Source organism: Dromiciops gliroides, chromosome 2 (genome assembly GCF_019393635.1).
Source record: "Dromiciops gliroides isolate mDroGli1 chromosome 2, mDroGli1.pri, whole genome shotgun sequence".
In the NCBI taxonomy this organism is placed as follows: domain Eukaryota; kingdom Metazoa; phylum Chordata; class Mammalia; order Microbiotheria; family Microbiotheriidae; genus Dromiciops; species Dromiciops gliroides.
In genome coordinates, this window is record NC_057862.1 from 540108386 (window position 1) to 540180474 (window position 72089).

The window sequence follows — 72089 nt, forward strand, 5'->3', positions numbered from 1 at the left end:
AGGTCCTCCTGAATCCAGGGCCAGTTCTTTATCCACTGTGCCACCTAGCTGCCTCACAAAAGCTTCTTAAGTGAAATGAAGACCCGTTTCTGGTCCATAGGAAGGGAACAGGTAGATAAAGGAAGATGGAAGGGGGCTGAAGAGAAGCGGGAAATAGAGTCATAACCAAGAGAGCAAGATATAACAGGAATGAGATAGGATGGGATTAAGAGCCCAGGTAAAGGGATTAGATGTGGAAAGAATAACAACCACATTTTCTCAGAAATTGGAACAATGGAAAGAAGAAGGGAGGATGAGGAGGGAATTTAAGATATAAAAGTACAAAGAGGAGAGAGATCATGGCAAATGGCCACTTTTTTCTTGAAGTAGCAGGCAAGTTCTATTTAAAAGGAGGGTTATGGGTGTTATCCCCTCCTGGTTCACTGCCTTGTCATGGCAGAGAGCCTTGCATAACTCAATGAAACTATAAGCTATGTTGTGTGGGGTTACTCAAGATGAACAGGTTATAGTGGAGAGTTCCAAAGAAAGGTGATACAAAAGAGAAGAAAATGGCAACGTTTGCCAAAATGATGGACAGTATTAAAAGGATAAAAGATATGACACCGGAAGATGAACTCCTCAGGTCAGAAGGTGCGCAACATGCTACTGTGAGGATAACTACATATGGCTCCAGTACTAATGAAGCAGTTGGGTCAAAGCCAAAAGAAAATTCAGCTGAGGATGTGTCTGGTGACTAAAGGAAAATCCAGTGTTGTAAAGGTCAATATTGCATAGCATCCTTGAATATAAGATCTATGAACCAAGATAAGCTAGATGTGGTCAAATAGGAAATGGAAAGATTAAACATTGACATGTTGGGCATCAGTGAACTTAAATGGGTGGGAATGGGTTAATTTAACTCAGATGATCATTCCATGTACTACTGTGGGCAAGAATCCCTTAGAAGAAATGGAGTAGGCTTCATAGTCAATAAAAGAGTGAGAAAAGCAGTACCGGGGTAAAATCTCAAAAATGACAGAATGATACCCATTCATCTCTCTCTTTTAAAAACTCTTATGACTTTCTGTCTAAATCACTCACCCTAACATCAAGCAAATACTTCTTTGCTCTTTAATTGTTCCACACTTATTATCATCTAATTGTTCTCCTTCTTTAAACTTTCTGAGGTAAGAAAATGGGTTTTACATTTCTTGGTATTCAATAAATAATTTGTGTAATTAACAATTTTCTTTTGGTTGGGCAATGAGGGTTAAGTGACTTGCCCAAAGTCACACAACTAGTAAGTATCAAGTGTCTGAGGCTGGATTTGAACTCAGGTTCTCCTGAATGCAGGGCCAGTGCTTTAATCACTGCATCACCTAGCTGCCCCAAATTGTGTAATTAACAAAGCAAGATCTGGAGTATTTGCCTGATTCAATGACTGGTGATTTTTTACTAAGTTTTTGCTGAATTATTTTATTCTGTACAGAGATATGGCCCCTTAGAAATCTTTTTAATAGAATGTTTCTTTTTAAAAAAATAATAAAGGGGGCCACTAGGTGGCGCAGTGGATAAAGCACCGACCCTGGATTCAGGAGGACCTGAGTTCAAAGCCAGCCTTGGACACTTAATACTTACTAGCTGTGTGACCTTGGGCAAGTCACTTAACCCCCATTGCCTCTCAAAAAAAAAAAAAAACCCAAACCAAAAAAATAATAATAAAAATTTTTATTTATAGTTTTGAGTTCCAATTTTTATCCCTCCTTCCCTCCCTAAGGTGGTAACCAGTCAGTTGTGTGGGTTATACATGTGTGCTTTTTTTTTACTTTTTTAAAAAAATATGTGATTATATAAAACATTACCATAGTAGTCATTTTGTACCAAAAAAACAAAAAATGAAAGAAAGTGAAAAATAGAATGGTTCAGTCTGTGTTCAATCAATATCAGTTCTTTCTTTGGAGGTAGACAGTGTGTTTCATCAATAGTCCTTTGGAATTGTCTTGGATCATTGTATTGTTGAGAATAGTTAAGTCATTCACAGTTATTCATCAAACAATATTGCTGTCTCTGTGTACAATGTTCTCCTGGTTCTGCTCACTTCCCTATGCTTCAGTTCATATAAGTCTTTTCAGGTCTTTCTGAAGTCATCCTGCTTGTCATTTATTACAGCACAATAATATATATATAGTTAGTTTCTAAAAAGAAAAGGGTTTTATTTTTGATATTAAGAATAAACAATGCACCAATCTAAGGAGGAGATTATTTCAACCTCAGTCATTTTATGAAGTTTGAACCACCAGCTAGAAAACTGGCAAGCAAAGTGGGAGTGGTTGTTTAGACAATGCAAATAAGTCAGGCTTGGACAAAGCTGGAGAGAGATATTAGCTGGATTTTCCTAAAGTACACATCTGACCATTATTCCTTTAATCAATAAAATCCAATGGCTCCCAATGCCTCTAGGATTAGATAGAAGCTCTTCTGTTTGGCTTTTAAAGTTCTTCACAACCTGGCCTCAGCCTACTTTTCCAGTGTCCTTATACATTATATTCTCTATGATATTGTCAAACTGGCATTGCTGCTGTCCCTCACATACAGTTCTCCATCTCCTATCTCCATGCCTTTGAACTGGTTGTCCCCTGTCCCTGGAATTAAGTGAATGTTCATACTTTCCTCTTGGAATCCCTTATTTCCTTTAACACTCTGCTCAAGCACTTCATTCTACATGAAGTATCTCCTGAACACCCAGGTACTACTATCCTGTCCCTTCCCCAGTTTTTTTTTTTTAATATCTTATTTTTCTTTTGTATATTTTTAGAATTGTTCATGTACATGCTTTCTTTCCTGGTGGTATGTAATCTCCTTGAAAAGCAAGGAATATTTCATTTTTGTCTTTGTATTTCCATTTCTTAGTACTTTCCATAGTACACAATTAGTACTTGATAAATGTTTTTTGATTGAATGATTCTTTGAAAGAGAAACCTATTTTGATTGGATTGGGGGAGGGTGGGGCGGTGTCAGGTAGAAAGACAGTGAGATGATAAATTTCCTGGGATTTTGAGGTCTCAAGCCCAGAAAGAAAAGGGTAGCACTTGGTAGTGAGTTTTTAGACCAAATTAACTTTCAGAGTGAGGTATAAAATCTAACATAAACTGTTGTTAAAAATAGTGAAGATATCTACATCTGTCTTTGGGTTTCTATTTCATTCTGCAATTTCAAGAGCTTCCTCTTTCTGTCAGTCAAAATTTTTAGTTCAGTTTTTTTTTTTTAATTGTACAATTAAACCATCCTTTCCCTCCTCAATCCCTGGATTCAATTAATCAGCAATAATGAATCCAACAACCAAAATCTATTTGCTAATTACAGAACCTGTCCTCTCCAGCCAGGTCTTCACCTAACCCCCCACCCCCACCCCTAGCCTGCAGAATCAAACTATGACTGAGGCCCAGGAACAAAGGAGTCAAAAGGGAAGGCCTTGCACCAGCAAAGAGAAGAACCCTGAGAGGAAGAAGTCACCATGGAGACTCTAACATTGAAAGGTGATGAAAATTTCCCCAATTAGGGATAAAATAATAGAGTTTTTTATGCAGAAAAAAACATGTCTTTTTATATTTTAAAATGATCAAATCCCACTATCCCAGGAAACATTTAAGTTTCCATGTCAACAGACATGGCCAGTCCAAGAAGAGTACTCTATTTTTTTTTTTTTTTGCGCTGGGCAATGAGGGTTAAGTGACTTGCCCAGGGTCACACAGCTGGTGTCAAGTGTCTGAGGCCAGATTTGAACTCAGGTCCTCCTGAATCCAGGGCCAGTGTTTCATCCATTGCACCACCTAGCTGCCCCAAGAAGAGTACTCTAAATGGAGAATGGAATTCAACAAAGGGGATTGGGAAGCAATAAAGTTAGTGAAGAGCTGGGTTAAATGAATATGGGAGGAGATCAAGGGTATTAGGGGGCATGGACATTGATAAACTGAAAAATTGCCAGACGAAGGCAACCAGCATGGTGAAAGGCAATTAAGCCCATGCATATATTGTTGTTGCTGTTTATCCTTCATTCTCAAAGAGGACCAATGACATCAGGAGGTTGATGCCTTGACTTGCGAGTGAATTGGATTTAAGTGAGGCAGAGCTGTGGGAAGACATCAATTCTCCTCCAAAGTTATCAGAGTGAGACTTAGGTGAAGAAACTGGGCATGTTGAACCTGGAGAAGAGAAGATGGAACATAATAATGATCCTCAAGTATTTGGAGTAATGTGATGCAGAAGAGGAACAACATATAAAAGTTGCAAAGTTGTGAATTGAAGTCCTACGTCATGAAAAACTCCCTAACCACGGAAAGTGTCAAAAAGTGGATTTGGTTCTAGGGAGAGAGTGGGCTTTCTCTCCTTGGAAGTCTTCAGGCAGAGGCTGAATGGCCTCATCTTAGTGGAGAGTCCTTTTATGTATGGGTTTGTACTAAATGTGTGCTAAAGTGCTCTGATCAGAAGGGCAGCTAGAGGGGATGACCTGAGAGGGAGGAGCAAAAAGCAGCTCACAATGGCTCTTGTTTTTACTAAAATATTAGTCTGGAAGAAGCAATCACCAATCAAGTCAGGAGCTTTGTTGAATTAAATTGGATCCAGGAAGCAAATGACTGGAGGGAGGAATTGGAAAGTTGAGGGAGGGATAAATGGCTTGGAGGATGTGGGGAGAGGGAGTAAATGATTGAGGAAAGCTAGAGGTAAATGGGCAATAGAGACTATAACTGGGGAGTGCGATCAGTAAATGACTAGAGAGTCAGAAGAATTAGAGAAAAGTAAATAGGATGAATTTGGGAGTCATCTGCATAAAGAATAAATGCAAATATTTCAAGAATTTAGTTTCAGACAGGACCTACACCACAGTTCAGAATGTGTCCAAGGTCTATTAAAATCCTCTGGGAGTTGTTTGAGGTACTTGGAGTTTAAGTGACTTGCCCAAGGTCACAGGTCCTGCCTAGAGGCAGGATTTTGAACGTTTCAAACTGCCTCTCCCAGTAAATTATTGGAGAGTAAATGACAGGGAGTGGGGGAGAGGGGAGTAAATTACTGATGAATAAATGACTAGGTAGGGGAGGGGAGGAAATAAATTTAGAGGGAAGAAGAGTAGATGACTTAGTGGGGGAACAGATTGAGGACAGAGTGTCTGGGGAGTGGGGGGAATAAATGATTAAAGACTGAATGGGGTAGTAAATGACTTGGTAAAAGAGAAGGAGTTAAATGACCTGGGAAGTGGAGAGTAAGTAACTGGAGAGTGAGGTAAGTGAACTAGGGAATTGGAGAATAAGTGACTGGAGCCGGTGAGATTTGAGATTAGGGTTGGAATAAAGGACTCAGTAATAGGGAAATGTAAATGACTGGGGAGGATGGGTGTAAATGTGGAATGTGGGACAAAAGAAGAGACTCAGAGTTGGGGTAGAGCTAAAGTGCCCACTGCCCACTTTTGAGTGGCTTGGGCTGTTTTCTTTTTCTTGTTTATGTCTTGTTTTAGCAGGTTTTATTTGTTTTTAAGTAGTGGGTTTTGTTTTGTTGTTGTTGTTGTTTTGTTTTTAAATAATGAGTTGAGAGGGTAAACAATCTTGGTATGAGTGTGCAAAGATGATAATAATTGGGGAAGTTGGGGGTAGCAACTAGGTTGTGTAGTAGATACAACACTAGACTGAGAGTTCCAATGCTGCCTTAGACCTTTACTAGCTGACATGGGGTTTAGGATAAATCAGAAGAAGTTTCTCCTGTGAGAAGTAAAATCCAAGATAACCAAATAACAGGAGAGACATATCAAGGAATCAAGTGACCAACCAAAGATCTGGACAGACACACCTAAGAAATAAAGGGAGATAAAATTCTATAGCAGGAAAGTCAATTAAGGGGTGGCTACTACCTGACCAGAGCTAGGAGACTGAGATAATTCCAAAGGTCAGGACCATCATTTCAAAATAACCCCCCTTGACTCTCAGGAATATGATAAGCATCCAAGCTTTCCCCACCCCATCCTGAAAGGAAACTTTCCAATTTTCAAGTGGGCACCCCTTCTATCCTCTATAAGAGCTTTTGCCTTCTTTCTGTTCTGAGAGGAGGATGCTTCTAAGCCCTTCTCCCTGAGGGGTGAAGTCTTTAACTTCCCACTGGTTCACTTTCTCTCATGCCAAATAAAAGATCACTTTAATTCTAATTGGATTGTGTGTGAGGAATATAATTCTTTAATTCTTTTTTTTTTGGGGGGGGGGGGAGGCAACGAGGATTAAATGACTTACCCAGGGTCATACAGCTAGTAAGTGTGAAGTGGTAAAGTGTCTGCGGCTGGATTTGAACTCAGGTCCTCCTGAATCCAGAACCAGTACTTTATCCACCGTGCCACCTAGCTGCCCCGAGAGTATAATTCTTTAATGAGGAACACCTAAGAACCGCCACTCAGTGACATTAGCTATGTAACCGAAGCAAGTCACTTAGTTTCTCTGGGACTCAGTTTCCCCATCTATAAAATGACTTATTGATTTCTAAGGTTCCTTCTAGCTCTAAACCTGTGACTGAAAAGTGGTGGCAGGACCAGGAAAATAAATGGTTGTGGGGGTGAGTGAGCCTTGGGCCTGTAGACCTGGCACGCAGGTGGAGGTGAGAAAGGGAAGACAAGAGAGTGGGGGGATGGTGATGAACCACAGAGCCAGAGCTTGCCTTTCCCTCCTGACTCCGTGCCAGCACCTCACAAAGCCAGAAAGTGCCATTCCTGCAGCTTGTATATCCATAGCTGGGCTGGAAAGCTCTTTAAAGCCTACTCAGAGCCTGGAGGGTTTTTTGTTTTGTTTTGTTCTGCTCTTTGGTGCCTGTTTTTAAAGGGCCCATATCGGACCTGCTCCGTCACAAATCTCTCTTTATAAACTATGCTAGTGCAGGGAAAGGCAATCAAGAAGGTTTAGGGAAGCAGATGCTGGCTTAGGGAGGGCAATAAACTCTGGGCCCTCAACCCAGCCCTAGGGTCTCATCACAGTTTGGCCCTTAGGGCTAGACTTTGGGAATAAAGGGCCTAAATGAGTACCCCCTCCCCAACAGGCCCCTTTGGGAGGGGAGGCAGCTGAGCTAAAACCCAGAGACTTCCAAATCTTCCCTGAGGCAAAAAGGGGGGGAGGGAGAAAAATGCAAAGTGTTTTGTTCTTGTTAGAGAGAGGCAGGGATATGGAATTACTGCAGAATACACACTTGGATTCAAAGTCAGGCATTTAAACCAGTGGACTGGGGAGGGAGCTCTAGCCTGGGAACTAACAGAAATGTTAGAAATAGAACTGGTATTCGATCAGTGTCACTTAATCCAAAAACAGTTTGCAGTTTGAGGGTCTGGACAGCCACTTGCCCAGGAGGATTTTTAAGGACCTGATAATCACCATAAGGTAAGAGGGGGATGGGCAGGGAGGAACTTCTTTAGGGAATGAACTAGCCCTGTAGGTCATGATGGCCCCTGCCCCATCTCTAAAAAGAACCCAAAATCAGGAGGCCTCATACAGGGAACAAATGTCCAGGCACCCTTAAAAAAGTAGTAGCTAACTTTGCCAGTGACCTACCTAACTGGGGCAGCATAGTACATAGAGCTCGGCCTGGAGTCAGGAAGACCTGAGTTCAAATCAGGACTCAAACACTAACTGTGTGACCCTGTGCGAGTCATTTAACCCTATTTGCCTCAGGTTTTCCATCTGTAAAATGATCTGGAGAAGGAAATGGCAAACCGCTCCGATATCTTTCCCAAGGAAAAAACCCAAATGGAGTCACAAAGATTCAGACACAACAACTGAACAACAATATAGTCAGAGCAGCCTTGATGTGGGGGACTACTCTTTAACTGTCATCTTGTATTGTTATACTAACCCGCTTGTTTACACTCCTCTAAGTCCCTCTCCAAGGGTCCTTGATATGGGGTCCATGAATTTATCTGATGAATTTATTGGTAGCTAATAGATAAATGGGTCCCTGGGTAGAGCACTGAATTTGGAGTCTAGAAGACCTGAATTCAAAGCCTGCCTTGGGAAATTACTGTGTGGCGTTGGACAAATCACAAAATGCTCTGCCTCAGTTCCCTTATCTGGAAAATGGGAATAATACTTCATAGGATTATTGTGAAGTTTAACTGAGATTAACATATGTAAAAGTATTCTGTAAACTTTAAGGCAATTGTATAAATGAAAGCACTAGTAACTATTTCAGTATCATTAGTTTGCTTTGTAATCCTATATATTTTATTTTACACATTTTAAAGCATTATTACAAGAAGTGGTCCATATGCTTCAACAAACTATCAATTATCTAGGGCCATTATATATTTAAAAAAAAGTTAAGAAACCCCTGCTCTATCCCCCGTAGTGGGAGAGCTTCAACCCTCCTACCTATAAAGTCTCTGCTACTATCCCTACTCAGTATGTCTCCTACTGACTTGGATACCCCAGTTTCCCTGCAACCAGGTTCCTCAGTAATTTTCCCTATGAATGAAAGCCTGCCTGGTACCCCAGTACTCTAAAGGGAATTAATTTCCTGTCCTAAAACTTCATCTGTCTCATAACAAGTCCCCTGGATCTGCTGCTGTCCTTCCCTGATGTAGTAGTCTGCCTGCCTCATCTGAACCAGTAACCCTTCTGAGCACCTGCACTACTCCTCCTTAGGTGACTTGACTCCTAATTGCCTCCTTAGGAACTTGCATCCCAATTGCCTTGCCCCTCCAATAGGATCTTCACATCCTATGTTGGTCCATCAGATCTGGCCTGCCTTGCTTTCATCATATAAATGGTGAGTCATCATTTTGTGTTATTTCTTTAACATCATTTTGCAGTTTTGCCTCATTTCTCCATCTAGGCTTGGAGTTCCCTGAGGGGAGGAACCAATTCTTTTTTATTGGCGGGGCAATGAGGGTTAAGTGACTTGCCCAGGGTCACACAGCTAGTAAGTGTCAAATGTCTGAGGCTAGATTTGAACTCAGGTCCTCCTGAATCCAGGACCAGTGCTTTATCAACTTTGCCACCTAGCTGCCCTGGAACCAATTCTTATATTTCTTCATGTTCTACAAAGTAGGTGTTCAGGTCATCTCAACCATTGGCACCTCAGACTCAACATGTCCAAACTGAGCTCTACAGAACTTTATTATTTTTGTCCACTATACTCCCACTCAACCATATTAAAAACCTGGTACTGTCTTTGACTCTTTCCTTTCCTTTCCCACTATATATCTAATCAATTTGTTATTATTCACTTGTTTCAATAGTGTCCAACTCTCCATGACCCCATTTGGGGTTTTCATGGCAGAGATACTGAAGTGGTTTCCCATTTCCTTCTCCAGATCATTTTACAGATGAGGAAACTGAAGCAAATTGGGTTAAGTGACTTGCCCAGGGTCACACATCTGGGAAGTGTCTGAGGGCAGATTTGAACTCAGCTTTTCCTGACTCCAGACCTGATCTATTGTGCCACCAAGCTACCCTTTTAATCAATTATCAAGGTCAATTGATTCTACCTATGAAATATGCCTTGCATCATTTCCCCCACTCCATCAAGATAGTTCAAATAATGTAACATGCAGAGCACTGGCCTAAAAGGCAAAAAAGAATTGGGTTCAAATCCCGCCTCTCATTTTTTCCAGTTATAAGAAATGGATGAAATGGATAAGTACTTCATACTTATCTCAAATGACTGTGACACTTAAATGAAATTATGAGAAGTGCTTTGCAAAAGTTAAACTTATTTCCAGCTGTATCTGAGATCTTACTGGGCTTGGAATCAGGAAAAATTGAGATTAAAATCCAACTCAGACACATAACAGCCCTGTGACCCCAGGCAAGTCATTTAACAATCTGCCTCAGTTTCTTCAACAGCAAAATGCCAATAATTATAGCACCTGCCTCCCAGAATTGTTCTGAATATTAAGTGATAACGTTTGTAAAATACTTAGCACAGTGCCTGGCACATAGTAGGCACTTAATAAGTGCTTCTTCACCTTCTATCAGACTTACAATTTCCCTTCTCACCTTTTCCAGATTTCTCTCCCATATACCTATGGACCTGATCATGCCTCTCCTTTGCTCACAAACAATCTCTAGTTTCTTACTGTTAACCAGATAATGTATAGATTCTTCCGGTTGGCCTTCAAGGTCAAGCAGTCTATGATTTTGCTTTTGTTATTGATGTTCATTCAGTTGTTTTCACTCATGGCTGATTCTTCATGACCCCAATTTGGGGTTTTCTTGGCAAAGATACTGGAGTGCTTTGCCCTTTCCTTCTCTGGTTTATTTTACAGATGAAGGAACTGAGGCAAACAGGGTTAAGTGACTTGCCTAGGGTCACAGAGCTAGGAAGTATCTGAGGTCGGATTTGAACTTAGGTCTTCCTGATTAGAAACCCAACACTATCCACTGTGCCATCTAGTTGCCCCATGGCTCAAGCATTACCTTCTATGATTCTCTCTTTTTCCTTCCCAGCCATATTGTACTAACCTACCTCCTTGTATTTCTTTGCACCGTTATGTCTTCCTCCATCAAACTTTTTCAGGTTCCCCACCTTCTCTAAGCCTACAAGATGCAGATCAGGTGATGATATGCTTTGGTGGAGGTAATTTCCTCAGTAAGAGTCCCCCATGCCAATGAAATCAAAAGTTTGGTTCAAAAAAAAAAAAAAGGTTAGGAATAAGGAGAGGGACTGGACCTGTGATTGCATTGATAAAGGAAACTCCCAGGTGAGATAACTCTCCCTACCAATGCAGCATGGTCCTTTGTGACTTATATGATATTAAAGATTTGCTTAGAGTACTGTGATGTCATTTAGAGTCACAGAGCCAGGATAGGAGAAAGTTGGGACTTGAATCCAAGTCTTGATTTCAAGACTAGCTTTTTAATCTGTTCTTTGTTTCCTAACTCCTAGACCTCCCTTCATTCTTTGCTATGCACCTAGGAAAGGCATTTGCCATGGCTTCTAAATTCTGTGTTAAAGTTATTTGGGTTTGTATCTTATCCTCCATCTCCCCAAGGTTAATGAAGAAAAGTATCAGGACTTAATCCAGCATTGTATTTCTCCCAGTGCCACAAATCTCTGCTTTACATCAACAACTCTGCTTGGTTACTCCATGGAGTAACTTGCTCCTAATGTCTCTTCCTCCCCACCTCCTTTCCAATTTCCTCTTTTGTGTTGTCTTACCCAATTAGATTGTAAACACCTTGAGGGAAGGAACTGCCTTTCTTTTTCTTATTTGTATTCCCATTGCCAGCACAATTCCTGGCACAGAGTTGGTGCTTCATCACTGTTTATTGAATTGAATCACAGAATAATCAGTTCTTCCTTTTTGATAGAGTGGAAAGTTGAGATGCCAAGGGTTTTGTCCAAACTCTTAGTGAGTCAATAGCATCATTGGATTAGAGCCCCAGCCTCTTCCCTCCCAGCCCAGGTTCTTGTCTTTAGCACTGGTCTTTTGATAAGTCTGATCTTTTAAAGCCTTATTCCTTTCTAAGTCAGATCACCTGGGAGGAAGAGTGGTGATGCCAAAACTCTGCAAGAAGAAAAAATAAAGAACACTGCTTAGGTTTTGCATTTTTTCACCTAAGTCCCTGCTGTTCCCCATCCCTCTCTTCCCCACTCATTTCCCATATCCCACGAGTGGAGGAGGGGGTGAAAATCCTAATAACAAACAGGAATGCTAATTCTAAGTCTATGCAGTCCCAGTGGGTATCTGGAGCTGCCGTTAGCCCTGTTATTTTCTCCTGTGTCTGGCTTTGACAAGACTGATGACATTTACGTTTTCCAAAACCTTCAATAAAAACCACTTTAGCTGCAATCACCTCCATCTAATTTCCCCAGTCAAAAAAAAATTTTTTTCCCCTTAAATCATACAGCAAAACTACTGAGGCCCAGGCTGTTCTGACAGCTTGTCACTCGACTGGGCCCAACCCAAAAGGGGCCGTCTTGGAATCCAAGGACAAAATGCAGGCCAAGTGATCTGAAAATGGAGGGCAGGAAGGAGAAAGGGGAGATTGGCAGCAGTCAGCTCATTCCAGGAGAATGGTTCTGTTCTTGTTTGTCTCCAGAACAAAGGGAAAAGCGGGGAGGGCTCTGCTGATTCTACCATCTTCTGATTTAGAGCAGCCCAAAGGGCTGCTCAGGAGGTATGATCCTCCTATTCACCATAGCATTGAGGGCTCTCGGTGCAGTTGGAGTGGTTGTGCCCACTTTTACAGAGATCTAAGATGGAAAAGCAACTTTTGCATGGTCAGACAATAGGTCAGAAGACCCAGGGCAGAAACTAGGTGGTGTTAGCTATCTATATGCCAGGCTTTAGCACCCCAACTCTGTTCCCCACCCCCACCCCTGCTTCAAGCCTAAAAGGTAGCACACTCATCCAGACACAGGTCATTCTTACCACCCACCCATAGCATCATTCTTGGTGACCAGGACTCACTTCCCTATTCCCCAGGCTCATCTCGAAGAGGGCTCCACCCATGCCACTGGACCAGGCACTCTTTGCTTTATAAACAATATACCAGGGGGCAGCTAGGTGGCGCAGTGGATAAAGCCCCTGCCCTGGATTCAGGAGGACCTGAGTTCAAATCTGGTTTCTGACACTTGCTAGGTGTGTGACCCTGGGCAAGTCACTTAACCCTCATTGCCCTGCAAAAAAAAAAAAACAACCCAAAAAACAAAAGAAACCCAATATACCACAGTTGCTGTCCCCACCAGCATCAGCAAACTGATATAGAACCACCCAGCTCTCCACAGAGAACAAGGAAGGCCCTGGCTATAACAGTGGTGGTAAGTGGGCACCATCCAACAGGGATAAAGTCAGAGGAAATTGCAGACTGTGATAACTTTTGGCCAAGTTCAATGCCTTGTGGTTTGCTTACCTCTGATTTTACCCTAGACTGGGTAGCTCTTGCTATCTCTGATTATATTTAACTAGTTTTTACTCCGTTTCCACTCCAGGCACCATCTCCTACCTCCAACCCTTCAGTCTCACAACCTATATCCTCTTTACTGACTTTCACCTTTAAGCAAAACACTTCTTTTAATCAAAACACTTCTGGCCCCTTCCTGGGCTTCAACCCAAGGGGAAGAAGATCAGCACAGGCTGTGACCTACTTTGGGGGTAACACATAAACTTCAAACTATTTTCAGTATCTGCATAGGACAGTGTTACCAATCTCAATCATCTGATGGGAGGTGAGGATTGGGAAAGGAAATGAAGAGGGGCTCTGTGAAAAGACCTCATCATTCCCTGGACCTTTCTCCTGCTTGGATATCCAGAAGCTTGAAATAATCATACATACTTTTAACAAGTTCTTTAGGAGCCAATACAGAAAATGATGTTGTCCTTATATCTATTTTTCTTTTAAATGAAAAGAGCATGGGGGGCAGCTAGGTGGCACAGTGGATAAAGCATTGATTGGCCCTGGATTCAGGAAGACCTGAGTTCAAATCTGACCTCAGACACTTGACACTTAATAGCTGTGTGACCCTGGGCAAGTCACTTAACTCTCATTGCCCTGCAAAACAAAAAAAAACAAACAATAAATGAAAAGAGCATGGAACTAGGGGGTCAAGAGACCTGGATTCTAGTCTAATTCTGCTCCTTAAATTATTTCACCTTTTTGGGCCTCAGTTAATCCATCTATAAAAGAAGGAGTTTGGACCAAATGTCAATTAAGGCCCTTTCTAGCACTAATCATCTTAATTCTTTGATAAATTGTGGCATAGTATACCTTGTCATGACTATAGAATGTGGATGGTTAGAGCTAGAAGGGGCCTTACTATTTCTTTTGCAAGGGAGGAAAATGAGGCCCTGAGAAGGGAAGTAATTTTTGAATTGGGAAATCTGACATCCTGTCATGTTTTCATAGATTTGTATGTGGTTTGTGAGATTCTTTGAGGTACAAAATTCTCTTTTAGGGCAGCAAGATGATGCTTGGCATCAGGAATATCTGAGTTAAAATCCAGCCTCAGATATTTACTAATCATGTGACCCTGGACATGTCACTTAACCTTTGTTTGCCTCAGTTTCCTCATCTGTAAAATGGACACCTACCTCCCCCGGGGTTATTGTGAGGAGCAAATGACATAATAATTGTAAAGTGCTTAGCATAGTGCCTGGCACATGGTAAGCAACATACATGCATACATGTATGTACATACACGCATACATTATGTCTGTGTACATTTGCATGCACATATACACATATTTGATATATACATATGATATATATATATACATATATTAGCTCATCATCATCATCATCAGACAGCTAGGTGGCACAGTAGACTCCAGGCCTGGAATCAGAAGACTCATCATCCTGAGTTCAAATCCAGACTCAGATACTTACTGTGTGACCCTGGGCAAGTCACTTAATCCTGTTTGCCTCAGTTTCCTCATCTGTAAAATTAGCTGGGAAGGAAATGAAAAACTAGTCCAGTATCTCTGCCAAGAAATCCTTAAATGGGATCACAAAGAATCAGACATGACAACCACAACAGCAACATTATCTTTATTAGTTGAATGTGTTCTAATGTGGCCTAATTGACAGAGAATATGAGGACATATCACTGAGCTTTTTTCATGTTTCCTGATCTATAAGATGAGGACAGTACTTTTCCTGCCTGCCCCATAGTGGCATTATGAGAATCAGATCAGGTATTGCTAAAGTGTTTTAAAAAGTGCTATACCAAAAAAATAAAAAATAAAAATAAAAATTTAAGTGCTATACAAATGTATAGATACATAATGTATACATAGTGCAGGACATAAGTTCTGGTTTAGGTGGGGTGGACCAGATACAATCTTGGAGTCTTCTCATATAAATAAGTTCTATAACAAAAAGAAAAAAGGATCCTCTGCCCCTGAGCAAGAACTAAGACTAAACAACCATTAAATGTTGTATTATCTTTATTAAATTAAAAACTGAAAATGTCATGCCTGTGAGCCCCACTCCATTCCTCTCTAGTGAGCCCCAACTATCTAAAAAGACCTACCTATATAGACTGAGAGTACTACTTTGGACTTCCTACACCACCTCAAAGAAAAGTATGCATTGCTCCTCAAATTGATCACCTTTTCCTAGACTTAGACTGTTACTGTAACTTGGCTAACATTTCTAGTACTTTAATCTTTTCAGAATACTTGACATATATCTGATTTTAGCCCCACAACATCTCTACAGGCATTTTTTCCTCCATTTTACAGATGTGAGGCTCAGAAAAGATTTCAGTGACTTGCCTAGGGCCACCTAATTAAAAAGTGTTGAAGGTGAGATTCAAACTCAAGTCTTTCTCACCCCAAGTCCAGTGCCTATTTCTTCAGGACGTGGGGTTTGCCTTCTTTGTACTGACTTTATTTCTATCTTTTCCTCAGCTCTAGCTTCCTTTTGTTTTAAGTCATCTTCCATCACTCCACTGTGGCTGCCAGCTGATACTCCTAGAGCTCTGAACTTGACCCAGGAATTTGTTGGTGGTTGGCCCATGCCATCTCTGCCATATTGGATAGTATTATGGCTCCCCAGAGTACACAGTTCCTTGTGCATATAGTGCCCTGGAAGAACTGTGTGGTCGTATAGGCTTCCCTCATGTGTATCTCACCAGCTTCTCTCTTTCTGACCTCACAGCTTTCTCTCTCTCCTTTCCATCTTCATCTAACCCTATGTCTCTGCTCACCCTTTGAAAGCCAAGAACTAGGGTGTAGTCCAGATGTCATGTACTAGTCATGAATAAATCAATCAGTCAGTCATCTTCAATGTACTCTTGGTGTTGCAAACTCAGGCAAACAGGAAATTTCACACCTTCCCAGAATGAAGGCCTTATCTGTGGGTAATAAGGATCCAAGACAATGCTTGTGTACAGCCTATGCACAAATGTAAAGGGATTATTATTAATCGGAGATTGAAGAAGCTAAAAATTACAAACAAACAAACAAAAAAAAACCAAGAAAGGATTCCTGGGAAGCTGAGATAACTAGGATGTGGCAGGTCTAAGTGAAATGCTTCCACCCTAAAATGCACTTTAAACAGCTTGATGTTCTAATTATAGCACAGAATAGGAAACCTACCTGGGAGGAGGGAGCCAGGTGTTGAGGGCAGGAGGCCAGGGGAAAATAGACAATAGGAGAGTGCTCATGAATGAGAAAAGAATTTTAGTTGACAAAGCAGAAGAAAATTCTAGCTCAAAAAGGGAGACCCTTCGGGATGATGGACCCTTCCAGATTGAAGAAATATGAGATTAAAAAAGAGCTGGGGACAGAGCCAAATCCAGTGAGGTACCCCAGAAGAATCCATCCCTATGGAGGGCCTTTGTGTGAGAACTGGCCCAGTGCTAGGCTCTAGCTGACAGAAGTGACTCCATGTTTGACATCTAATTGACTGGCCCACGGACTGGAAAGTTCCAATACTACTTTAGTCAACTTCATTTAAGCAAAAAAGCAAAGATCTCAGTTTAGAAAACTTCATTAATCCATATATGCAAAGTTAGCAAAATTTCCTAATCACAATGCCCTTGAGGTTAATAACAATAATGTATATAAGGGCAGAGACCCAGAGTCCCTCAATGTGCCCATGGAACTGTGGGGCTGGGGAGCCATTCAATCGCATGCATCTAAGTAATAAACTACCTTATTTGTGGTCCTTCCAGCGCTTAAGTTCTTTCTTGATACCTTACCCCAAATTCTTCATATGAATCTCTTTACATGCAGATGTTCTCCAACATGTAAAGAGCCTATAATATGCTTATATTGATATACTTTAGGGAAAAAAAAATAGAATCTCGGTATATAAGAATTGAAAAGGACTTTAGATATCATTTAGTCCAGCCCATAGTATATATACCATGACATATACAATACATAGAAAAAAACATTAAAGAAACAGCTAGGTGGCACAATGGATGGCTGATCCTGGAGTCAAATAGACCTAAGTTCAAATCCAGCCTCAGGCACTTATTCATTATGTGACCTTGAGCAAGTCACTTAACTTTTTTGCCTCAGTTTCCTCATCTGTAAAATGGGGATGATAATAGCACCCGCCTCCCAGACTGATTGTGAGGATTAAACTACATAATAATTGTGAAGCACTTAGCACAGTACCTGGTACATAGTAAGAGCAATATTGATGTTGGGTATTATTATTATTATTATTATTGTTGTTGTTATTATTACTATACCAGATCAAGAATCCATTCCACAATAGGTCCAACAAGTGTTTTCCAACTTCAGCATGAAGACTTCCCATTCCACTTTTGTAAAGCTCTGGTAAGAAATATTTCCTTAACTTAAGACTAAATCTGGGGCAGCTAGATGGCACAGTGGATAGAGCACTGGCCCTGGAGTCAGGAGTACCTGAGTTCAAATCTGGCCTCAGACACTTAACACTTACTGGCTGTGTGACCCTGGGCAAGTCACTTAACCCCAGTTGCCTCACCAAAAAAAAAAAAAGAAAGAAAGAAAAAAAAAAGACTAAATCTGTCTTTTTGCCACTTCCATTCATCACTACTAGTTCTACCCTCTAGGGTCAAGCAGAACAAGCATGATTTCCCACCCCCCGCTTTACATGGCAACCCTTCAAAAACTTGACAAAGATGTCACATCCTCTCTTCTCCAGGGTAAATGTCTCCAATCTCTCCAAATGATACTCATGTAGCATTTTCTCCACTCCTTTCACCATCCAGTTAGCCATTTTTCACTGTTATAGGGAGATATATAGATAGAGTAAATCTATTCTCTCTTCTAAATGGAGCAATGGAAAGCAATCCAGCTTTGGAAAAAATAGGACCTGGGTTCAAATCTCAACTCTTCCATTTATTAATTATATTGCCTTGGGCAAGTAAGTTCACCTCATTGGACTTCAGTTTTCTCATCTATAAAATAAGAAAGTTGGGATGATGACCTCTGAGGTGCCTTCAAAGTCTAAATCTGTGATCCTATAAAATATTTGAAGGTCTAATGACCTTCAGTTCCTTTACTTGATCCATATGCACACACACAATATATATACATACACATATACATATATGTATATATGTACACATAGACACACATATATATGTATACACACACATATATATATACACACATGCACACACATTTATATTAATCTTTATACCCTTCATCATCCTGGTCACCCTCTCTACTCGATCCTCTCCAACTTATTAATGACCTTCCTAAAACCTAGTGCCCATAACTAAACACAATTCTCTAGATGTTCTCTGACCAGGACAGAGTACAACAGGACTTGATAGGACTAGCTAATCATGGGTACTAATCCTTTATTAATTACTTCAAGAATGTGCTAAAACTTGGCCAGGTATCAAGGTCAAATTCACTGACCTAGAATTCCCAATCTCCATGCTCTTCTCTTTTCTAAAAATCAGGACTTTTGTTTTCTCCAGACCCAACTCTCCCATCTCCATCTTTCAAAGATCTCTGACAAAACCTCAGCAATAACATCTGACAGCTCTATTAATATCTTAGGATATAGTCTTTCTTGTCCTGGAGAAGGCAACTCATTAGAGGCAGCTACAGTGCTCTCTTAAACTATCTCATTCCTTATCTTGGGTTTCAATTCCCTATTAGACATTTTTGTTCTTTCTAATCCATTCTAAAGATCATTTTCTTTGTCAGAAAAAAAGCAGAAGTAACATTACAATTGAATAGCACTATCTTCTCTCCATCATTTGTTGTCATGTTTTCATTGACCTCAGTTTTCTATACCTTGAATGGAAAAAGTATTTCTTACTTACTTTGTGGAAAGTACTGTGCTAAGCACATAAAAAATTAAGAGCCTCTGCTCTCATCTATTTTCTCTTTCAGTTGAAATAGTCTATATTATACTATATTATACAGAAAATCTTATCAAAAAATGACTATATATCTTCAATTTCTGCTACTGTTGATCATCTTTCACCATTCTTCATCTCCACCACCCCATACTCTGATTTCTAGATTTTCTCATGGAATTATCTTCTTAATATAGAGTACTATTCTTCCCTCTTCCTATATTACTATGCAATCTCGTTTAATCTTCCTGAGTTTTTTTGAGTAAGGTTTGCTTGTCCAGAGTTATATAACTAGTTAGTAACATAGCTAGTTATATATTAGTTAGAGGTCCCATCCCACCAAATTTCAGCAATATCTTTGAAGCCAAATTTGTCACCTTAAATTAGACTTTCTAGTCTTGTTTGTTACACACTTTGGGAAATTACACAGACATTTAAAGGCCAAGGGATTCATTACTCATTCCTTATTTGAATTTTCTCCCCTATGATATTCATGTTTTTGCTCTGATTTTTTTTTCTCCTGTATTGTAGCTATTCCCTATGGTATCTAGGTTGGTGGATACACACACGATGTTTTCCCTTTCCTCTGTCCTTCTCTGATAAAAGCCTTTTTAAAATTAGATTTATAAGAGTACAGGCAGACACATTCTTACCAGCTCTGGTCTGCCTTGACCTCTGGCCAAGAGCTCATCTGATCCCTATATTTTAAGGTATGAACCAGAAATTCAAATCTCCTTCTCCTAACCAGTTGTTCCCTTCCCAGAAAGGGTGTTTTCTTCTGAAAACTTTGCTTTCAATCAGCAACAATGATGAAAATATGACCTGTGCCCTGAAGATCTTCAGTTTCTTGCCCCAAAAGCATCATAATCAAGTTGACTAACATCACATTTACAGTCACCTAAAACTCCAAGGAAATTTTTATAGGAACTATTTTTCTCATCATCTTTCCCCCATCCTGTATTTGTGAAGCTGTTCTTTTTTTTTTTTAAACCCAGGTATAGAATTTTTATGCTAATTTTTTCTTATTTGATTAAGTCCATGATTCTAAACTGTCAAGATCTCTGGAACCAAACTATCAATCAATATGTTGACTATGCCTCAAAGTTTCATGTAATTTATACATTTGCCATGCATGTTGTCTATTCTATGCCTTTATCTGAATCATCAATAAAAATGTTTAAAAAGTATAGGCACAAGTGCAGATTTCTTGGGCACTTCAATAAAGACCTCTCTTCAATTTGACTCAGCCTATTACTGTCTACTCTGGCTTTTTTCATTTATTCAGTTCCAAATACATCTAACTACACTATCTTTTTTTGGGGGGGAGGGCATGGCAGGGAAAAGAGGATTAAGTGACTTGTCCAGGTCACACAGCTAGTAAGTGTCAAGTGTCAAGTGCTGGAGGTCCGGATTTGAAATCAGGAACTCCTGAATCCAGGGCCGGTGCTTTATCCACTGTGCCACCTAGCTGCCCCCTAACTATACTATCTTCTATTAAATATCACTCCACCTTATATACAAGGGGAACGTGAGAAACTCTGACAAATGCTTTACTGAAACTTAATCCATGTTGCAAAACATGTCTACAGCATCACAAAGATCTTCTTGTCTAATTATGCTATCAAAAAAAGGAAATTCTGTTGTACAGCATGACCAGTAGTTAACAAAATCATGATGGGTTTTAATGCTCATTGCTTCCCCTTCTAAATACTCACAGATTGTTCTCTTGGTATGGAATTTTGCAAACAATAGAAATAAAGCTAATTGGCCTTTAGTTTGTACACTCTACCCTTTTATCCTTTTTTTTTTTTAATTGGATTGACCTATCGTTTTGTTCCTTTAAGGATCCATTAGATTGTAAACTCCTTGAAAGCAGAGACTATCATTCACCTCTTTTTGTGTCCCCAATACTAAGCACAATGCTCAGCACATTGTAAGCAATTAATTTTTTTAAATTAATTGACAAAACAAAACAAAACAAAAATTCTTCACAAGAAATTCACAGAAGACAGGGCTGAACTGAATATGAAGGGATGATATCTGTAAAGCATTTATGTTTTGTTCTTTGTGGGGCAGACAGGGAGGGGTGTCTTATGTTTGGGGCTGGATTTGAGCTTGGGGGGCCTCCTGGGTCCAGGGCTGGTGCTTTGTCCACTGTGCTGCCTAGCTAATCCATGACAACATCATTAAAATAGGGTTGAGGTGTAGGAGGAATAAACTGGGGGAGGGAGAAGGGGAGAGATGGTCTGGGGAGAGGTATTTCACATGAAGGAAACAAGAAGAAAGCTTATGGAGGAGAGTAGAATAGGGGGAAGGAGTTGGGGAGTGAGTGAACCTTAATATCATCAGAATTGGCCCAAAGAAGGACTAACGTACATACTCAAATAGGTATAGTAATATACTTTTGCCCTGGAGGGAGGGAGAAAAGGGGCGGGGAGAAGGGAAGGAGGAAAGGGCAGATTGGGGGAGAGAGCAGTAAAAAGCAAAACACTTTCAAGGAAGATGAAGATGTTCTGCATTACTGCACCAGTATGACATATTGAATTGCTTGATCTCACAGGGAGGGTTGAGGAGGGAGGGAGGAAGAAAAATTTAGAACACAGAATTAGCTCAGGGACCTTGATCTCACTGGAGTGGGCTCATGGAGGGAATAGCTTTCATACCCAATTGGGAGGAGCAATCTATTTGACCCTGCAGGAAAATAGGAGAGGAAGAGGTCAAGGAAGGAAGGGTGAAAAAAAGGGAGTGCAGAGCGAGGGAGAGGATAGTCAGAAGTAAGGCACCTCTGAGGAGGAATAGGTAAAAAGAAGATAGAGTAAATGTCATGGGAAGGGAATGGGATGGAGGGAAATAGTTATGATGATTGACTATAATGGCAAAATGTATGGTACCTACTTTACTGGGCTTTTGTGAAGAAGATTCTCTATCAAGCTTAAGGTTGATCTAGAGGTTGTGATGAACAGGATGCTATGGGGAAAACCTGGAGAGACCTACATGAGCTGAAGCAGACTGAAATGTACTGTATACAAAAAACCAGCAATAGTGGGGGATGATCTGCTGGGAAGCATGTGGTTATTTTCAGCAAGGCAATGATCCAATGTAACCCTGAGGGACTTATGAAGATTGCAGCCCATCTGCAGAGAAAGAACTGATACTATCTGAAAACAGATGGAAACACATGTTAAATTTTTTTTTTTCATTTCCTCTTTGACAATTCTTAATCTGAAGTTCTGGGTTTTTTGACTGTTTTCTCTCACAACTAGCTAATGTGGGAATGTTTCCATGACTACTCATGTATAACTTATTTTGAATTGATTGAATTCTTGTGGGTAGGGGATGGAAATGGAGGGGGGAAGAGAAGTTGGAATGCAAAGTTTTTTAAAAATTGATGTTAAAATTTTGTTTTTATGTATATTTTGGAAAATAAAATTCTATTCAGATTTTTAAAAAAAATTAAAAAAAATTAATTGATGAATTGATCTTGACCCAAATGCTCTCTGCCATGTTTCTTACTTTAGATTGCTATATTCCCTCACATAAAGATATCTTCTTAACATAAAAAGTTACTCTACCCACTCCTTTCATCTAGTTTGCTTATTTTGAATAAGTCATAAACCACCCTTAGCCATTTTCTAGTCCCATTCCACCAAGTCTCAGTGATATCTATAAGACTGAGTATACCTTCTAATTCATGTTATTGATTAATGATACCTTTTACATCTGTATATACATATCTGAGGTTACAATTTTGTTTTGTTTTGTTTTTTGATTGGGCAATGAGGGTTAAGTGACTTGCCCAGGGTCACACAGCTAGTGTCAAGTGTCTGAGGTCATATTTGAATTCAGGTCCTCCTGAATTGAGGGTCGGTGCCTTATCCACTGTGACACCTAGCTGCCCCCGAGACGTAGTTTTAATACCAGTCAACCAATGGTCACCAATGTTCACTATATGCCAGGTACTATACTAAGCCCTGGGAATACAAATACAAGAAGGAAGAAGGACAATGCTTGCCTTCAAGGAGCTTATTTATATACAAATGCAAAAGAGAGTGCCTAAAAGAAAACTGACATAGGGACTCAGTCCAGATTCAATTTGGGGATTAAATGAGGCACTCACAAGTCACTAGACATATATAAAAGAAGGTTTACTTTTCCCAGCAATACTATGACAATAAGGATACAGTGGCACTTAGATTCTCTGCACATGGTTCACTCATCTCCCTAAGGAAATGTGTCTGATCAGTAGCTCATCAGGATATAACAACTCCTGCGGTGTTAAACACCCACAGGTTTGAAAGGCCCAGATGCCATGTGACTGGGACTTTTATTCTACTAGATGACTGGGGACCTGCATCAGGCAGGCTAAGTGGAAGAAAAGAAGCTACATCATGGAGATGCTGGTCCTTTCATGACTTTCTGTTTGGGTGTTGTCTCTTACAAATCACCAGAGCTTTCTTTTGCTAGTCCAATAGACAGAGAGGAGGTTAAATAATAATATCCGAGGAAGACTAGCAGAAGGAAGGGCCTATTAGCCTGATGATGCCAGGTATTTCAGGTGTCTGTAAGCCGTTTTCTGCCCCCTCCCACCTCCTTTTCCAATGTAAAAACTTTCTGATTAGACTTGCAAGACTCCATGCATACATTCCTAGCTCTTAATAGGTTTATTCCATCCATAGCCAATGCTATATTTTAAACCATGGTTCAGAAGTGTAAATTTTATTCTTTTGCATCAAACTCCTAGGCATGTATTCACTTCCCAAATCTGTGGTTCTCTTCTAAATAACCCACATTTAACCAGTAGTAATGTGTATGCTCATAGAGCCTCCAGTTTTTGACCAAATTTCATATCCCTTAGCAATTCCTCTGATGCTATCATTTGTCCAATTTTTTTTCACCATTTTAGGAGGTTCTTCATCACATCCTAGAGAAATGCCTCAAAAACACAATACTTCTCTTATGTTCATCAGTAAATATTTATTAGGTTATTAGAGACATTAGGTCATACAATAAGTGGATAGAGCTCTGGGCCTGGAAAACTTGACTTCATATCTGCCCTCAGACACTTACTGTGAGACCCTGGGCAAGTCACTTGACCTTTGTCTTCCTCAGTTTCCTCAAATGTAAAATGGGGATAATAATAGCACCTGCCTCGAAGGGTTATTGTGAGGATTAAATGAGATAATATTTTAAAAGTGCTTTGTGTAATGCCTGGCCCATAGTAGGTCCTTAATAAATGCTTATTTCCTTCCTATTAAATGCCTGCTCTATGTCAGGCACTATGCTAAATGAAGGGAATAAAAAAAGACAAAGGGCAGCCACTGATCACAGCAAGCTCACAGTCTAGTGGGAGAGACAACATGCATACAAATATAAACAAAAATTATATATGCAGGATAAATTGGAGATAATCAACAGAGAGAAGGAATTGGAATTATGGTGGATCTATCAGGCTAACAAATAACCACCTCGGTATTCTGCAATCTCTGTATTCCCTTCCCTTTATTAAATGCCTACTATGCGCCAGGAACAGTAGTGGGGATACAAAGACACAGTTGATATAATCCTAGCCCTTTAGTGGTTTACAATCTATCGCTGGTTGGGGCAAAGGTGAGGAGCTAAGTCATGGGAGGAGGTACTAGTACCTTGGGAAATCAGGAAATGCAATATAGGAAGGGGCATTTGAGCTAAGCTTTGGAGGGAATGAGGGATTCTAGGAGGCAGAAGTGAGGGGGTGCATGCTTTCCAGGAAGGGGGGACAGCTAGAGCAAAGACACAAAAATGGGATGAGTATCATGTATGATAATTATATTAATAGCCAATCTTTGTATAGCACTTACTATGTACCAGGTGCTTTACAAATATTATCTTATTTGATTCTCACAATAACATTGGGAGGTAGGTGCTCCATTTTCAGATGAGGAAACTGAGGCAAAGAGGAGCTAAGTCACTTGCTCAGGATCACACACATTGTAAGTGTCTGAGGCAGGATTTGAACTCAGCTCTTCCTGACTCCGCCCAGCATCTAGCTGCACCTGTATGAGGAACAGTAAGAACAATTTGTTATGACCATAGAGTATGCAAAAGAGAGTGTTTAATAAGGTAGAAAAAGTAGAAAAGGGCCAGGTTATAAATAACTTTAAATGCTAAACAAAGGAGTTTACCTTTGATTATAGAGGAGATAGGAGCTACTGAAGTTCATTGAGTGAGGGAGTGCATCCACATCATGATTCCTTGGAGCATAATAAATGGTTTCTTGCAGAGATGATCCATCTGTCCATTATGTAGGACAAAGCCCATACCTATCATATAACTACAATAGCCATCTGTCCTTTCCTTCTTTCTCTGTGTCCCATTTTCCCACCTTCCAAACTCCTGACCCTGGTAAGAATTCCTCTCTGCCTTTTTACATCCTTTTTTTTTTCCTTTGTTTCCTCTTTCAAGTACTTCCATTCATTCAAAGGACACATATCACCCTGATGATCTACAATGTAGGTGAAGAGAAAAATGAACAGAACCAAGAGATCATTATATAGGGTAACACAATATTGTTTTAAGAACAACTTTGAATGACTAAGCCATTTTGAATATTATAGATGCCCGAATTAATTATAAAGGACCAATGAAGGGAGACACTATCTGCATCCAGAGAAAGAACTGATAAATTAAAAGCATTTGTAGGATGATTTTACATATGTATATTTGTGTATATATATGTACATATATATATGTATATGTAAATATACATATTTGTCTAATGGTAGCTATCTGGGGGGAGAAAAAAGCAAAAATATTACATGAAAACTATTATATATTTAAAAGGAATAGCAAGATGTACATAATAGATTTGCAGTTTCATGTATAATCATTTTTTGCTATTCTACTATTACAGAAATGCTCGTTTTTTTGGTTTTTTGTTTGTTTGTTTTTTTTGGTGAGGCAATTGGAGTTAAGTTACTTGCCCAGGGCCATACAGCTAGTAAGTGTCAAGGGTCTGAGGCCAGATTTGAACTCAGGTCCTCCTGAATCCAGGGCAGGTGCTCTATCCACTGCTCTACCTAGCTGCCTCTTGTTTATTTCTTAAGTTCAGAATAAAATAAATAACATTTATCAAAAATCAAAAAAGATGCATTCCTCCAGCAATTTGGTCCAAATAAATTTTAGTTAGATTATCGGCCAGTCTTAGAAGCTATTGTCCCAGGAAAAATACATCCCCCTCCATACACAGAAATCCCAACTGTGAATGGGTTCCCAATCCCAAGCATCTAGAAACAACAAAAAATCTGCCATGGACTTAAGCAACATGCTAAGGCAAGTACCAAAAACTTGAACTTTAAAAGGATGTATGTATGTATGTATGTATATGTATGTATGTATGTATGTATGTATGTATCTATCTATCTATCTATCTATCTATCTATCTATCTATCTATCTATCTATCTACAGATACAGATACATACATACACTCTCATATATATATATGTATGTGTATATATAAATATATAAAATGGATATACATTTTAGTTCCAAATAATATATATGTGTATATCTATATGTATATTTATGTGAATGTATTTTCCATGGAAAATTCCATGAAAGCTACATGGCTTCCACTCAACAAAATAACATTCTCCTAAGCCAGGTACCCTCTGTGGTCCCTCCACTTCTCACATCTTTCACCTTCATTTTGTATACTGTCTTCTCTATTAAATTGTAAGCTCCTTGAGGGCAGGAATTGTTTTTCTTATTTGTATCCCCAGTACTTAGAACAGTGCCTGGCACATAGTAGACACTTAATAAATGTTTATTGAATATATAACATATAAAAGGATATATTTGGGATAAATGTATAATTATATAGTATGATACATGTGCTAATATATAATTTTTCATGTACATCCTGTAATATTATTTGTTATATAATATATCATATGTAATCATTTAGTCTATATTAGTATCCTGATCATAATAATTATATATATTATTTATACTAATATATCTACAATAGCACATATATATGTAAACCCTACAGTTGAGGGCTTTTTTTGAAGTTTCTTATATGACAATTAAATAGATGGAATTAGATGACAGTTCATTTTTAAATGACCTAGAGATTTTAGGTGACTATTGTAATGGAAAGAAGACCTGTCTTGGAGTTACAAGACTTGGGATCAAATCTCAATTCTGATTCATACAAGTTATGTGACCTAAAGTGATTTATGGAAATCACTTAGTCTCTCTAAGCCTCATTTTCCTTATCTATGAAGTAGAGTTAAGAATATTTGCACCAAATATTTCCCAGGGATATTGTGAGGAAAGCACTGTATAAATCTTACAGTGCTTTAGGAAATGTGAATTATTAACATAACCCAATAGTGTGATGTGGTGGACAGAAAAAATAATGATATCATAGACTACATTAATTAACATCAGCTATCTGGAAACAATAGATCCATAATTTTGTGTAATGGCCAGATCAAAACGGGGGGGGGGGGGGAGGAACTGCATCTAGTTCTGAGCACCAGGCTTTGGAAAGGACAATGATAAGCTCTGCTTAAGTCTTTCTCCAAGGCTTTATGGTGACACAGACATGATCCTGGGTCCTTGAAGGCCATGCCAGTAGAATTCAAGTTCTGGCAGACCCCACCCTGTTAGAAAGGTTAAGCTATGACCCAATGAGGGACTGTGATCCAAGGATTAGCCTGGCTAAATTTAGAGATGCTTATCATCAAATTGTTTATAGCAGAAGTGTTCTGGTCAATATTTAGTGACTGTCAAAAAATTGTATGACACACTTTTAAGTTAAATTGAATTGTTAATATTTAATTCATCACTTTCTAAAGTCAGAGATATCAACAAAACAAAAATTAAGCCCAGATTTGTATTCCTTACTGATGTCTGAGGCATAAATGCTCATACTGTTTAACAACTAGCTTTTGTCAGACTATACAAGCTAGTTCCAACACCCCTAAGAGTTAGAGAGAAATTGTTTGCCTAAAATGGGTCTCAGATACCATCTTTATTTGTTGTTGTTGTTGGTAGCTATGTGGTACAGTGGATAGAGTGCATGGCCTAGAGACAGGAAAACTCATCTTCCTAAGCTGAAATCTGGCCTCAGACACTAGCTGTGTGACCCTGGGCAAGTCATTTGATTCTGTTTGCCTCAGTTTCCTCATCTGTAAAATGAGCAAAAGAAGGAAATGGGAAACCACTCCAGTATCTTTGCCAAGAAAACTCCAAATGGGGTCATGAAAAGTCAGATATGACTCAGCAACAACAAATTCTCCATTGTAGAAGGTCTTCAAGTAGATGATAGACAACCGTTTGTCAAGCTTCTTGTTGAGGGGTGATCGCTTTGGCTGTATCCCTTCCCTCCCCTTTCTCAATACCACATTTGAACTGGGACAAAGGACTGCCCTGCTACCCTCCCCTTGCCTCGCCCTCCATCCTCCCTGGGGCATCTCCAGTTAAGTCACTTGGCCTTCCCTTAAACATGCTGAATGAGGGTATGCATGGCACTCAGGAAGGATCAGCCTGTCCAATTATTGCCCCTTTATTCCCAGCAATGAACCTTCACATATAGACTGTACTTGATGATTTCTTAGTCTTTTCCCAATTGTGAGAGTCTGTGATTTTGTCAGTGCCTCATTTTCCCGGGATGCAGGCACAGGTCCAGGCAAATGCCACGTAGAATAGAGATGATGTACCTTGTCTCATCTTCCATTCTGGGAAATGTAGACAGGGAAGAATCAAATCATGTATATGGAGCAATGAGAAAAGACCCCCAGGGGGACAATGTGAGAGGAATAGCAGGTGGTCCTTTTGTAACCATAGCCCAGCCCAGAGCCTTTGGAAGGTTCAGAGGGGGTAAATGCAATAGATAAACGTTCTCTGCCCTCAGCAATGGGCTCTCTTGCTTGGCAGGATTTTCCAATAGACCCAACCCAGCTTCCATGGGACCAGGGGCACTGCTCAATGATGCAGCCTGGGGCTTTGGAGTTTTACTTTATTATTATTGCTGGAAAGTTCCACGCACTTTCAACTTCCCACCTCTCTCTCCAGGGGCATCTTCCCCGATTGACTGCCTGGTTCTCTAGCTCACTCTCACTCTCTTTTTTTCCTCTTCCCTTTACACACGACTGTTCAATTAATTTACTTCCAGAAAACAAAATCCACTGTTGGGAGTTTTTGCTTTCAGAGTCCAATTCCCTGCTGTCTTACAACTGCTTTGAACAGTGGCAAGGCAAGAGAAAGTCATTAAGGAGCAGAGGAAGTACTCCCTCATGGCTGGAGGGAGCTCCTGTTCTGGCTCCCCACAATCAGCATTTAAAAGCAAAGGAGGGAAGAAAAGAGACGGGCTGGCTTGTGGAATCGTGGGTGCCCAGGGGAAGAATTACTCTAAGTAAGATAAGGTAGATACCTGGTTTCCTGAGCAAGTCCTTTGTAACTGAAGTTCTCTATCACCCTAACTGATGTTCACACTCCTTCCAGTCCCAATCTACCAGTTGACTATTCCTGGAACATGGATATGTTGGGGGAACTTGCAACTTGGATAAGGGGCTAGCTCACCCAAAGAATTGGAGGCTCATAGTGAATCTCATAACATAAAAAGAGATTTATTAGGAGAGAGGAATATATGGCTGGGAGACAGAATCACTATGGAGACCATCTAGAAGAGGAAGAGAAGGGCTGGTCTTTTTGTATGTTTACAAACAAAAGCTGTCAAAACAGCTGGGAGGGGCAAAACAACTGAGAAGGGAAGAAGAACCTTGAGTATGAATAGCACCCATCCATATCAATATATCGTCTTTGTTCCTTGCAGACCAGGGTCTTTGTGTTCAGCAGAGCTGCTTTTCCCTTGGGAAAGTTTAAGGATTCCTGAGGGGTTGGGGTCCCTCATCCACAACAGATACAGTTAGTTGCAGGGGTGCTGTGTTTGGAAGACCCAGGTTCGAATCTTGCCTCTGCCATTTTCTACCTGTTATCCTGTCAAATCACTTCAGATTTCTAGGTTTCAGTTCCTTCGTCTGTAAAATTAGGAGGTTGGACTGGATGCCCTTTGAGGTCTCTTCTAGCTCTATATCTGTGATATGAGACTATGAAGAGTTGGCTCTATCATGGAGTGGAAATAATAACTTACAATACTGTCGTGTTTTAACACGGCAAAGCGATCTTTTCTCACAATGACCCTGAGAGGCAGATAGTGCAAATTTTATTATCTCTTGAAAAATAAGGAAATGAGCTCTGAGAAATTAAATGACTTGTCCAGGATCCCCAGAAGGTAATGAATGCCCCATCCAGCACTTCCTATGTGCTGAGTGCTGGGGGTTCAAAGAAAGGGAAAAGATGGTCTGACCTGAAAGATCTCACAATCTAATGGGGGAGAAAGCACAGAAACAGTATACAAGCCAAAGCTATATGGGCTAAGTTGAGGATAATCTCAGAGGGAAGGCAGTGGCATTAAGGGGGATCAGGAAAGGCTTTTTGCACAAGGTGGGATTTTTTCTGAGTCTAGAAGGAAGTTAGCTAGGAAGTGGAGTTGAAGAGAAAATTAGTATTCCTGGCATGTCAGGGAGGGAAGTGGGGGTCAGAGACGGAATGTCAGTGTCAGGAAAGAGGCCAGTAAATCTGCCCCAAGACAAGGTGAGGACACTCTTGATTGCTTCTGTTTGATTCCCAGTGGTATAGAATGAAGAAGGCTGGAAAGTCATTTGCTAAGCTTGAGATCAGGACTCCTTAAGTTAAAAGCTCACCAGTCCTAGCCCAGTAAGTATCTAAGGCAGAATTCAACCCCCCTTTTCCTGTCTATACCATGGCTACCCTGAGTGATGGACTCTGGATCAGAAGACAAGGATTTGAGTGCAGGCTTCAATGCTAACTTTGGGACCTTTGGCAAGTCACAAAACATCCCTGATCCTCAGGTTTTTCATCTGTCAAATAAGAATGAATCCCTGGACTGCTAAGAGGAAAGTGCTTTGTCAATCAGAGGACCATAGAATTTAGATCCAGAAGGAAATTCAGAAAATCCAACTCTCTCATTTCACAAAACATCATAGTACTGGAGCTGGAATGTACCTTAGGGGTCATCTAGTACCTAGCTTCTTAAACTGTGGGTCACAATCCCATATGGGCTCAAATAACTGAATGTGGGGGTTGCAAAAAATTTGGTGACAGTAAAAGGTTATATATACCTATTTTATACACCTATATACCCAGGGTCATGTAAAAATTTCTTGGGCGGGGCAGCTAGGTGGCGTAGTAGATAGAGCACCAGCCCTGGATTCAGGAGATCCTGAGTTCAAATCCAGATTCAGACACATAACACTTACTAGCTGTATGACCCTGGGCAAGTCACTTAACCCCAATTGCCTCACTAAAAAAAAAAAAAAAAACCCACACGCAAATTTCTTGGTCAAAAAAGGATCACAAAAGGAAGAAGTTTAAGAAGTGCTGATCTAGTCCAACTTTCTCATTTATCAGATGGAGAAACTGAGACCAGGGGATTTTAAGTGACTTTCCCAAGGCCACACAAGTAGGAAGAAAGGATCAGAGTTGGGATTCAAACACAGGCTTTCTTATTCCAGAGCCAGTAATTTTTCCACCATACCCCTAAAGCCGTATAGAAATGTGAACAATGTTCCTCTAGTCACCCATTTCTTTTTTTAATAGCATTTTATTTTATTTTTTCCAATTAAAGATAAAAATAGTTTCCAACTTTTTTGGGGGGTTGGGGCAGGCAATGAGGGTTAAGTGACATGCCCAGGGTCACACAGCTAGTAAGTATTATGTGTCTGAATCTGGATTTGAACTCAGGTCCTCCTGAATCCAGGGCTGGTGCTTTATCCACTGAGCCACCTAGCTGCTCCCTGCCCCCTAGCTGCCCTCCCATATTCATTTTTGTAAGATTGTGAGTTCCAAATTTTTTTCTCTCTCCCCTCCTAAAGTAATCAAGCAATCTGATATAGGTTACACATTAAATCATGTTAAACATATTTCCACATTAGTCATGTTGTGAGAAAAGAATATGAGCAAAAGGGAAAAATCACAAGAAAGAAGAAACAAACAAAAACCCCCAACAAAAATGAAAATAATACACTTCAATCTGCATTCAGACTCCATAGTCCTTTTTGTGAATGTGGAGAGTATTTTCATTATGAATCTTTTGGCATTGTCTTGGATCTTTGTATTACTGAGAAGGGCTAAGTCTATCACAGTTGATCATCACACAATGTTGTTGTTACTGCTATAACTCATTTCTTAAAATCTAGGATGCACCTATTAAATTGTCAGCTTCCATAAAGCTAGGAAGAAAGAAGGGATAAAGTGTGTTTGTTAAGCCATCCATGAGCTGCTCTGACCTTCCTCCATATATCAACTGCCTCTTCACCACTTCCATCCTCTATCCTTCATCCCACCCATTAAAATATGTCCAAGGGGCTGAGGAACTCCAAAACATCGAACGATACATATTATAACAACACTTCACTGAGCTGTGCCAAAGTGGCCTACTGCACTGAGGGACACTAGCCTACTTGACCTCTCTTGTTAGATGTCTCTTTTTACTCAAAAACTTCACTCGTATTTCACCTTCTGCCTCCAAATAAACAGCAAATCCTAGTTTCCATAAAATCATCAGCATGTTACTGGCTCCTCTACTTCTTGGGCTCACAGGCTAGAGGCTATTTTCACGCCTCTCTCTGGACATTCATCCTTTCCTGTCTCACAGATTCTTTCCTCCCTCTTCATTCCCACGATCACTACCCAGGTCTAGGTCACACACAATCAGACTCACACAGAATCTCAAAATTAGAGAGAATCTTAGGAATGAATCTCTCAGCAAGTGGCATTTGAGAGGATGTCAATGAGACAGTTCTCTTTCTTTCTCCTTCCATCTATTGTGAATAAATCCCTGAAGGAAATCAAAGGGAGACTAGCTGCATAGATTGTACCCCCTGATCCAACAGCTCAGGTCATTAGCTCCCAGAGAGTAGTCTTGTCAGGCTCCTAAAAGTTCCACCTTCTTTCAGAGGCTCATTTTATAGAACCTAAGATTATTATCCCCTGCTCTGTTGGAGAACAGACTGAAAAGTTTGCCAACCATAACAATGGAATTAACATTCAACCAAAAATTCTATGGCAGAACAAAAAGAGCCATGAATGGGGAATGAGAGACTTGAATTCTAATTCCATCTCAAAAACTTATTAGCAGGGGCAGCTAGGTGGCACAGTGGATAAAGCACCAGCCTTGGATTCAGGAGTACCTGAGTTCAAATCTGGCCTCAGACACTTGACACTTACTAGCTGTGTGACCCTGGGCAAGTCACTTAACCGTCATTTGCCCCGCAAAAACAAAACAAAACAAAACAAAAACACTTATTAGTTGTATGGCCTTGAACAATTAATTCACTTCCCCATTTTGGGCCTCACTTTCCTCCTCTGTAAACCAAATAAGGAGTAGATAGTTTCTAAGATCTCTTCCAGGTCTGATATTCTATGATGATATGAAAGTCAAAACTGACTTTCAAATACAAGACTATTCTACTTGGTGGTAGAGTGATGGGGGCAAAGGAGAGCTCTCAGCCTTTCCTGTTACTTTTCTCCCATGTTTTAAAGGTATTGTCCTCTGTGAAAGGAATTTAACAAAGCTTTTTTTTTTTCCATTGTCAGAGGATCTTAGCATGTAGCTAGCTGCCCCTGGGAAAGTCATACACCAACTTAAGTTCACACTAAGATATAAACAAGCCCTGCCAAGAGCGAGATTGCTAGATTTGTGTCTTTTAACGATCAATTAAACAGAGCTTAGAGGAACTCCTCACCAGAAGATTGGCGGAAAGTCAAAGCTGTCCCGTGTGGTCGTACTCTTGGACTTCATCACAATCTCATCATCCTGCAAGATGATAGCAACCCTGAAACTCATATTTCCCCAGGACCCGTTGACTCTGAGATGAGGTCATCTTTCCCTCTGATTGGTAAGGGTAGAGAGTACACAGCAGAGAGTTCCTCCTAGACCTTCCATTTGGGGAGAGCTCCTGGGGCAACCATCTCTCACTGCTTACACAGCTGTACTCCTGAACTTTATCATCCCCATGCCAGGTACCTCTCCTCCTTTTCAGATTCTTTTTCTGTGTTGTCTTTCCCCATTAGATTGTGAGGGCAGGGACTGTTTTTGCCTTTGTTTGTATTCTCAGCATTTAACACAGTGTTTGGCACATAGTATGTGCTTAGCAAATGTTTATTGACTGACTCTCTGACCCTCCACAGCTTGGGCCAGGACCTTAGGAATTAGGAACTTGCCTCTTTGGCCACATGAGTTAGAACACAAGCAACTGCAATGTGGCTCTCTCTCAAGACAGCCATCGTGGACTCTTGGCAGGGTGAGGGAGGCTGTGCATGTGCAAGGGTTTTCTATCATGTGATCCAAGACTACTCTTATCTCAGTTCCTCTTGGCTCTATCCAAAAAAGTAGGAAAAAGGCTAACTGTGCAACCAACTTCTTTTTTTATAGTCTCAGCATGAAGAGATGGCTCCAGACAACAACAGCCCCAGCCAAGCAATTCATTCCCTGGTTAATTCACAAGATTCCAAGCAAATCAGTTAATCTTCAATAAAAGAGATTTAATATAAGTCCCAAAAAAACCTCAGGACTCTGAACTCATCAAGCTGACCAGAACTCGCCTGAACAATCTCCTATGATGGTAAATATCAAACCCTTTCTGGAGAGCCATGGTTTAAAAATGAGGAAAGAGAAGACATGATAATGCTGGATGTCTGAAGGGTTGGGAGAAGGGAAAGATGGAAAAGACAGTTTAAAGAAAAATAAAGCTGAGGGCAGGGAAAACAAAGTTTCACCCACTTCGTACTTCTGTTGAGATCATAGGATCATACAATTCAAGTTGAAAGGGACCCTAGTGACTGTCAACTTCAACTCCATCATTTTATAGATGTGGAAACTTAAGCCAAGGGCAGTTAAGTGACTTATGCAAGGTCAGACACACAGGTAGTTAGTATACAATATTGGATTTGAACCTCTGAGTCCAGAGTCCATGTTTTTCCATTGAATGACATCGGGGCAGCTAGGTGGCGCAGTAGATAGAGCACTGGCTCTGGAGTCAGAAGTACCTGAGTTCAAATCCAGCCTCAGACACTTAACACTTACTAGCTGTGTGACTCTGGGCAAGTCACTTAACCCCAATTGCCTCACTAAAAAAAAAAAAGTATGCTTATTTGCTTCTGTATATTGTATACCTGATCTGTTCCATTACTCCATTGAACGACATCCACCCACCCTCACCCTATATCATGTTTGTTCAAGCCCAGCCCCTGCTTTCTTAACCACAGTGAATGAATGGCCCTGTGAACCACCCCAATATCGAGCAATTTACTCTAGCAACTTCCATCCAGGAGAAGGAATGTGTTTGGTCTCTGAAAACTGTGACCTTCCAGGCCCAGGGACAGAAACTTGTCTTGCAAAAGCTTGAAGTCTGTCCCTGTCCAGCTGGACCACCTTCAAAGAGACCCTTGAGGTCCTTGAGGTTATCCAGCTCCCAGATGTTTTTCTTCCCCTCCATCTGGAGGTCAGCTGATTCCCACCACAGAGCTTTGAACTGAATTCTTCTTTCCCAGCAGAAGCTACTTCTCTGTTGTTGCTGATGTCTTTCAGTACCAGGACTTGCCAAGGAGCACCATTTGACCCCCCCGAGTAAGGGCTTGGCCCCATTTTGTGGACAAAGTGCAGTTAATAGCTTTGAAAATGCACAGCTGGAATAAAAATTGTTACCAAAGTGGGTTCTTCAAATTTGAAACGAAAGCAATTGCTTGTGAAAGCTGCAGTCAATTCAGTGGGGCTGAATGCAACAGAATACCTTAATGCAGCAATGATAAAGAACCAGACATGGGCTGGATGAAAAGGGTTTGGGGGGAGGGCAGTGGGATATTTTACATCTTCAAGGTAACATTACTGCCAGTATTTGCCATCAGAAAACAAATGGGTGACAGGAAATAAGAGGAATCACTGCAAGGGTCACATTCCTCCCCTCTTATAAACTGTTTTGCCTGTTGGTCTTTGGGTATCACTGAGTGGGATGTCACCTATTTCCTTCCCTACACATGTCATTGTCCTGTTCAGAAATCTTCAATTGCTCCCCCGCTGCCTACTGAGAGTACTCCAAAAAAAGTACAAAAGACGTACTTTTCAAGTTCAATCCTCATTATTAACATTTTCCCTCATCATTTTCTTAAGTCTAGACAATCATCAAAACAGTAAGTCAAGTCCTGTTTTGCAGTGATTTCTGAAGTATAAATGCTCTCACTGAAAATTTAACAATTGGCTCTCCAGCTTTCCCTGGAGGATTTGAGCTGCTTTCAGCACACCTGTCAGGATCCCTCCACAATCTGTCACTAATTGACCTTTCAAGCCTATTCACATATTACCCTTTAAATCACATTGAGTCCCTCTACGTGAAGCCTTTATTGGAGCCAAACTGATCTTCTCAACCATCTGCTCTACACAGCTTCTGTTCTGAACTCTGCCCCTTACTCTGTGACCTTGGACAAGTCACATAACCTACCTATATTTCAAGCTTCTTGTCTGTAAAAAACAAACAAACAAAAAGGGTAGAGGGGATGATAATAATGCTGGCACTACCTATCTCAAAGGGTTATTGTGAGGATCAAATGATCTAAAGGATGAAAAAGGCTTTGTAAACCATTGTTACGTAGTCATTTTCAGTCATGTCAGATTCTTCATGACCCCATTTGGGGTTGTCTAGGTAGAGATGCTGGAGTGGTTTGCCATTTCCTTCTCAAGTTCATTTAACAAATGAGAAAACTGAGGCAAATAGGATTAAGTGACTTGTTCAGGGTCACACAGCTAGTAAGTGTCTGACGCCAGATTTGAACTCAGGAAGACAAATTTTCCTGATTCTAGGCCTGGCTGTCTATCCACTACACCCACCTATGTGAACCTTGTAAACCTCAAAATCCCATAAATGTCAGCTATTCATTTGGTGAGGGCCAGAAGCTGTGATGTAGACTGCTGGGGTTACAGTCAAGAAAACCTGGGTTCAAATTCTGTTTCTGACACAGGCTAGCTGTGTGACTTAACCTCCAAGTGCATCAGGAAATCTTGTAAGTGAACAGGAGAAGAGGCAGAGTCGAGGGAGAGCTGGCCTCATTGTCACTTTAAGTTACAGAGTAGGTGCCATCTGCATTGACCAGTCATTACACACACACACACACACACAGATATACATATACATATATGTATATGTGTACATACATATGTATGTTATAATGTTGATATACATGTCATACACACAAGTATGTGTTGTGTATATATATATATATATATATATGTGTGTGTGTGTCTGTGAATATATGATTAACATTTTTCCATCATCTTCTTAAATCTAGACAATCACCAAAACAGTAAGTCAAGTCCTGACTGTAGTCATTTCTGAGGTATAAATGCTCACATGGAAAATTTAACAATTGACTCTCCAGCTCTCCCTATAGAGTTTACATATACACATATATGTACATGCATACACATAAATGCACACTTAGCATGTTACATGCAAAATGTGATATGAACGCCCATATAGAATATAATACATGTATATAAACATGTGTGTGCATATGTACATACATGAAATTGTTACAGGCAAAAATGATTTACCTTCACCTTAGAAGGGAGCTCCCTTCTAATATATTAGAATATATTATCAAAATTTCCTCCAGCAATAAAATCACAGGTCCAGTCCCAGACCCACCCCTCACGCTCACCTCTGGGCAAAAAAAACAACACATGAACCAAGCATTCATTAGATAGCTATTATGTGCAGGGCACTGGAGAGTCACGAGGAGATGACAAAATCCAGAAGAGGACTTAGACACCATCTAGCACAAGCCACCCAGCTCCACTTTTGTAGATGAGGGCATTGAGGCCCAAAGAGAGGACTTAAGTCCCCAAGGTCACACAGTCAGCACAGAACAAAGCTAGCAGTGATCCCAGAACTGGTGACTCTAAAGTCAGCATGCTTTCCAGTACATCGAATTGTCTGTAGGTTCTTTTTTTAAAAAGTCCTAATCCCTGACCTGAAGAAGTTTATCTTCTATTAGGGAGACATGACATACATAATTATAATATAAGGTAGAGAGTGATGATGGGGACAGTCAGCTTACAAAACAAAAATGTATCCAAATGCTTAAGAAAGATTGGAGAATCTACTTTCAACTAGTGGGGCTGGGGAAGGCTTTGTGGAAGAGGCGGCACCTCACCTGAGCACTGAAGGAAAAGAAAAATTCCAAAGGGTTATGTGAGGAGGGAGTGCATTTCAAGCATATGGGAAAAATGAGTAAATGCCCAGAGACAGTATGTCAAGTTTGAATTTTGTTCGATTATTTTTCAATTGTGTCCAAGTCTTTGTGACCCCATTTGGGGTTTTCTTGGCAAAGATAACTGGAGTGGTTTACCATGTCCTTCTCCAGCTCATTTTTTCAGATGTGGAAATGGAGCAAACAAGGTTAAGTGACTTGCCCAGGGTCACACAACTAGTAAGTGTCTGAGGCTAGGGCAGCTAGGTGGCTCAGTGAATAGAGCACTGACCCTGAAGTTTGGAGGACCTGAGTTCAAATCTTACTTCAAACACTTATTAGCTGTGTAACCCTGGGCAAGTCACTTAACTCCAATTGCCTGAAACATCCAGGGCCATCTCCAGTTGTCCTGATATATATCTTGCCATTGGACCCAGATAGCTCTGGAGTAGAGAGTGAAGTTGTTAACCTTGCACAGCCCTCCCTCACTTAAATCCAATTCAATAAAATTCATGACATCACCCAGATGTCATGGTCCTCTTTGAGAATAAAGGACAAACAACAAGTGTCTGAGGCTAGATTTGAACTCAGGATGATGAGATTTCATGACTCCAGGTCTGGCACTCAATACATTGTGCCACCCAGCTGCCCACATTTAAAGAACACCTAGGAATCTAGTTTGTATAAAACACAGAGTCCATGAAAGAAAGCATTGTGAAATAAGCCTGGAAAATTAGGTTGGAACCAAACTTCAAAGAGCTTTCTATTCTAGGCCAAGGGGTTTGTCCTTTAATTCATAAGCAATAGGAAACCATTGACATTTTCTGAGCAGGATGTGATCAGATCTTTGAATGAGAAACAACCATGAAAAGCCACTCTTCAAGGGGATATAGAGGTAGAGGGGGAAATTAAATGTGGTCAGTTTTTACCAAGTGTTTACTATATGTCAGGCACTGTGCCTAAGCACTGGAAATATAAATACAAGAAAAAGAAAGACAGCCCCTATCCTCAAGGAACTTACATTCCAATGGGGGAAGACAACACACAAAGGAAAGGGGGGAGGAGGATGAATGACAGAGGAGTCCAGTTTGCAGCCTGGTAAGAAATGAAGAGATAGCTAGCCTAGGCACCTTCCTTAAATGTTGGTTCTAGGGGGAGCTATCCAACCAGAGAGAGGGACCACAAAGGTTGAGGGTATTTCTGAGGTGTGAATTGTTTGAGGATGAAGAGTTTTCTGGGGCATGTTGGAGAAGAAATGATGTAATTGCTTGACAGGAATAGTTGAAGGATGAGATCATTTATAACAAGTACAATGACCCATTTCCCAAAGTAGTTATGAATGCAAATGGCTCATACCTACCAAGATGTGTTGAAGAAGACATTAGAGAGATAACAGAAAAGACACAGTAGGTAAATCTAGAGAAATCTGTGTATCAGATGATTTCTACCACCAGAACAATTTGAGCTACTAAAATACGGTATACCCCATTTGAGCAAGGAGGGGCTTTTGACTCTGGAGCTAAGCAAAGAGTTATTCAGATGGTGAAAATACACAAAGGTCCAATAGAGCCTCCAAGATTCCAAATTAATATGAAGTTACAAATATGGCTGGCAGCATAAATGAAGTCATGTTAGAGAGAGGATAAACTGGAGGGAAGGGAACCACTTAGGAGACTCATAAAAATTGAACTAAGATGGTGTTAATGTGAATAGAGAGAAGAGGATGAATGCAAGAGATGTTGTTGAGATAGATTTGGAAAGATTTAGCAACTGATTTGATGTGGATGATGAGAAAGAGGCAAGAGTCAGATAGGATGCTAAGAATTCAATCCCAGGTGATTTGAATGAGTCACGTCAAAAAGAATGATGGGGGAGGAGTTGGTAAGAATGTGGAAGCAGTGAGTATAGTCTATTCTTCCTCAAAATAAAATAGAATGTGATCATTGAAACCAGGGGAACAGTTGGGTTTTCCAAGGGAGAGAGCATTAGAAAAGGAGAGAAGTGGACTAAGGATAAGCCTTTGGTGTTAACCCTAGATTTGGGGCAGGAAAAAAGATGGTGAAGGAGATTGAAGAGGCATAGTCAAATAAGTAGTCACACTTTTATTAAGTGCCTTCTATGTACTCAGTACAATGCTAAATGCTAGGGATACAAATACAGGGGGGGAAATGAAATACAGTCTTTGCCCTCAAGGAGCTTACAATCTAATGGTTAGAAAGTGAACTTGGAGAGAGTAGTATTACAGAAATCAATATAATAATACAATATATTATAATAAACATTTATTAAATTCCTACTATGTAAGAGGCATTGTGCTAAGTGCTGGGGATACAAATACAGAAAGAAAGAAAGAAAGAAAGAAAGAAAGAAAGAAAGAAAGAAAGAAAGAAAGAAAGAAAGAAAGAAAGAAAGAAAGAAAGAAAGGAAGGAAGGAAGGAAGGAAGGAAAGAAGGAAGGAAGGAAGGAAGGAAGGAAGGAAGGAAGGAAGGAAGGAAGGAAGGAAGGAAGGAAGGAAGGAAGGAAGGAAGGAAGGAAGGAAGGAAGGAAGGAAGGAAGGAAGGAAAGAAGGACAGACCGGACAGAACAGAATAGACTAGATTAGACTAGACTAGACTAGACTAGACTAGACTAGACTAGACTAGACTAGACTAGACTAGACTAGAATAGACTAGAATAGAATAGAATAGAATAGAATAGAATAGAATAGAATAGAATAGAATAGAATAGAATAGAATAGAATAGAATAGAATAGAAGAGGACAGAGTCCAGATAAAAGAGATTAACTAAAAGCATCTCTGGGCAGCAAGTGAGATAAGGTCCCATGAATCTGTAGTGGACCCAGTCCTAATGACCTTTAACAGTGTGCAGCAATTCCAGAGTAGGAGCTGAGAAGATGGACAAGAGTTAATGAAGGATTCAGGATTATTAATATTTCTAATCCCACATCTTTACTTCTATTGTTCCCTTTACCTGGAATGCCTTGCCCTGTTGCTGCCTATTACAATTCTACCCATTCATCCAGACCTAATTTCAATGCCATTTTCTCCATGAAATCTTCCCTGATTACATCAGCTCTCAAGGGCATATCTTTCTACTGAGCTCCCATAAAAGTATGGTGTGGTAGTAGAAAGAGAGAACAAGACTGGGTGAGAAGACCTAGAGTCTAGTCCTGGCAATGCCACTAATCTAGCTCTGTGACTTTCAAGAGAACCATCTCATCTCTCTGTGAGATTTACCTTGTAAATTTTGGGGTTTGAACTAAATGATCCTTAAAGTCCCTTCCATTTCTGACATTTCTACATTTTTTTTATTTGTGCAATATATCATCTCTCCTGTGAGATCATAAATTTGTAAGGGGAAAAGACTATGTCTTATTCATCCTTTTATCCTTCACAATGCCTTTCACAGGGCTTGTCACATATTAGACATTCAGTAAATGTTTGTGAAAAGAACAGATAAAAACCTCCTTGGGTCCTGTCTCAGGAAGGAAGTGCAGAATTCTGTGACAAAGGGGAAGTCAGACTTGATGTTTGATCTTAAAATGACCCCAGCACCTGAAGATGCAGAATCTCTGACCTTTAAGCTATTGTAAGCTTAGATTGACCATGTAGATGCTGGAGGTATCACTGCAGGACTTTAATTGTTAATGGATTTGTTCACTCTCCTGAGGAAATCACATGGCAAGTACAAGTTATAGTAAATTGTTTAGAAATCATTGCAATATTTCAAAAGCTCCATGGTTTTATTCCTGTGGATCCTCACTCCAATGACAAAACATAAGCCAGATAACTCTGATCCTGAGCCTGCTGTTCTCTTCTCTCCTCTTCTCTCCTCTCCTCTCCTCTCCTCTCCTCTCCTCTCCTCTCCTCTCCTCTCCTCTCCTCTCCTCTCCTCTCCTCTCCTCTCCTCTCCTCTCCTCTCCTCTCCTCGTTACTTCCCTATATGATCTGGTGACTTCATTAGGTCTTAAATGTTTAATTATCATCTCTAAACGGATGACTTCCATATCTTTATCTCTAGCCCTAGTCTCTGTCCTGATTACCAACTGCCTATTGGACATTTCAAACTGGATATCCTCTAGGCATCACAAACTCAACATCTCCTAAACAGAATTCATTCTCTTTCCCACCAAACTCCCTCCTCTGAATATAGCAAGAACAATGAATTGAGTTGTTGGATCTTAGTAGACACCCTTCTGGAAGTGTTGTAGCAAAAAAAAATTCCCATCATATTATGGCCAATCTATTGTTGATGGATGTCTCTATACTTAGCTAGTTGGTTCTCAGACAGATTCCATGTGCCGCCAGGGAGCCACTGCAGTTTTTATTCTTGAACATTCTTGGAGTTATTCTAGTGTAGTAGAACTTGTCAAAATTTACACTCCACTATTATAGTTTTTAAGAACTCAGGGTCATTTCCAAGTCCAATGAGGCATCCTGAAAGAACTTCAGTGAAGACTACAATATTTAATTTCTGTAAATTGCTTTGTCTAAACTACATATAATTGATTGATGTTTTGAACTCTGACAATTTGTTTCATGTAGAAGTACATCAATAACTCAAGAAGCATTTATTAAGCACATATTGTATGCCAGGTACTGTGCCAAATGGTGGTGATACCAAAAAAAAAAAACACAAAAAAGAAAACAATCCCTACTCAAAAGGAGTTTATGGTCTATCAGGAAGTCAACAAGAACATACAAGCATATGCAGGATAAATTAAAGACAACAAATATAAATAAATGCAAACAGTTGAATACAGGTTAGTTTGGGAAGAAGGGCATTAGTAATTGAGGCGATAAGGGAAGGCTTTATATCTGTGTCTTGAGGGAAGAGAGGGATTTTATGAGGCAAAGACAAGAAGGGATGCATTCAAGGCATAGGTGACTGCCATTACAAAGGCTTGGAGATGGGATAATAAATGTCATGGGTCAGGAACTGAGAAACAAAACCAAATTAGCTCAATTGCAGAGTAAGAAAAAAGCAGTGATGTCCTTTGAGAATGGAAAGTAGGGTGCAACATGGTTGCAAAGGGCTTTAAAAGCTAAACTGGGAGAACTATGTCCACTTTATACGGAACCTATCTTTTCAAGTCCATTGGGACATTTCAAGATTCCATTGACAGAATGAGCCTAGGAATGCATCTTCTAACATTGTCAAGAACTAATGTCAGGAACTCATGCTGCTTGCTATTTTGGAGTTAAGAAGGGCAAAAAGGGAAACGAACATAAAGGATCCAACTACTAACCCAGCAGATTTTTTCAAAAGAACCAGTCCTGAACAAGGCTGATATTTCAGCTCAATGTTTTAGACAGATAACTAGAGAGACACATAGACAAATATATAGATGTATATGTGCATATATGTCAATATAGCTCTAGCTCCTTCTGGATCCCTCAGACCAGAAGAACTTTCTCCTCCCATCTCCAGGGCAGGAACCATCTAAAGACTTTATTTATTTGCTTTTTTTTTTTTTTTTTTTTTGGTGAGGCAACTGGGCTTAAGTGACTTGCCCAGGGTCACACAGCTAGTAAGTGTTAAGTGTCTGAGGCCAGATTTGAACTCAGGTACTCCTGAATCCAGGGCCAGTGCTTTATCCACTGCGCCATCTAGCTGCCCCTATCTAAAGACTTTTGATGCTAACTCATCATTAGTGAGTAGCTGCCACCCCTTGTTGAATATCTTTACCTTGCTTTCATCTTTCTATCTCAGATCTGTTGGCCTCATCTGCTTCAGAAGCTGTTCAACAGAGAGTTGAGCTGTGCTATTAGGACAAAGTTGAGGCAAGGGGGTGAGATGGAAAGAGTGTTGAAGGAGAAAGAGGTCAAGTAAAAAGAAAATCAACTTTTTTTTTAATCCTTCCAACAGGGTGGAATTTCCACAAGGCGGTTTGCCTGAATTTGTTAAAGCTTCTTTTATTTTTTTTGGGGGGGGGGAGTAACCTTTTCTATTTCCCATTTCCTTTTGCTTTTCCCTCTGGTTGATTGGCCAAGAGAAGGCTCTTTTATGTATGTAGTCCCCTACCCACCCCCAGCCTTTCCTTATTCTGGGCTGTGTTGCCCAAGCTTTGCCTCTCCCTATGAACCTTTAGCCTAGTCTAGTCCCCCCTCCTACATCTCTCTCTCTCTCTCTCTCTCTCTCTCTCTCTCTCTCTCTCTCTCTCTCTCTCTCTCTCTCTCTCTCTCTCTCTCTCTCTCTCTCTCGATGAAGCAGCTGTGTTTCTGATGATTGTGTAAGTTAAATTTTGTTGCTTCTCCACTAAAACTAAGGGGAGCAAAGAAAGGTCAAGTGATTCAGTGTTAGGGCCTAGGGGAGCCCAAATTATCCTTTTGGTCAGGGGTTGAAGACATTTTCTTTGAGCCTTAAGATACTTATATTCAGCAGTGAGTATTCCCTGCAATAATTCTACTTGGACAAATATTAATAGAGGAAGGGGCAATGGGGAACATGATTCCTAGGTTTCCAAATTTCAACATCATTTCTTTTATTTTTTAGTTTTCAACATTGTTTTTATAAGATTTCTAGTTCCAAATTTTCTCTCTCCCTCCCTTCCCTCCCCCCTCCCCAAGATAGAAAGCAATATGATATAGGTTATATACGTACAATCACATTAAACATATTTCTGTGTTAGTCATGTTGTGAAAGAAGAATCAGAACATAAGGGAAAAAACTCAAAAAAGAAAAAAAAGTAGAAACAATATGGTTCAATCTGCATCCTGATTCCACAGTTCTTTTTTTTCTGGATGTGGAGAGCACTTTCCATCACGAGTCCTTTGGAATTTCCTGGATCATTGTTTTGCTGAGAAGAGCCACGTCTAGGACAGTTGATCATCACACAATGTTGCTGTTACTGTGTACAATGTTCTCCTGGTTCTGCTCATTTCACTCAGTATCAATTCATGTAAGTCTTTCCAGGTCTTTCTGAAATCTGCCTGCTTATCATTTCTTACAGAACAATAATATTTTATTACATCCATGTACACCAACTTGTTAAGCCATTCCCCAATCGATGAGTAGCCTCAATTTCCAATTCTTTTCCACCACAACAAGAGCAGTTATAAATATTTTTGTATATGTAGGTCATTTTCCTTCTTCTATAATCTCTTTGGGATACAGACCTAGTAGTGGTATTATTGGGTCAAAGGATATACACACTCCCATAGCCCTTTGGGCATAGTTCCAAATTGCTCTCCAGAATGGTTGGATCAATTCATAGCTCCACCTGTTGGTGCATTAGTGTTTCAATTTTTCCACAGCTTTTCCAAAATTTACTTTACTTTTTTGTCATATTAGCCAACCTGATAGGTGTGAGGTGGTACTTCAGAGTTGTTTTAATTTGCATTTCTCTAATCAACAGTGATTTAGAGCATTTTTTTTCATATGGCAATAGATAATTTTGATTTCTTCATCTGAAAACTGTTTGTTCATATCCTTTGACCATTTCTCAATTGGGGAATGACTTGCATTCTTATAAATTTGATTTAGTTCTAATATATTTTAGAAATAAGGCCTTTATCAGAAATACTGACTGTAAAAATTGTTTCCCATCTTTCTGCTTCCATTCTAATTTTGGCTGCATTGCTTCTGTTTGTACAAAACTTTTTTAATTTAATGTAATCAAAATCATCCATTTTGCATTTAATAATATTTTCTATCTCTTGTTTGGTCATAAATTCTTCTCCTCTCCATAGATCTGAGAGGTATGGTATCACCCTTTATGTATAAATCATGTATTTGACCTTATTTTGTTATATGGTGTAAGATGTTTGTCTATGCCTAGTTTCTGCCATACTATCTTCCAGTTCTCCCAGCAGTTTTTGTCAAATACTGAATTTTTATCCCAGAAGCTTGAGTCTTTGGGCTTATCAAACAGAAGATTACTATAGTCATTTACTACTATGTCTCCTGTGCCTAACCTATTCCACTTATCCACCACTCTATTTCTTAGCCAATACCAAATAGTTTTGATGACTTCCACTTTATAGTAAACCTTCAAATTTGATACAGCTAGCACACCTTCCTGTGCATTTTTAAATTAGTTCTCTTGATATTCTTGACCTTTTGTTCTTCCAGATGAATTTTGTTATTTTTTTTAGCTCTAAAAACAATTTTTAGGTAGTCTATTGGTATGGCACTGAATAAGAAAGCTAATTTAGGTAGAATTGTCATTTTTATTATATTAGCTTGACCTATTCATGAGCAACTGATATTTTTCTAATTATTTAGATCTGATTTGATTTCTGTGTAAAGTATTTTGTAATTGTGTTCACAGAGTTCCTGGGTTTGTCTTGGCAGGTAAATTCACAAGTATTTTATATTGTCTATAGTTACTTTAAATGAAATCTCTCTTTCTATCTCTTGTTCAGAATCATTTTTGAATCCCAGCCCCAACCCCAGCTCAGTGCATTTGATCAGGGTAGTGAGAAGTCAGCTGCTATGTGTTGTTGTTGGGGTTTTTTTTAACCCCATTTTTCCCCTATCAGAATTCAAAGCCTGATTCAATGAAACTGGAAGATGTACCAGAGATTTGATTATTGGGCTACAGGGAGAAGTATGCACCTCCAAAAGTTTGGAGATTACCTGTTTTCTTCTATCCCTTGATAGAGCAGTGTTTTGTTCTATTGGTGACTCAAAAAGCAGGCATGTTACATAGAGTGTGTGGGCCACAACCTAACAGGGAAGAATAGGGGAAAAGAAGATGAGGAAGAAGAGAACAAATAGAAATAATGCCTATGAGCCAGGTACTGTGCTGAACACTTTACAAATACTGTCTCATTTGATCCTCACAAGAATACTATGAAGTAGGTGCCATTATTACTCCCATTTTATAATAGGAGAAACTGAGGCAGAATGAATTAAGTGACTTGCCCAGGGTCTTATACCTAGTGTCTGAGGCCAGATATGAACTCAAGTCTTCCTATTTCCAGGTCCAGAGCTCTACCCACTGTGCCATCAGTTGCCTTTTCTTTTGGTTTCTCTCTCCTTCTTCCACCTCTGTCTCTTTTTTCTTTTCTCAGTGTTATTGTGTGTATCAGTATAGATATGAGCTTTGATGGTCTTTTAAAAATTTTTGTGTGATTATAAAACAGTAAACACTCAGTTCCAAAAGAACTAAGAACCTCCCCACCAAACACTTTCCTGGGGCCCTTGTTCTGCTCCATGCCTTTCTCTCTTGTTAATATTTTTAAATGTGATATTTTATAAATAAAACTTGTAAAGGATTTTTGTTTTTGTTTCTGTTTTTTGGTGAGGCAATTGGGGCTAAGTGACTTGCCCAGGGTCACACAGCCAGTAAGTGTTAAGTGTCTGAGGCTGGATTTGAACTCAGGTCCTCCTGACTCCAGGGCTGGTGCTCTATCCACTGCACCATCTAGCTGCCCAAAAACTTTATATGATATATTATACATATATATATACTAAACGGCAGAGCATATGTTTTATTCTAGAGGTAATATTAAATCACTGGAATTTGTTAAGTAGAGGACTGAAATGGTCAGATCTGTGCATAAGGAAAATCACTTGAGCAGAAATTTATAAATACCCAAGAGTGGGGAAAGGGTTGAGGCAGGGAGACCAGTTAGGAGGCTGTTTAAGTAACCTGGGAGAGGGGGCAACTGGGTGGTGCAGTGGATAAAGCACTGGCCCTGGACTCAGGAGGACCTGAGTCCAAATCTGGCCTCAGACATTTGATACTTACTAACTATGTGGCTCTGGGCAAGTCACTTAACCTTCATTGCCCTACAAAAAAAATAATAACAATTACCTGGGTGAGAGGATGAGGGCCTGAACTAAGGTGATTTCTGGACAAACAAAGGAATATGAAAAAAGGAGATACAAGAGATGTTTAATAAAAACCCCAAAATTTTTAAATGTCATGGTTTGGAATGCTGAGAAACCTCCCTCCTTGAGAATACCATTTTGGTTTGTTTTTGTTTTTGAAGGGCAATGAGGGTTAAGTGACTTGCCCAGGGTCACATAGCTAGTAAGTGTCAAGTGTCTGAAGATGGATTTGAACTCAGGTCCTCCTGAATCCAGGGCTGTTGCTTTATCCACTGTGCCACCTACCTTCCCCTGAGAATACCATTTTAAGAAGAACCCCAGCCATGCTTCACCTTACTCATACCTGGACTCTTTCTGGAATTTTCTTTATTCTCATCTGCCTCACCTTTGAAACCTCCACCTTAAAGCCCTCCATTCTCCATTGTTGGCTTCCTCCTTGAAGACCACTATTTTAGGAGAAATATATACCATGATTTTTCTCACTCATACCCAGACTCTCTCTAGAATCCTCCTCCTTGCTTTCCAAACTTTCCCTACTTTGGGGTACATTTTCTCCCCCTTCCAGCTTTACAATGCCCCTTTATGTATTATCTAACTCCACTACAATGCCTTAACTGAAAGGAAAAAATTGGCAAAATTGCAAAAACCTTAGGAATAGGCCAGACTAGCAGATAAAATATTTGGAGGAAAGTAAACCTTCTTGGAACCCCTCAAATTGCATCAAAAATTTGACCACCAACTCTAGACCAGCATGGTCTCAAAGAGAGCCCAATGTATAAAGGGAAAAAGCAATGCTGTTTGTGAGTAGGGGAGAGGGAACTCTTGTCTTTAAAGATTCTTATTATTAACCCTCACACCAAAGATCAGAGAATCATATCACTGTAAATGGGAAACTGAGGCCCAAAGAAGGAAAATTACTTGCCTGAGTTCATATAGGAAGTAAACCAGAGCCAAAATTAGAAATCTCCATTGTGGAAGGAGGATAATTATTTAAAAGAAAGTTCAGCCAGATATAAACACCATGATGTTTATTTATTTTTTCCCAGAAACCCTTGAGTTGAAAGCCAAATACTAAATATTTCTTTGTAAGACTTTTTTCCTGCCAACGTCCATGATATAAATCCTTGGGGCTCAAAGAAAAGGCTGAAGAGACCATCCTGAAGGAGCTGTTGGCACCATGTCAACTTTTAAAGATGGCTTTAGTCAGCCTTCCTCCTCCTTTTTTTCACTTTAAGCAGCCAGGAGAGTTACTCTGACCCACTAAAGCCAACAACCTGAGTATTACAAGCATGCTTTGAAAAAGATCTGTCTCAATTGAGTTCAAAAGAAAGAGACTCTGCCAGCTACCTACAATTTTTGAACAAGGACTGTGTGCATGGGAGATTGGGGGAGGAGGAGGGGAGGGAGAGCAATCAGGAATCCAGCCAGAGTGACATCTTTTATCCCTATTGTCTTTGTCCCTAACCCTCCCTGCCCCCTGCAAAAGTTAAAATCAAATCCAGATGAGATTCTCCTAAAATACCATCAGATTTAAGCCATTTCTTTTTCCAATCTCTCCCCTTTCCTCCTTCCCATAATGGCCCATCCTATTCTTTCTCTGTTCCTCCAAAATATGTGCCTCTTAGCCTTCAAGAAATAAAATCAGGAAGAACTCCCTTGGTGCATCTCAGGGAAAGGCCACATTCTATGACCCACAATCATGAAAGGTCTTCCAACTTCCCACACAATTCACTAAGCCACTAGGCAGAGCCAATTCTGCCTTTCTTTTACCCTCTCCCTTTGGAAATACAGGAGACCCTCCTCACTTACTCCACCTTGTGCTCACATGTATTACCCAGACATGGTATTGGGCCCTGTCCTGCCCTCTTCTGCCCAAAGATGTGCCAGGCCTTTTTGTGAATTTTCCCCAAAGTTCCTTCCAAAAATGCTTCCAGTCCAAGGCAAATAATAACACAGGAAAGTATGTCAATGGTACACAAACTTTTTTTAACTCATGGATGCAATATTCTTTGCCATGAGAAATCATGATGCATAGAACACTGACAGTGATAATATTATGGGGGAGTCAAGCAACTAATTTATGTACAATTTCCCTGTTCTTAAGAAAAGATGTTTTTGTTGTATTTTTGTGAGTCCAAGGACTGACAAGTTCTCAGATTAGTGTGTACATGTAATAGGCAACAATTGTTTATTTTGTGAATTCTATGCTAACCATTCTACAAACACTGGCTAAATAAAATGTACACTTTTTTTTTTTGGTGAGGCAGTTGGGGTTAAGTGACTTGCCCAGGGTCACACAGCCAGTAAATGTCAAGTGTCTGAGGCTGGATTTGAACTCACGTCCTCCTGACTCCAGGGTGGGTGCTTTATCCATTGTGCCACCTAGCTGCCCCAAAATGTATACTTTTAACAAAAATTATGATTCGTTACAACATGCTCTCCTCTTACCAATTCAGTATTGTTACACCTTATTGTGACACTGGCCTCTTTGCTATTTCTGGCACATGACGCTCCATCGCTTCACTCTGTACTTTTTCCCCAGCTATCCTCCATGCCTAGAACATATTCCCTCCTCACCTCCACTTCCTGGCTTTCCTAGCTTCCTCCAAAACACCCCCTTAAATTCTAGCTTTTGCAAAAGGCTTCCCCCACTCCCTCCCACTATGAGTATCTTTCCTCTAAGATTATTTCCCATTCATACTGTATATCTCTTGCTCTTGAGAGTCTTGCATGTTGTCTCCCAATTTAGACTGTGAGCTCCTTAAGGGTAGGGACTGTCTTTTCCTTTCTTTGTATCTTCAGCTCTTAACACAGTGCCTGGCACAGAGTAAGAGCTGAATAAGTCATTTTTGATTGATTGATTGATAAATGTTCATCTTCATTTGCATGATGTCCAAAATTTTGTGGCATATTCTTTGAGAACTATTGCAGTACCTACTCCAGTGAATCTACAGTCTCACCATGGGGAATATTCCCTCCCACCCATCCATGCTTTCTCATTCTGTATGATTCTTATCTATATTTTTTCATAAATCCTCCATCAAGAATTTATTTCCTGTACTTGGGGTTTTTCTCTAGGTTTTTTGTTATTGTTGTTGATGTTATATTCATTCATTCATGCATGCATTTATTCATTCTATTATTTGTTTGTTTGTTTGTTGTATTTATTAGGTACCACAGGAGGACCCTGGCTACCTATCCTTCACCTGTGCCATGTGTAAAAATAATCCGTCTTCTAGGCTGATCATATATAGAGTGAATAACAACCCTTAGGCTACTTCTTGCCCAGGTGTCATCTCTAGACATATACTAAAGCCTTATTGTACCCACTAAGCATCTTTGCTTTATCCTTTGGATCACTCACAACTTTAATTCTTTGAAAATTTTGGTTTTTCAAGACTTGAAAACTTAGGGCATCACTGGAAGAACATTTGTATTTGAGAGATACATCTTTGTACCAGTGAGTAGCAGGTGGAACTTATTGTTCATCTGCATTGCCTATCCCAGATACCTATTCTTATGCATTAAGTCAAAGAATTGCACGTCATAATCTTAATAATTGTCATTCTTCATCCCTCTTTTTTCCCTTATATTGATTGACCAATCTCTGTCTCTCTCTGTCTCTCTGTCTCTCTCTCTCTCAGTGCAATGAGGGTTAAGTGACTTGCCCAGGGTCACACAGCTAGTAAGTGTCAAGTGTCTGTGGCCAGATCCAAACTCAGGTCCTCCTGAATCCAGGACCAGTGCTCTATCCACTGAGCCACCTAACTGCCCCCTAATCTCTTTTGAGATATAAGAAATCTCATGGAGTAAGTCCTGTAACATTCTGGAGTGATATGTAATCAACACATTATCATACATAAATAGGAGCTTGTGAAGGACCTCACCATCCAATCGGAAGCCCTCTTGCATTTTGACTTTGCGCAATGTTTCATAATATCCTAGACTTAGAAATGGAAGGAAACTTAGAAGCCATCAAATCCAATGTACACATTTCATAGGTGAGACAACAAAGCACCATGACTCACTCAGGGTCACCCAGCTACCAAATGTCTGAAATGGGATTTGAATTCAGGTCTTCCTGACTCCAAGTCCAGTGCCCTATCACCTACACCAATATACCATTTCCAGAATGACATGACAAACACCTTTCATGAGCTCATATAACATTTACGGCTCAAGTAACATTAATGATCAGAGGGTGATTGAATAGTTATCTCTGAGGTTGTATTCAAGGAATCTTACATAGTCTTAATGTATGACTTTTTGGAGATCTTTTTAGGCTACATTTTGGTCTATTGAATAAAATGCTTTATTTTTTTAAAGACCAACAAATCGCAAATACAGTATGATCCTATATTCATCTTTCCACCACTTGTGTATCTATAATAAATAATAAGGTCTGCTATGGGCCTGTTCCCTTGTTGAATTTTCATTAAGGATACACTTGATCTCCTCTAGCTTAGTTTACAGGCTGACTACATAATATTTCCCCCTCACTCACTGGATATTACATTCAAATTGGCCCATTCACAGTTCTTTGTGCATAATATTATATCCCCCTCCTCTGTGCCTTTGAACAAGTTGTCCCCCATCCCTATGAAACAATTGGAGTGACGCCACCTGCTGGAGAGTTATTGTAGGAAAGCTCTGCCATGAGGAGAAGGCATCTGAGGGCAAACCATGCAGCTTAGAAGGTCAGTTTCTTGGCATCAGGAAGTGATGTTTGCTCGTGGGTACGGTCTATCAAAGCTATCAGTCAATTAGCTTGGAGGTGTGTGTGTGTGTGTGTGTGTGTGTGTGTGTGTGTGTGTGTGTGTGTGTGTGTGTGGGATGTTCCCAGTTTCAGAGGAGGCTTGTGGGATGAGGAAGGGGTGAGGCTCGCTCTCTCATTCTCTTTAGTGAGGACCTCAGCTGGGAGCAGAGCAGGAGACTCTGGCTCCCTGAGATAGATAGCTGAATCTAGGCCTATTTCTGTCTCCACCAAATTCTTATTCTCCTTAATATTCAGAATAAAAAAAAATGCTTAAAAGTCTAAACTCTTGCTAAAGCTTATAATTTATTGGCGACCACTCATTAGATTTTTAGACAGTTATGTCTACATAGCAAATTTATGCCTAGAATCCTCCTCATCATCTCAGTTTCTTGGAACCCTAAGCTCCCTTCCAGGATCAACTCAAGTGTCATTTTTTGCAAGAAGATTTTCTTGATTCTGCAAGTTATTATCTATTTGTTTTGCATTTATTTAATGTATATTTTTGAATTCACTTATCAGTGTGTTTGTTGCAGTTCTCCGACAAGATGTAAATTCCTTGAGGGCAAGGACTATGTCATTTCTTTGAACCTCTATCCCCTAGCATATGGTAGGTGTTTAACTAATACTTATAAAAATTTTATATAGATGCCAAAATAGGTATATGAAATGATAATTTGATGTTCTATTTTATCTGGAGGGAGGGGTTAATAGTATTGACTGTCATTTTCCCCTTTGTTATCTTCCTGTCCTTGAGATAGCTTTTAAAATGATCTGTGACTTTTCCAATTGTCTCCCATCCAGCCTAGATTTCTTCTATATGTACATGGTGCGGTTCAGCAGCTCTCCCGGGCTTCGTCTTCTTAGGTGACATTTCAAGGTTCCCTATGTCAGGACTGAAGTGTTAGGGGTCCACTTGATGATTCCTCTGTTATTGACAATGACAATAGAACATTAAAGGGACTTAGATTTGATATTCATTTTTATCTTAACTCTGACGGCACACAGACAACTAAATTTGATGGGACTCCCACATCAGAAATCAGCTGTTTCCTGTCTATTAAGCCAGAGTCCATTTGAGTGGTGCTATTTGAGAAACAAGGGTCATTTTACATTTTTTTTCTTTGTTTCATGAACTGCCAAAACCAAAGGGATATGTGAATCCAAAGGCAAGGATTATTCCAGTTTGTTTTGCAGATGGTGAAACAGGAGCTCAGAGAGGTTAAGATTCACCCAAAGTCACAGAGCTCATAGGCAGATGACAGGGCCAGAATTCAAACACAGGCCAAAGTACCTTTCTGCCTCCCATGAATATTAACAAATGATTTTTTAAAATCCCGATTTCTTAAGTTGGACTGAACAAAGCAACTGTCATCCTTGAGGGTGGGAGGAGGAGATGGCTGCTGGTGGTGAGGTTTGCTAGTCAATTCACTACAAAAGAAAAAATATATATTACAGTAAGACTGATGTTTAATCTCTCATATGTTTCATTACAGGGAGGGGCTGACATGCTGAGCCTTTCTCAAACTGTGAACAACCATGGGGAAATTAAACATTGGCCCATGACTATTCTAGCCCATGGTGGAGGAAACCTAGTGGTTTTTCATATAAAATAATAAAAATTTTAAAAGCCTGGGAGGAAGGCCATTATTTTGACTTTAAATCCTTTGATTCTTTATATACATAGGACAAAGGGGAAGTGAGAAATGTGAGCTCACACAAGTGGAGTGGGAGACAGACATCTTGCTTCATTTACATTCCTGTCTTTGCTTAGTGTTTTCAAGTCCTGGGATGTGATGCTGATGAAAGACAGTTAATTCAATTTCAACAGAGAAATTGATTAATGGACTGGATTAAAAGAAGTCCCTTGTGTCCAGGGCCTTAGTACAGCATACCAATTTGGTGTTATCTCACCATTTTCTCCTGAGCTCCTCACTTGACACTTTGACAATGCACACTAGGGCAAAGCGAGGAAGAAAGAAGGAGGGGAAGAAAGATGAGAACTACTAGATTAGTGCTGGAACACACCTCTACATTTAATTAGCTATATTAATATTTAAGAAAAAATAATAGGGACCAGTGGGGAATATACTGATCTCAGGTCTCTTCTGCCAACTGGCAGTTATTTTCAAGTGAGGCCTCAATACAGCAGTACAACTATATGGGGCCAAGGACTTACTTAGCTGGTTTTTTTTTTTTTTTAGACGGGAACTGAAGAAGGTCCCCTATGTGTCATTATATCAGTACCCTGTTCAGCAGTGACAGGAAGGATGAGAACTGAGCTAACTTAACATTTTGCAAGGGATAAAGACAAGATACAAAGCAACCAAGCTGTGTTATGCTATAGTAATGGGACAGAGGGGAAGCATGCAGTGGGGGATTTCTGTAGGGAATACAAGTGGACCACTCCTTTGGTAGTTACACTACTCACTATTGATGACCTTTCTAGTAATTTCTGTTATATTTAGATGGCGGTTGCAAAATGAACCTCTAGATTTTAGAGATATTGGTAGGATGCCCAGAAGACTTTCCTGTTGTGACTTTTTCACTGTTTCCCTCCTAAAATGCTGAACCTTGAGAACAACTATGTGCATGTGTGTTTTTTACTTTTCTTTCACTTGGGCGTCTTGTGTGCTTGTGTACACTTGGCATCTTCCTGCTGGCTGATAGTCAGCCTTACAGAATGAAGACAGTTTGTGATGATGAGGCCTTCCAGAGAGCATAGAGTTGCATGTCTAATAGAGCCCCTCTATCAGACTTTTCCTGATCTCCTCTGAGACAGTATAGATTCTGCATAATCTGAGGAAATAGCTACATGGGGTTAAGGGGGCTAAAGTTCAGAAAGTTTCACAAAATAATCAGTCCATTTGTAAAACTATGGCTATCCCATCCCAGAATTACAAATGACTACAGCCCTATTTGCAGCGAATCATTCTATCTTAATGCCAACAAACCTTATAGCATCTTTGAATAATAGATTTGGATTAGAGTAGGAAGGAGCCTCAGAGGCCATCTAGTCTAAAACCCTCATTGAGGAAATGGATCCCCTGTGAGGTGAGGTGAGGTGACCTGCCTAGGGTCATACAGTTAGTAAAAGGACAGCCAAGATTCAAACCCAGGTGTTCTGATTCTAATTAACATTCTTTTCACTGTATCACCCAGGAGCAAGGACAGACACTAACCTTTCTGGGCCAGCATTAATTAATTTTCTGACACAGCCTCATCCCTTCATGTGAACCACATGCAAGTAGACTTCCTGAATGGAAATTAGGAGGATCTGCTCTTGATTAGACAGTTCCCCTAAATAAAAAAGGGAACTTCCTTTGGGGTGGGGGTAGCCATAGGTACTTTAAGGTCGAGTCTTCATTGGAAGTGTTCAGATGCTGCTGCCAAAAGTGTATTACAGTGGCCAAAATATTGGGATTACAATGAGTGACCCAGCTACAATTTGCTCTTATCAATAGGTTTTGACAGTTATAGGCAATTCTAACTTGGAAAAAAGCAATATCCTTGTAAATATTTGGGAAGGGATAAAAGGAAGGGTTAAAGGATCAATTAACCAAAAAGCTATTTCATTCCTGTAGACTCAGCCAGAATAATAGATTACTGTGGAGTAATAGATTGCATGTGGCAGAAGGATTATACTTGTTCTGTTTGGTCCCAGAGGACAGAACCAGGAGCCATGGGCAGAAGTTGAAAAGAAGCCAATTTTAGGTTTGTTGTCAGGAAAAACTTCCCAGTGATTAGAGCTGCTGGAAAGGGCAATCGACTACCTGAAGACGTGGTGGGATTTCCTTCCTTGGAAGTCACAGGCAGAGACTGACTACCATGTGTCAGATGTAATAGAGTGGGACTTTCTTTCATGTATGAGTTGGACTAAATGGTCAGCTAGGTCTTTCTGACCCTTATATTCTGGTTTTCGGCAGTTTTACCATTCATCTCAGTTAGCTAATTTCTAAATCCAGGTTGCCCATCCTTTGTATGAGGGAGAAAAGTGATAGGTTTAAAAATAACAATGATGCAGTTGAGGGGCATGTAACTAGAGACACTAGAGACACAGTCTTCCATACCTCGAGAGTTCTGATGCCATGATGCTCTTTGTTTCTTTAGCAATTAATGCTCCTTACCATTGAGCTCTATAATGCAAATAAAGCATACTCATACACAGGGGCTTCTACTAAGGCTGAAGGGAATGAAATTAACCAAGATGATCTGAGCATTTCTGGCTTAAGAGAGACCTATGAAAAGAAGACATATCTCCTCTGCTATAATAATACCTGAGGTTGGTATGAATTTTGAACCCCATCTGGAGGAAGAGAGGAGGGTTCAAGAGTTGACTGATTTGGTAGTATCTGGTAACTAACCATGTGTTCTAGATCTGGGTCTGGCAATGGGAAGTGCCTCTCTAATATACTTGAGAAAGTAGTTGTAGTAGGTTTGTATAGTGGAAAGAGTGATAGATTTAGTCAGAGGACCTGGGACAAATCATTTAAGTTCTGTAAAGAATTAATTGTTATTTGAGGTTTTTATGCCTTGTCGCGCACTGACCTGGGGCTCCACAAACCTCACGGTGCTGCACCCACTGGTTGTAGCTGTTGCCATGGTGCTGGCACCTCACATCATCACCACTCGCTGATGCCTACATGGGCCTGGCAAAATTATAATGATTGGAAGCCTAGTGAGGGCAGTCATGTGACTGAAGGAGCAGCCATCCCATTGGCTGGGGCTGTGTGGGATTTTTCTGGAATTGGGGGAGGAGAATTGGGCATTCTAGCTGGACGGTGGAAGGCAACAGGAGTTCTGCTGTGTATTCTCAGCTGATTCCTGGGCGGTGGTATTTTTTCAGGTTGTATAATTTCCTTTTCCCCATTTTATTTCCTTTCCCTTGATCCTACTGATCCTGTTTGTGTTTGGTTTTTTTAAGTTCATTCTTGTTAAAATAAATCCTGTTCTGTTTTGAGGGAGGATGCTGGTCTCCTTCCTTGCCCCAATATTGCAGCGAGCCGCTTAGCTAACAATCCGCAATTAAAAATTGGTCCCTACAGTTCTTTGGGCCTCCATTTCCTTCTTTGTAAAATGAGATTTGACTATACAATCTCTAAGGTCCCTTCTAGCTCTATTATATGCATACTCTTACAATCCCATAACAGACACCCTCAATAAGGAGGATTGAAGATATTTAAGACTATGTCCCTGACATGACATGGTAGGCAGAGAGTTATAAGAAGTAAGTGATACTAGAGGTTGCAGACATGAATGTAATAGAGGCAGTATTTGGGGTCCTGTGATTCAGGCAACAACAACCAGGTATGGAATATTATTTTGAGCAGTTAGGTGGTGCATTGGGTAAAGCACCAGGCCTGGAGTCAGGAAGACTCATCTTCAAGAGTTCAAATTTAGCCTCAGATACTAAGTTTGTGACCCTAGACAAGTCACTTAGTTCTATTTGCCTCAGTTTCCCCATCTGTAAAATCAGCTGGAAAAGGAAATGGCAAAGCATTCCAGTACCTCTGCCAAGAAAACCCCAAATGGGGTCAAGAAGAGTTGGAGATGACTGAAACAAATGAACAACAACAACAACATGGAATGTTACTTAGGTTATCACCATCTTCCTAAGTAGGATTTCCTTGGGTAGGCACAATAGGTACCCTTACTTAAGATGGTCTCTTTTAAGTAACAGATGGAAGGAGTTCCCACTACGACCCAGAATTTCCTGGGCATCTTTAGCCAGAACCAGATGGACCAGCTGTATCTACATTAGGATTATAATTTTCTGATTGACCTCCTACAGGGAAATTGGTACCATATTGACAAATTTATTTATTAAATGTGCAGAAGACACAGGTCTGAGGAAAATTCTTCAGGCCATCAGCCCAGTCAGATCTGTTATGGTATGTTTGTTTCAAGAGAGTTGTTAAATTGTGCCCCCTGTACTGGTTACAGAAGGAGAGAAGTAAAGAAATAAGCATTTGTTAAGAGCTTACTATGTTCAAGGCACTCTGATAGGTGTTTTATATCTATTATCTCAATTGAGCCCCACAACAACCCTGAGAGGTAGATGCTCTTATAATCCCCACTTTAGAGATTAGGAAGACATGGCAGCCAGAAGTTATGTGACTTGCCTGGGTCATACAGCTAGTAAACATTTCAGGCTTGATTTGAACTCAGATCTTCCTGACTCCAAGTCTAATTGTCTGTCTATTGCATCACCTAGCTCCTCTGAATAAAATAATTATCTTCAACAACTATCCCCTGATATCTGTTGATTTCAGACATTTTCACCAAGGTTCAGAAACCTGTGATGCATTTACAGAGAAGTCTAGCCCAAAGGTTCCTTTGAATTAGGGTAAAAATTGAGTAGAAGGCATTGGGTCAGAGTTGAAACATTACGTATGCCTGATTTTGCCCTTTCAGTTAGCTAATGAGCCCAGCAGCAATGTACTAGTATTTAATTAATGAAATGATAATGGATCTTCTTGGTGAACATGTCTTAGCTAATACAGGGATGATCAATACATCAAAACTCTAAAGTTGGAGGCCACTACAGAGTCCATCTACTCATTTTTTTGTTTGTTTTTTTGTTTTTGTTTTTGTTTTGCAGGACAATGAGGGTTAAGTGACTTGCCCAGGGTCACACAGCTAGGAAGTGTCAAGTGTCTGAGGCCTGATTTGAGGTCCTCCTGAATCCAGGGCCAGTGCTTTATCCACTGTGCCACCTAGCTGCCCCCCTCATTCTTGTTTCTAGTACAAATATGGGCATATCCCAGAAGTCCTCAGAGTAATAACCAAGTTACTCTTCCATGTCTTGTACAGAAAGACTGAAAACTGCATTTTCCACCAGGTAACATTCCTAGAATTTATCCCCAGACCATAAAGGTTATGAATGGCACAGTTATATGTACCAATCATCCAGGACTGCATTTTGTCAGTGGAAACTAAAGTCCAACAGTATTTCATAGGGAGTTTCTATAAAGCCATCCCTGATCCACCTTCCAAATCCAGGTTGCCCATCCTTCCAAGAGACAGATGCCTTTAGCATTGCTATTAAGGCTACCCTAACTCAAATCCTTTAAGAATGGGAAAATTGGTTAGACCCTGAGCCAGTAAACTTTCCAATTACATGTTACTCACATCAATTGATGGGGGCAGAGAGGAATTTTGTCTTATGCTACTCTTGTAGAAAAGATGGAGAATTATGGACTAGATGATCATACAATTAGATAAAGATTCACAACCGATTGAGTGGTTGGATCTTAAGAGTAATCATTAATGGTTTCAAGTCGAGTTGAAAGGATTCTCATGGAATGCTATGGGAATCTGCTTGCCACTGTGCTAGTTAACATTTCTATCAATGATCTGAATAAAGGCATATGTGCCATCTTTATCAAAGTTTCAGATAACTCAAACCTAGGAGGAATAGTTAACATGTGAGATGAAAGAGTCAGATTTCAAAAAGATTATGATAAGCTAAAGAAAAGTTTGATTAAATTTAATAAAATGGAATTTAATAGGGATAAAGTCTTAGGCTTGGGTTCAAGAAAGTGCCTTCATGAGTACAAGACTGGGAAGGGATGATTAGATAGCAGGTTGCTCATGAAGATATCTAGGGGGTTTTAGTGGATTGGCATGCAGTAAGGACTTGATAAATGTTTGTTGACTGATTACTAGCTCATGATGAGTCAATAGTGCCATATGACAGCCAAAAAAATACAGCAAATATAAGGATGGGTTTCATTAATGCAACATAGATTCCAGAGATAAGGAGGTGTTTGTCCTACTGTACTCGGCCTTGCTCAGGCCACATCTCAAGTATTGGGTTCAGTTATGTGGAACTCAGTGAAGGGACTTTGGGAAGCTGGAGATTGTCTAGAGAAGAGCAATCAGGCTAACAATAGGGCTGAATGTTTCACCTTGTGGGGCACAACTCACCAGTAAGGTTTAGAGAAGGCATCAAGGGAAGGTAACAGTTCACCTGCTAATTACTGCCTCCTACATGTATACTACCCATGTGCCAATGGATGTGAATAAGAAATAAATCAGGACACTAAGAAGTGCCTGTGTTCTTGTATCACACACCTGCAGCAAAAGCAGGTCTAATCCCTGCTGATGAGAGTTTCCAAGAACAGCAAAAAGGGAGAAAATGCCAGTCATGCTAGACTTGAAATGCCACCTGCCAAGGGCAATGGGGGTCACCTAGCAAGCATTAAAATGGGCACAGGAACAGGAGAGATGACAGGGAGATTAAGGAAGAACAAAAGTCTCACTGTAGAAACTAAGATACCAAACTAGGCTAAATCTCATACACTTTTTGGTGTGCAAGCCCTCTTGGAGTCTGACTTCAGGTGATCGGTACTGTTTGTCATTACTCAGTGCCTGAGCCTAGTCATGTGTGAGCTAGGATCTCTGAGGACCCAGAAAATTGTCTCTATCTTTTCATATTTCACACCTCAAGTAAGTGTCTTCCCCAAAATTCCCCTGACAGCAGTGGGAGTAACCAGCCCCCATCCAGCTGGCCATTTCCTTAACTAGTTAGGGAGTTTCTCAGTGCTTAATAGTAGTTCTATGACTTAGAGGAGATTCTGCAAAATTCAGACAAACCAATAACACAGAAAGAAATAGGTTAGTCAGGCAACAAGCATTTATTAAGCACTTACTATGTGCTCTGTCTTTTATCATGATACAAGGGACAACTCAGGGCAAACACCCAGAGACAGGAGCAAAGGAAAGTAGGAGCAATGATGGAAGGCTATACACAGGTTAATCTCCAGTTATCTTGAGTGCTCTGGCCTTCATACCATTTCAGGAGGACAAATGGGAGGAAAGAAACTTTTATTGACTGCCTAGTATGTGCAGACATTGTGCTAAGCACTTTACAAATATCATCTCATTTGATCCTTACAGCAACTCTGAGAGGTAAGTGTTATTATCCTCACTTTTCAGTTGGAGAAACTGAGACAAACAGATGCTATATGAGTTGCTCAGGATCACACAGCTACATAAGTGTCTGAGGTTGGATTTGAACTCAGGTATTTCTTACAATAGACACAATGCTTTATCCAGTGTACTACCTAACTTCAAGGATCAATAATAATCTTTTGGAGAAACTTCTTTGGACCCAACACATCCTCCTCTCCACCTATTGGTCCTATTTATCATATGGGATGATTGGGTTGTTAGAACCTGCTCACCAGGGAAGTTTCCTGACACCAGCAAAGATTTATAGGAATGTATTTATAATATATCACAAGGTTTATAGGAAAGATCTGGGTCCCTGATGAGGTATATTTTGGTGTCTCACCTCTTATGTCATAGTCATGGAAATGCTAGGCAGTAGCTAATGCAAGAGGTCCAGATAAACACAATAAGAGATAAAAGAAAAGGTTATGGAAGCTTCAAAAGAAAATGGCAGAATGAGAGTCAAGCAGGGGAAACATGACTAGTACCCAGTATAGAGGCAGCATGTTGCAAACAAGTTTTGAACATTTTAGGATCTAACCCTATGGCACGCTAACTGGAACTTGAGATGACTAGTATCAAGTGAGGAATAAGGTCTAGTTGAGTTCCCAGGCCAGGAGATTTTAACCTTGTTTGTGTCATAGACCTCTTGGGAAGACTGGTGATGCCCATAGACCCCTTCTTGGAATGATGTGTTGAAATGAATAAAATAAAATTTGTAGGATTACAAAGGAAAAAATTATGTTGAAATAACAGGTATCTATCTATCTATCTATCTATCTATCTATCTATCTATCTATCTATCTATCTATCTATCTATCTATCTATCTATCATCTATCTGTATTTAATAGCCAAGTATATGGATTCCAGATGGAGAATCCCTGACCTAGACCCTCCAAGTTAATTCCCAACCTCACAAGACCTACCATTGTTCCTATTTTTTTTTTTTTTTTACAAATTGCACAACTGGGGGAATAGTCCCTCACTGCCAACAGGGTTGAGTTAGATTTAATCATTCAGAATAATATAGAGCATGAAATAAATCCCAAAATTGAGACAAATTCCTATCTTTCAAACATTGCTAACTGGGGTACTATAATTAGCTCCTCATGGAACCCTCTTTCCTTTAATTGTTCATTAGGGTTTAGGTGGTAAAAAGCTCTCTCCTCAACACATGGGCGCATGCATACCCACCCCACCTCCCCCCCCCACACACACACATTTGATAGTTCTTTTCCTTGGAATCAGAACCTCATGGTTTGGTAGTCAGACATACTTGGTCCCCATGAGTGTTTGGTATTCTTTGCTATATAGGCTGAAGCTAGGGCAGGTTGTTAAGTCATACGTCAACTGGTGAAATCCTTTTTTTATCCCACAATACCCACTGGATGCTCTTGTAAATGAGGTATCATGGGACACAATCTCTCCTAGTGAAGACAAAATCCTCCTTTGCCTCTGTCCCCAACAAGGTGAAAAGCAATCAGGGAAAGGAGTGAGGTCTAAGCTCAAAGGAACCATTGCCACTTTCCTATTGGGCATGACCTTGAAAGCTCAAGCATAGAGTAAATAAGCATTGTCTGTAGTGAGAATGAGAAAAATACTTTTCAAAAACCTGAAAAACTAGTTAATTTAGTTAATTTTGGAAGGATCAGTTCTTTCTTAGCCTCCTTAAACTATCCTATCTTTCCACCATGCATCCATCCTATCAGGAAAACATATACAAATAGGAGGACTTTTAGTTGAACCTATAAATGGCTCCCAAGAGTGGGCTCTTAGTTGGTTTAGAAAGGGGTAGCTTATTATTTTCCTTGTTTTTTCCTTTAATAACTTATTCCACTAATACCTTGAGGCCACAAAGCACAGAGTAAAAACTATGAAGGCAGCTGGATAGCATTTAACCTCTTTAACCATCAGTTTCCTCATGTAAAATAGCATTTAATTTCTTTCAGTCTCAGTTTCCTGACCTGTAAAATGGAGATAATAGCATCAACCTCACAGAAGGAGTGTGAGGATCAAGTTAGATAATTCATTTGAAATGCTTTGAAAATCTAAAAGCACTTATATAAATGTTGGCTCAGGCCCAAGGCCCAAGAGAAAATAAAAAAATGTTTGCCTTGATCTGAGGCAATGCCTTCAAATAGGCCATGGAAATTCTGCTTACATTTTGTTGGTCCTTGAATAATAGAAATTTCTATGCCCTTGGCACAAGGATGGACAAAAGCAAGCCCAGATTATGATTTAAGCCCAATTAATATACACCAGGTCACTACAAGCAGGAAGAGGGAAAATATGGTCTATTTGCCATAGCATTGCAGGTACCATGTAGAATATGTCCAAATCATAGCCACAAGTCAGAGGCATTTGCCATTACTGGGCAGTCGGGGCAGTGTGGCAGCAACTGCCAAATCTTTCTTAAAGGAGCCACTTCTATATATTGAGCACTGAAATCTAGCATTTCTTCATTCTTGGCTACTAAATTCCTGTTTCATGTAATCTGAAAATAATAATAATAATAGCTAACATGAATGTGATACTTTAAGATTTACAATGGCACTTTATGTACATTAGTTCATTTTCACCTGAATCAGACCATCTTTAGACTTGGGCCTTTGGTCCCTGTGAGGCTCTCAGTGTAGTTGTTCTAATTCAGGTGGATAGGTAGGTAATGAGTGCTGAGTGCTCATTTGGGTCATGAAAATGAGGTATTAGATCCATCGACGTGTGGCCTATGATGATATTCTCTTTCTCTATCTCTAGTCTTCAAGTTGTGTGCCTAGGAGTGGATCACACTGCCAAGCCACTCATACGTGTTCAAGCCAGTAAGTCAGTACATTTCAGCAAGAGTGGCTTCATATTCATTCTGGATGACCATGTGGGTTGTCCATAATTCAACCCATTGATATGACTATCCTTGACACCCACAAATCATAAGTTTTCATTAATGAACCATATGGGAGTCCTTGATCTATAATGAAATCCTCCTGAAAGGACACCCTTTTTGAACTAAAGAAGTACTTGTTGTTTGTCCTTTGTTCTCAAAGAGGACCATGGCATCAGGTGATATCATGACTTTACTTAATTGAATTTAAGTGAAGCAGAGCTGTGCAAAGTAACCAACTTCACTCTCTCCTCTAGAGTCATCTGGGTCCAGTGGTACACTGGACAACTGGAGATGGCCCTAGATGTTTTTTCTTTTAAGGCTGTTGGGATTAAGTGACTTGTTCAGGGTCACACAGCTAGTAAGTATCTGAGGTGAGATTTGAACTCAGGTCCTCCTGACTCCAGTACCAGTGCTCTATCCACTGTGCCATTACATAAAGGGACAGAGTCTTAGAATATCACCTCTCCATGATACCTGTACACTAGTACTGACATGAGCACAATGTTGTACGAGCCATTTTAAAATTTATAGTTGAACTCTGTTGTGCCCTGCCAACCTTGTGGGAAGAGACATCAGGGGATGAAAGTCATTTTGGATAATTGGGACACAATGGTCACAGGATGCATAATTATTAATCATTTTGTCTCTACCAAGGCCTAACAGCAGGTGAGCAAGCTGCTTCTCAAAAGGCAGGTAACATTCAACAGCAGATGGGAGAGCTCTTCAAAAACCCAAAGGGTACAATTACTTACCTCCCAAGGAAGACTGTCATAGAGTCCAGGATGCATCCTGTCACTCAGTAGATGATGTCTAGCATCAGAGATGCCTGACAGGTCATGGTATCTGGATGGCAAAATGGAATTCACAATCTCTTTGCAGACTGCCTTGGAAATAGTTCATAGCAGTGTGCCTTAGTAGGGAATGTTATAGGATCACAGATTTAAAACTGAAAAGGAACTTAAAGGCCCCAATGTCCCACCTCTTCTTTTTACAGCGGAAGAAACATGAGCACAGAAAAGTCAAGTGACTCCCCTAGGGCCATATAGCTAGAAGTATCCAAGATGAGATTTGAACTCTAATTCTCCTGACTCAATCCCCAATGTTTGTTCTAAGACCCAAACAAACCTACCAAATAGGTACATGGCTTCCTATTTGGTGATGGGAGGTGTCAAGTGGAATCGGTTCTCTTTAACCTTGCAGATAAAAGCCTGCATAGCTGCAATACAGTGATTGCTCAAGAATTTGATAGATTGAGTGAGGCCTTGTAGCTTTTCAAAGTAACAACCCATTAAATGTACTTAAGGTGGGTTAATAATTCTTTTAATCTAATTTTTATTATTTTTCCTCAATTACATGTAAACAAAATTTTTAACATTAGGTGTTTTTTTTTTATTTTGAGCTCCAAATTTTCTCCCTCCCTTTCCTCCCACCTTCTTGAAAAGGTAAGCAATTTGATATAGATTATATATGTGTAATTATGCAAAAGGAGGCAGCCAGGTGTCTCAATAGATAGAACACTGGCCTTGGAATAAGGAAAGACCTGAATTCAAATCTGACTTCAGACACTTACTACCTGTGTGACCCTGGGCTAATCACTTAACCTGTGTTTGCCTTAATCCACTTGGAGAAGGAAATGCCAAACTACTCTATTGGGACAGAGCTAGGTGGTACAGTAGATAGAACACTAGGCCTAGAATCAGGAAAATCTGAGTTCAAATCTAGTCATTGTTTGACTCTGGGCAAGTCACCTGACTCCTTTTTGCTACAGTTCCTCAACTGTAAAATGGGGACACAGTGGAGAAAGAAATGGTAAACTACTTTAGTACCTTTGCCAAGAAAACCCCATGGACAAAGTCCATGGGTTCGTGTAGAGTCAGACACAACTAAATAACAACAATAATGTTATACCAAACACTTCTACATTGGCAACATTACAAAAGAAAACATAGATCAAAAAAACAAGAATCATAAAGAAAGTGCAAAAAGTTTGCTTCAATCTAATTTAATATACCATCTGTTCTTTCTCTGGAAGTGAACAGCATTTTTCATAAGTCCTTCAGAATTGTTTTGGATCATTGTATTGCTGAGAATAGCTAAGTCACTCACAGATTATCATCATACAATACTGCTATTACTGTGTACAATGGTCTCCTGGTTCTGCTCATTTCACTTTGTATCAGTTCATCTAAGTCTTTTTAGGGTTTTTTTTAAGTCTCCTGCTCATCATTTCTTATAGTAAAATAGTATTCCATCATAATCATATACTACAACTTGTTCAGCCATTCCCCAATTAATCGGCATCCCCTTGTGATGAAATAATGAGATTTAGCAGATACTCAAAGACCCACCTGGAGATTAATCTAGACTGATTGAATCAAGTGAGAGTGATTGACTGCTGATTAACCTAATTCAAGTTAACTGGATTGTAATCACATCTGGCTAGCCCTTAAGAAGGCATTGTTCTCAGAAGCTAGACTGTGAACTCAACTTGAGAACACCTTCAAAACCAGAGGTTTTGGATGACGCCAAATAATCAGCTTGAAGCAGTGTGTAAGGACCACCTCTGTTCCAGACCTATAAAAAGCTTCCACAATTAGCTTGCTGGAGAGTTCCTGATTAAAGCAGGCCCCTGGAGGAGGACTCGAGGAAGAACCCAACCAGGCTGGAAATTTAGGCTAGATAGACCTTTTCTTAACTTTCTGAACTCTATGTTTATACCTGTATGCTTTAATAAATGTTTGATGCCCAAAGACTGGTGCTGAAGCTTCTAATCTAAGGTGACCAAAATTTAGATTTTAAACATCACAGTTTGGCGACCACGAAGGGATTGCTGAACCCCTCAACCTTCTGATCTTCATATTGGGTAAGAAAATGCTTCATTTTTGTGGACTTTCTATTTTGATTTATCTTTACCTGCTTTTGCCTTTAACTAATAAGTTTATAAAGCAGTGGTATTATGAAAAAGAAAATAAAGGGGTTGAAGAAAAACAAGAGAAACTTTATCATCATCATATTTCAAGAATCTACTTTGATTGCCATAAACGGGGACTTATTTTGCTGAAATGCAGAAGTAGACAGCAAGATATTAATATGAGACGTGGAGATTTTAGATACTGAAATCAAAAATGTTCTAAATTCACTCAGAGAAATAATGTCAGTTCAAATGTTACATAAAGGTTTCCTTTTTATGCCATTGTATCTACATTTTGAAATTAATAGTATAAGTTTGTTTTCATAGAGATTTTCATTCTTTTAAGGTTGTGTTTTGTTTTTCCAACTGATTATTTGATCAAATTATATAAAGTATTTCCTTGGTAAACTGGTTACCATGACAAGTATAAATGAATTCTAGAAATACTGTTTTTGCAAAAAATATCATTTAGAGTCATTGTACATTGTAACATATTCTGAGTCAATGCAAATTCATATTTTTTGTGATCATTATTATCCTCACATTTTAAATCTATATGAGACTTGGATTATGGGAATTTACCATTTAAGACATTAATTGCCTTTACCCATGAGAGGAATACATACAAGAGCAAGCATTAAACTCTCACATAAGGGGAGACACTTATGAAGTCCAGGTACTGCACTGACTTGGGAGAGACCAAAAGAACGGCTATTGGCAAGAGCTGAGGTTGGCTTCTTTTGGCTTCATTTCCATACAATATTGTAAGATGGCTGGAAGTTTTTATCCCACCCATCTCATTCTACACCTGGCTTCTATTCCACTTCCAATATGCTTGATGCCATGGACATCTCAATCCCATGCATCTGATTAGACCTGACTCAGTTTCCTCCAATATGTTTGGTGGCATGGACGTATATCCCATCCACCTATTTTAAGCCTGGCATACTGCATGGGCTGTATATATTGCTCAAGTGTAGGAATGCTCATATCCCTTCAATTCTCTATTCTTTTATGGTAATTCCCATAATTCTTGTATTCTCAATTCATGTTTTTAAGAACTTTCATTGTATTAAATTTGATCATTGACAACGCTATGCTAAGGTTTAGTAAAAAATCCAGCAATTGAAACAGTTAAAGAAAAGAATCCAGCTTTCCAGTCCAGAGTCCAGAGCCCAGTTTTCCAGACCATGCATCTTTTCTTTGGCATCAGGAAGTGATGTTTGCTTGTGGGAGGGAGAAGGGGGAGCCTGGTGCTCTGACTCGCTTTTTTCCTATGGACGCTGGCAGAGAGTGGAGCTAGAAATGTGCTCTCCCTTTAACAGATAGATGAATGTAGGCCTTTCTCTCTCTCTTTACCAGATTCTTATTCTCTTTAATAAATGCTTAAAAGCCTAACTCTTGCTTAAGCTTATAATTTATTGGCAACCACTCATTAGAGATTTTAGACAGACTAGCTAGAATTTTAGCTTTAACAGAAGAACCCAACAAGGCTGGAAATCTAGGCTAGATAGGCCTTTTCTTAACTTTCTGAACTCCATGTTAATACCTGTATGCTTTAATAAATGTTTAATGCCCCAAAACTGGTGCTGAAGCTTCTAATTTAAGGCAATCACACAATATAGATTTTAAACATCACACCCTCTATTTCCAATTATTTGCCATCACAAAAAGAGCTGCTATAAATATTTTTGTCTATGGTAATGATTTACATAATCATGCATGTATAACCCATATATGATTATTTGCCACCTCAGGGAAGGGGGTGGGAAGGGAGGGAAAGAGGGATTAAAAATTGGAACCCAAAACTACAAATAAGAATGTTTATTATTTAAAAACAAACAAACAAATAAATAAATGTTTTTGTATAGGTACGTCCTTTTCCTTTGATCTCTTTGGGATATAAACCTAGTAGTGGTATTGACAAGTCAAAGGGTATTTGGACATTATTCTAAATTGTTCTTCAGAATGGTTGGATCAGGGATGAGCAATTCTTGAAGGTGGGCCTAGATGTGATCCTGAGTCAACCCCAAAACCATTGTAACATCAGTGTAATGGATTCCTACGGAGTCTGCCAATAGGGATAGGCAATCTAGAGTCTTTCATATATGGTTATGTGATTATTTCTAATGTGACTTAAACTATTCTCTCTTAACAAGTAAAGACAAATTGGACTTGATGGATAGGATTAACGGGCACACAGATGTGTGTTCAATAGGTCTTTCACGTCCTAAGAGCTTTCTCTACTTCCTGTAAGAAGGTAATAATATTAGGGATTATAGGAACTTACAAAGGAAGATTCTTTCTAAGTTCATTTTAATCAATACATGAAAAGCCATTAGCCTTATTATAGACCAGAAAGAGAAGATACAGAAGGAGGTAGTGAGTGCCACTATCCCCTTATGGCTGCAATGAAGAGTCTGGGGTATTCTCGTTTAATCTGGTGACACTTCTGTGGAACAAACACATAAGGTGGGGGAAGGAGTTCTGCCAGGTCCCATCTAATTTTGTCTATCATGACTCTTCTCACTGCAAGATGAGACCCTATGCCCAGTCAGAAGTTGGAGCAAGGCCCCCAAATGTCCATACCAACAATTTTCTCAATATGAAGAGCAATTACCACTATTTGGTTGATTCATTCATCCCCTAGGATCTATTATTATTAGGGCTCAATCATATTTTCCCCTCTGTCATTTTATCACCATTTTACATACTATTGATCTTGCCTGTGTACAGTTTGGCAGAACACCCCATGATCAGAACTACCTCAGACCCAATGAAAGCCCAGAGAAAGTTTGTTCAGGGTCATATGAGTAGTACATATGTCAAGTGGGATGCATATCCAGGTCTCCCTACTCTAATCACTATGCAACACTACCTCTACAATGATTAGCCTTGGTGGAAAGAATAATAATATTGTGCTTGCCATAATGCACTCTTGTATATGATTTAAGCTACACTAACTTAAAGTAAAAATCAGGTAGGTTTAAATTCATAGATTTAGAGCTTGAAGAGAACATCTAAACCAACCCTTTCATTTTCCTGGTGAGAAAATAGACTCAGAGACATTAAGGATCATATCTATAATGAGTATCTGAAGTAATATCTGAACCCAGATCTTGCTGACTAGGTCCAGCACTCTAACCATTATGCCATACTTCCTTTCTAATAGCTAGTGTAGGGTAGAAGATGATCATAGTAATATAATACATTTACGTAGTGCTTTAAGGTTACAAAGATAATTTAATTATCTCAGCTGATCCTTATAATAACCCTATAAATGAAGTACTAAATATGCTTTTATTACCATTTTACAGATGAAGGAACTGGGGCTGAGAGCTTAAGCATATCACCAAAGGTCAAGTGTTTGAAGTGACCTTCAAACCGAGATTGTTCTGATTCTAAGTATAGCAAACCATTCACTCTGCTGCTCTTGGCCACCACCTCATTCCCCAGTGACATGGGTTTTGACTGTCTATAAAGGGGCTATTATTATTGTCCACTTTTGAAGAGACAATACAAATCAATGGACTCCTAAGAAAGAACAATCTAAAAGAAATCTAGATTATATAGACAAGGATTCTTATCTGTTTGGGCCTTTGGGATGCCAGGGATTAATAACCACTAATATGTCTGACTAGGAGAAGGGGGCTATAGACAAGGGCAGGAGGAGTGTATAGAAAATGGCCTGCTAGGAAATTCTGCTGCATAAAAGTTAGTATACTATCTCATGCCACATGAGGCCAGAGTCAAGAGAATCTGAATGTCTGTTGGAAGCTTATATCAGGGGAGGCAATGGCCAAGACAAAAAAGCCTTTTAAAAAGAATTAGGGACTCAATTAGGATCAATAGCATCATTGATTTAGAATTGAAATGAGTGGTCATCTAATCCAACCACTTCATAAATTTATATTGGGTAGAATCAAAATTTGTTGTTTTTTATTGTTGTTCGGTCTTTTCAGTTGTGTCCAATTCTTCATTACCCCATTTGTTTGTTTGTTTTTTTGTTTTTGGCAGAGACACTGGAGTGGTTTGCCATTTCCTTCTCTAGCTCATTTTGTAGATGAGGAACCAAGGATAACAGAGTTAAGTGATTTGCCCAGGGTCAAACTGCTATTAAGTGAGGCCGATTTGAAGATGAGTCTTCCTGACTCCAGGCCCAGGACTTTATCCACTGTGACACCTGGAAGTCCTAAATCGAAATACTTAAGCCAAAAGCACACCTCATAGTTGGGGGACACAGAGGAGGGGGAAAGATCTAGAAGAAGTACACAACACCCCTTTTTGCACAATACATTGATACTCTGTTCAGCTGTGGAATAAAACAGTCTCATCAATACCAGCAAATTCTAGCTACTTAAATTGCCATGTATCCATGATCTGGGCCCACAAGGATTTTTCTTCCCTCTGGCCAGGTTCACAGGAATATGCACCAGCTCCCTAATTCTGGGAGATATTCCTTAAAATAGAAATCTGAAGGGGTTTAAGATAAAATTCCCAGCTCCATCAATGAATGAATCAATTAACTAATCAACAAGAATGCTTTAAAACACCTACTTAATAAAGATGGTGTGCTTGTATGCGCCAGGCACTGTACTTGGTATCAGACATACATGAACAAAGAATAAAACAATACCTGATCACAATGAATTTACATTGCAATGGAAGAGACTGAAAGAACAAATAAAAAAACATATCCAGCATAAATAGAAGGTTAATCAATACAAGCCATCATTA

The 72089-nt window shown here is 39.8% G+C and overlaps 1 long non-coding RNA gene across 1 annotated transcript; it reads left to right on the forward strand.

Moving 5' to 3' along the window:
* Positions 1 to 7243: 7243 nt before the first annotated feature.
* On the forward strand, positions 7244 to 34436 carry LOC122740070. The gene is made up of 3 exons (XR_006354708.1): positions 7244 to 7379; positions 8668 to 8763; positions 34263 to 34436. It is a non-coding gene; the product is annotated as an uncharacterized LOC122740070 (long non-coding RNA).
* The last annotated feature ends 37653 nt before the right edge of the window (positions 34437 to 72089 follow it).